Source organism: Triticum aestivum, chromosome 2B (genome assembly GCF_018294505.1).
Source record: "Triticum aestivum cultivar Chinese Spring chromosome 2B, IWGSC CS RefSeq v2.1, whole genome shotgun sequence".
Classification (NCBI taxonomy): Eukaryota; Viridiplantae; Streptophyta; class Magnoliopsida; order Poales; family Poaceae; genus Triticum; species Triticum aestivum.
In genome coordinates, this window is record NC_057798.1 from 241,155,811 (window position 1) to 241,227,899 (window position 72,089).

General features: G+C 46.6%; 3 protein-coding genes across 3 annotated transcripts; 1 reads left to right on the forward strand and 2 right to left on the reverse strand.

The window, feature by feature from the left end:
• Positions 1-39,973: 39,973 nt before the first annotated feature.
• Positions 39,974-41,690, forward strand: LOC123044563 (uncharacterized). Its single transcript, XM_044467337.1, has one exon. The coding sequence runs from the start codon at positions 40,111-40,113 to the stop codon at positions 41,248-41,250; it is 1,140 nt and encodes a 379-aa protein (XP_044323272.1). The 5' UTR covers positions 39,974-40,110; the 3' UTR covers positions 41,251-41,690.
• A 507-nt stretch (positions 41,691-42,197) lies between these two features.
• LOC123044564 (cytochrome b6-f complex iron-sulfur subunit, chloroplastic-like) lies at positions 42,198-43,589 on the reverse strand. Its single transcript, XM_044467339.1, has 4 exons — positions 43,300-43,589; positions 42,888-43,229; positions 42,576-42,758; positions 42,198-42,461 (listed from the first exon to the last, which is right to left on the reverse strand). The coding sequence occupies exons 1-4, from the start codon at positions 43,339-43,341 to the stop codon at positions 42,360-42,362; spliced, it is 669 nt and encodes a 222-aa protein (XP_044323274.1). The 5' UTR covers positions 43,342-43,589; the 3' UTR covers positions 42,198-42,359.
• A 229-nt stretch (positions 43,590-43,818) lies between these two features.
• Positions 43,819-49,876, reverse strand: LOC123044562 (protein-tyrosine-phosphatase PTP1). Its single transcript, XM_044467336.1, has 9 exons — positions 49,372-49,876; positions 48,277-48,373; positions 48,071-48,153; positions 47,840-47,977; positions 47,010-47,135; positions 45,231-45,373; positions 45,011-45,152; positions 44,326-44,409; positions 43,819-44,219 (listed from the first exon to the last, which is right to left on the reverse strand). The coding sequence occupies exons 1-8, from the start codon at positions 49,846-49,848 to the stop codon at positions 44,338-44,340; spliced, it is 1,278 nt and encodes a 425-aa protein (XP_044323271.1). The 5' UTR covers positions 49,849-49,876; the 3' UTR covers positions 43,819-44,219; positions 44,326-44,337.
• Positions 49,877-72,089: the final 22,213 nt, after the last annotated feature.

A 72,089-nucleotide genomic window follows, 5' to 3' on the forward strand; every position in this document is an offset into this window, starting at 1 on the left:
ATCAAGCTTCCATGCGATGGATGGCTTTTGCAAACCCGACATGCGGCGATGTGGTTCATGCCAACAGCAAATATGCACAACTTGATTCGTGCTGATATCTAGACTGAGCCATGTATTCTGCTGCTATAGCACGACCCTTTTTTGTTGGATATTATGTACTGTTGTTAGTTTGAAGCACTCCTCTAGTTTGAAGGATATATACCTTCCTGGGATCAAGTGCATCCTAACTCACCTGCGTAGGATGTACTGATAATGATGATGGAGATGTTGTGCAGAAGACACACACACACACACACACACATACACACACACACACACACATATATATATATATATATATATATATCAGTTAGGCTTCAAGTGCGTACTTGTTAGTTAAACCTATGTATAAATTGTGACACTAAATACGACTAGTAAGTAGTATAGTAGCAGTACTAGTATACGTCGGTCAAATTATTCATCATGTCCACGCATTGAATTGACGTGACAACACGCTGCGCGTGAGGTGACACAAGAATCCCGGCGGCATGTTCGGGTATTCTGGACTTCAGATTTGGAGTACCGCTTATCTGTCGAAATCTTTCATCATTCACTTAAAACAGTCGATTGATCATACATTGAGTACCATATAACTGGAATTATCGATGCAAGTCGAAGAAGGATTGACTGGTGCTGCCGGCAGGCGTCAAGTTCGATCCCACGGATCAGGAGCTGATCGAGCACCTTGAGGCCAAAGTGAGTGCTGACAACGTGAGATTTCAGTCTCTCATCGATTTGTTCATACCAACCATCGACAGCGAGCACGGCATATGCTACACCCAACCTAAGAAACTTCCAGGTAAGACACCGATCGGTCGTCTACTTGCACGAACATATTCCTTTGTTTATAGCTCTATTTTTGTTTTTAGACGCAGACTTGGTGAAGCAATTACAATTTGATAGTTAATAAAAAGTGAAACAAGTGACTGCAACATGCCAAAGATGTTATGAAAATGCCAACTACATACACTAAAACCTGTATTCCACAATACTGCAGGTATCACACTGAGTGGCCTAAGGAAGCATTTCTTCCAGCGCAATTCCAGGGCGTTCAAAAGGGGCACGTGGACGTGTCGCAAGATACAGTCGGAGTGCGGCATGCACGCGATGTGGCACAAGACCGGCAATACCTTGCCGGTGATGGTCAACGGCCGGTAGACAGGTAGCAAAAAAGGTTCTGGTGCTGCACACCAACAAGAACTTCGACCAGCAGAGGACCAACTGGGTGATGCACCAGTACCACCTCGTGGACCTGGAGCAAGAGAAGGAGAGGGAGTTGGTCCTCTGCAAGATTTTCTACCAGACGAACACTAGGGCCAGGAGTAAAAAGATTATAAGTTAGTTTGGTATTGGTAGTTGTACTACCTTGTCGTCCGCAAGTTGGTATTGTTGTTAACGATCTTTTGGTATAAACTTGCATTTGCTTCCAACCATCATGCCGAGGGTCGACGTGAATATAAAGCCGAATCATTTTTTTCGAAACGAATTTTCAGGCACCTGATTTTTATTTGATGGGTGGCATAAGCACCTGCCGTTCGAATTCCCAGTTCTCCAATTTTTTTGAAACAAGTGCATGCACTTATTATCACGATGAAAAAACAATATCCCTGATGCATCCCAGTTATTAGTCTGTACTTGCAGAATTCTCTCGTTTATTGAGCACGTATATTGTTTTTTCAGGTCGAGCAAGTTTCAACTGAGTTGTAGACTGCCCAGGGTTGGTTTTGTTTTTAACAGACCCAGCCCATGATGACAACGGGGCACAAAGATCCAGCAGGTATCTACTGGCCTCTGGCCCGCCAGCGTTAGTTATATTTTGTCTTACAACATCCGCGGGCAGTTTTTTTTACTGAATCAAACACACAGCCCAGTTCTATTTTCCTCTTGAAACGCATGTCCTACATCCGTTTTCTAATCTCTACCTATAGTTTACTAGTTCATATACATGTATCATTATATTGAAAACACATAAAATTCCTTTTTCATATTTACATCCTTATTTTTGTTGTTTTTTCCCACCCAGCGCTGATTTTTTTACCACTGGTTTTCCCTTAAACCAACTCAATTGTCCCACGTCTTATTTGCTTACAAAAACAAAACGATTTTTGGCAAATCAATAAGTTCTTAAAAAAATGTTTATCATTTCGGGATTACAACAGTTCGGACTCCACCTAAATATGCAAAATAAGGTTGAACTTTTTGACCGTGGTCCTGGGCAGAAAATGGATTGTAATAAATTACTTAAGAATTAGCAAATGGGCTGCAAATTATAAAAAATAGCAAATGGAATTTATGTTGTCTGCCATAGATTTGGAGGCTGACTTGTGGGCCTACTAAGTTCATGCGTACACAAGGTTTCTCAAAAAAGAAACTTAGTCAACAATCGACTCTACCAACGTTAGACCGTTAGATGTCAATCTAACGGCAATCATGCTTCTTCAGTCTCTGATCTTCCTGCCCCAGCCGCCCAAACCAGCGCCGTCGGAACCGCCTTCTCCCGCCTCCCGTGGTCGGCTGTGCTGCCAGGCAGGCCTCACGGCCCCATCATACTCGCATCCCTGGCCGGTCTATCCCTCTACTCACCCACACCTCCTATTATTTTCCGGCGACGGCAGCCGAACCAGTCAACCCTCATACTCTCCACCGCATGGGCAGCCACTGTCGTGTCTTCCCAGGCTCCGTGTCGTTCCCTTCGTAGGCCTCTCCATCGTCCACCGCCCTGGTGCTCTCGGCGAGGCGTGGTCAAAGATGTCCATCTAACGACATTGTGCTTCTTCAGCCTCTGGTCTTCTTGCCCCAGCCGCCCAAAGCAGCGCGAGTCATGCCGCATGCTCCTGCCTCTCGTGGCCGGCTGTGCTGCCGCGGAGGCCTCACCGCCCCCATACTACTCCCACCGCTGGCCAGGCCATCCCTCCACTGACCCACTCCCCCTGTTATTCTGCGGCGACGGCAGCCTCACACCGCAGCCGAACCAGTGAACCCTCGTACTCCTCTCCGCGTGGGCATATAATACGTCTCCGTCGTATCTATAATTTTTTATTGTTCCATGCCAATATTATTCAACTTTCATATACTTTTGGCAACTTTTTATACTATTTTTGGGACTAATATATTGATCCAGTGCCCAGTGCGAGTTCCTGTTTGTTGCATGTTTTTTGTTTCGCAGAAACCCAATATCAAACGGAGTCCAAACGGGATAAAAACGGACGGAGAATTATTTTGGAATATTTGTGATTTTTGGGAAGTAAAATCAACGCGAGACGGTGCCCGAGGGGGCCAGGAGATAGGGGGCGCGCCCCAGGGAGGTAGGCGTGCCCTGGACTCTCCTGGGCCCCCGTAAGGCAGTTGACGCTCTTCTTTTGCCACAATAAAGCTAATTTTATGATAAAGATCTGGGTGAAAGATTCACCCCAATCGGAGTTACGGATCTTCGGATATAAAAGAAATGGTGAAGGGGCAGAATCTGAGAACGCAGAAACAGAGAGAAACAGAGAGATAGATCCAATCTCGGAGGGGCTCTCGCCCCTCCCACGCCATGGGAGCCAAGGACCAAAGGGGAAACCCTTCTCCCATCTAGGGAGAAGGTCAAGGAAGAAGAAGAAGAAGGGGGGCTCTCTCCGCCTTGCTTCCGGTGGCGCCGGAACGCCGCCGGGGGCCATCATCATCACCGCGATCTTCACCAACAACTTCATCGCCTTCATCACCAAATCTTCCCCCCTCTATGCAGCGGTGTAACCCCTCTCTTACCCACTGTAATCTCTACTTAAACATGGTGCTCAACGCTATATATTATTTCCGAATGATGTATGGCTATCTTATGATGTTTGAGTAGATCCGTTTTGTCCTATGGGTTAATTGATGATCGTGATTGGTTTGAGTTGCATGTTTTATTATTGGTATTGTCCTATGGTGCCTTTCGTGTCGCGCAAGCATGAGGGATTCCCGCTGTAGGGTGTTGCAATACGGTCATGATTCGCTTATAGTGGGTTGCTAGAGTGACAGAAGCTTAAACCCGAGTAAGGGGATTGTTGCGTATGGGATAAAGGGGACTTGATGCTTTAATGCTATGGTTGTGTTTTACCTTAATGAATCTTTAGTAGTTGCGGACTGCTTGCTAGAGTTCCAATCATAAGTTCATACGATCCAAGTAGAGAAAGTATGTTAGCTTATGCCTCTCCCTCAAATAAAATTGCGATAGTGATTACTGGTCTAGTTATCGATTGCCTTGGACAAATAAACTTCTCGTAACAAAAAGCTCTCTACTAATATTTACTTTATTGCATCTTTATCTAAACAGCTCCTACTTTTTATTTACGTGCTCTTTATTATCTTGCAAACCTATCCTATCACACCTACAAAGTACCTCTAGTTTCATACTTGTTCTAGGTAAAGTGAACGTCAAGCGTGCGTAGAGTCGTATCAGTGACCGATAGGACATGAGAGAGTATTTGTTCTACCTTTAGCTCCTCATTAGGTTCGACACTCTTACTTACCGAAAGAGGCTACAACTATCCCGTATACTTGCGGGTCATTAAGACCTTTTTCTGGCGCCGTTGCCGGGGAGTCATAGCGTGGGGTGAATATTCTCGTGTGTGCTTGTTTGCTTTATCACTAAGTAATTTTTATTTGCTGTTCTAAGTTGTTCTCTATCTTTAGTTATGGATATGGAACACGAAATACCAAAAAAATTAGGTGTACTTGCTACTCATGGAGATGGGGTAACTCCTAAAACCCTCGATGATCATCATGTGAGAAATATTTTGTACTACTTTGATAATCCTGAGAAAACCCAACTCAACTTTATAATGGGAGACACGTTGGATCAACGTGAATACTTTAGGGATTATCACTTTACACAAAAAGGGAAACTATTATGGGATCAAATTCAAATGTTGAAGTGGTATGCTAGGCAACTATGCTTGAGATATGATATCACTTGTTGCTCTAGGATGAAGGCTCCACACCTTCCCTTTTCATGCAAATTTAATGATAATGAAACCTTAGCTTCTTATGCTAATGGTATATATGATTACTATGATGTTGAACAAATAGAAGAATTTGTTCCTTTAAAGGCTGCTTATGAAATTGAATCTTTGTTTGAAAAGTATGAAGCTTTTGATGATGATGGTGTTTATAGGCCTGAAAATCTTGCTATACTTAGATATTGCTATGAAAATTATGAATCCAATTACAATATTAATGCATTTATTAAAGAAGTCTCCGTTGTCCAAGAAGAGACTAATATTTTGCAGGAAGCTATGGAAGAAGAAATTGATGAAACTGTGAGCTCATTGGATGAAAAAGATGATGAGGAGAGCGAAGAACAAAAGGAGGAAGAGCGGATTAATCACCCGTGCCCACCTTCTAATGAGAGTAACTCTTCAACTCATACATTGTTTAATTCCCCTTCGTGCTTACCGAAGGATGATTGCTATGATGATTGTTATGATCCCGTTGATTCTCTTGAAATATCCCTTTTTGATGATGCTTGCTATGCTTGTTGGCCAAGATGCCAATATGAATTGTGCTTATGGAGATGAACTTGCTATAGTTCCTTATGTTAAACATGAAATTGTTGCTATTGCACCCACGCATGATAGTCCTATTATCTTTTTGAATTCTCCAAATTACACTATATCGGAGAAATTTGTGCTTATTAAGGATTATATTGATGGGTTGCATTTTGCTACTACACATGATGATTTTGATAGATATAATATGCATGTGCTTGCTTCTCCTACTTGCAATTATTATGAGAGAGGGACTATATCTCCACCTCTCTATGTTTCCAATATGATAGAATTGCAAGAAACTGCTTATACTATGCATTGGCTTTTACTTGGTGTGCATGAATTGTTCTTTTATGACATGACGATGCATAGGAAGAGAGTTAGACTTCGTCATTACTTGATATATGTTACTTTGTGCTCACTACTAAATTACAAATCATTGTTAATTAAAATTGGATTTGATATACCTTGGGATCCGGGTGGATTCATTACTTGAGCACTAAATGCCTAGCTTAATGGCTTTAAAGAAAGCGCTGTCAGGGAGACAACCTGGAAGTTTTAGAGAGTCATTTATTTCTGTTGAGTGCTTTCATATAGTTTAAAAACAAAAATAAATAAAGAGGGGAACCTAAAAACTTTTCAAAAAGGAAAGTGAAAGTAAGAAAGACAAGCATTGTTGAAGTGGGAGAGCTCCTTGAACTTTGTTCATGCTCACGGAAACTTTGTGAATCTTGATTACAGAAACTTTTCATCAAAAATAATTATCCCCTTGTACAATTCCATTTTATTATAAAAATAATGTGCCAAGATTTGCCTTTAGGATGTTTACAATGCTTGTTGGTTTGTACGGTGCTGGACAGAAACTTTGGCTGTAGTGTGCGATTTTACATTTTTAACTGGAACATCAATTGGTTCTTATTCTTTTTGTACTGTCTTTATTTAAAACTTTTTTATTTTTCATTATTTTGGTAGAATTTTTGGTGTACCATAAGTATGGTGGATGTTCAGATTGCTACAGACTGTTCTGTTCTTGACAGATTCTATTTTTGATGCATAGTTTGCTTGTATTGATGAATCTATCAATTTATATTAGTGGATTAAGCTTATATTACAGTATGCACATTGCAAAAACAAGATATGAATTGGTTTACAACAGTACCTAGAGTAGTGATTTGCTTTATTATACTAACGGATATTATCGAGTTTTCTGTTGAAGTTTTGTGTGGATGAAGTGTCTAATCGAGGATGTCTCGATATGAGGAAAATGAAGAGAGGCAAGAGCTCAAGGTTGGGGATGCCAGAGGCACCCCAAGTAAATATTCAAGGAGACTCAAGCGTCTAAGCTTGGGGATGCCCCGGAAGGCATCCCCTCTTTCTTCAACAAGTATCGGTATGTTTTCGTATTCGTTTCGTTCATGCGATATGTGCAAGTCTTGGAGCGTCTTTTGCATTTAGTTTTCACTTTTATTTTATGCACCATGCTGGTATGAGATAGTCCTTGGTTGATTTATAGAATGCTCATTTCACTTCACTTAAATCTTTTGAGTATGGCTTTATAGAATGTTTCATGTGCTTCACTCATATCATTTGAAGTTTGGATTGTCTGCTTCTCTTCACATAGAAAACCGCCATTTGTAGAACGCTCTTTTGCTTCACTTATATTTTTTAGAGCGTGGGCATATCTTTTGTAGAAAGAATTAAACTCTCTTGCTTCACTTATATCTATTTAGAGAGATGACAGGAATTGGTCATTCACATGGTTAGTCATAAAATCCTACATAAACTTGTAGATCGATGAATATGATATGTTTGATTCCTTGCAATAGTTTTGCGATATAAAGGTGGTGATATTAGAGTCATGCTAGTGGGTGGTTGTGGATTAGTAGAAATACTTGTGTTGAGGTTTGTGATTCCCGTAGCATGCACGTATGGTGAACCACTTTGTGATGAAGTTGGAGCATAATTTTTTATTGATTGTCTTCCTTATGAGTGGCGGTCGGGGATGAGCGATGGTCTTTTCCTACCAATCTATCCCCCTAGGAGCATGCGTAGTAGTACTTTGCTTCGAGGGCTAAGTAGGCTTTTGCAATAAGTATATGAGTTATTTATGACTAATGTGAGTCCATGGATATACGCACACTCACCTTTCCGCAATTTGCTAGCCTCTACGGTACCGTGCATTGCCCTTTCTCACCTAGAGAGTCGGTGCAAACTTCACCGGTGCATCCAAACCCCGTGATATGATACGCTCTATCACACATAATCCTCCTTATATCTTCCTCAAAACAGCCACCATACCTACCTATTATGGCATTTCCATAGCCATTCCGAGATATATTGACATGCAACTTCCATCATCATCATATACATGACTTGAGCATTCATTGTCATATTGCTTTGCATGATCATAAGATAGCTAGCATGATGTTTTCATGGCTTGTCCATTTTTTGATGTCGTTTCTATGCTAGATCATTGCACATCCCGGTACACCGCCGGAAGCATTCATATAGAGTCATATCTTTGTTCGAGATATCGAGTTGTAATATTGAGTTGTAAGTAAATAAAAAGTGTGATGATTATCATTATTAGAGCATTGCCCCAGTGAGGAAAGGATGATGGAAACTATGATTTCCCCACAAGTCGGGATGAGACTCCGGACTTTATGAAAAATAAAAGAGGCCAAAGAAGCCCAAATAAAAAAAGGGAGGCCAAAGAAGCACACCAAAAAAAGAAAAAGAAAAGAAAAAAAGAAAAAAATGAGAGAAAAAGCGAGAAGGGGCAATGTTACTATCCTTTTACCACACTTGTGCTTCAGAGTAGCACCATGTTCTTCATATAGAGAGTCTCTTGAGTTATCATCTTCATATACTAGTGGGAATTTTCATTATAGAACTTGGCTTGTATATTCCGATGACGGGCTTCCTCAAACGCCCGAGGTCTTCATGAGCAAGCAAGTTGGATGCACACCCACTTAGTTTCCAGCTTGAGCTTTCATACACTTATAGCTCTTAGTGCATCTGTTGCATGGCAATCCCTACTCCTCGCATTGACATCAATTGATGGGCATCTCCATAGCTCTTTGACTAGCCGCGTTGATGTGAGACTTTCCCCCTTTTTGTCTTCTCCACATAAACCTCCACCATGATATTCTATACCACCATAGTGCTATGTCCATGGCTTGCGCTCATGTATTGTGTAAGAGTTGAAAAAGCTGAAGCGCGTTAAAAAGTATGAAACAATTGCTTGGCTTGTCATCGGGGTTGTGCATGATTAAATACTTTGTGTGATAAAGATAGAGCAACAGCCAGACTATATGATTTTGTAGGGATAACTTTCTTTGGCCATGTTGTTTTGAAAAGACATGATTGCTTTATTGGTACACTCGAAGTATTATTGTTTTTATGTAAAATGATAGACTATTGCTTTGAATCACTCGTGTCTTAATATTCATGCCATGATTAGACATATGATCAAGATTATGCTAGGTAGCATTCCACATCAAAAATTATCTTTTTATCATTTACCTACTCGAGGACGAGCAGGAATTAAGCTTGGGGATGCTGATACGTCTCCGTCGTTTCTATAATTTTGTATTGTTACATTCCAATATTATTCAACTTTCATATACTTTTGGCAACTTTTTATACTATTTTTGGGACTAACATGTTGATCCAGTGCCCAGTGTCAGTTCCTGTTTGTTGCATGTTTTTTGTTTCACAGAAACCCAATATCAAACGGAGTCCAAACGGGGTAAAAATGGACGGAGAATTATTTTGGAATATTTGTGATTTTTGGGAAGTAAAATCAACGTGAGATGGTGCCCGAGGGGGCCAGGAGATAGGGGGCGCGCCCCAAGGAGGCAGGCGCGCCCTGGACTCTCCTAGGCATCTCGTAAGACGGTTGACGCTCTTCTTTTGCCGCAATAAAGATAATTTTATGATAAAGATCTGGGCGAAAGATTCACCCCAATCGGAGTTACGATCTCCGGATATAAAAGAAACGGTGAAGGGGCAGAATCTGAGAACGCAGAAACAGAGAGAAACAGAGAGATAGATCTAATCTCGGAGGGTCTCTCGCACCTTCCACGCCATGGGAGCCAAGGACCACAGGGGAAACCCTTCTCCCATCTAGGGAGAAGGTCAAGGAAGAAGAAGAAGAAGGGGAGCTCTCTCCCCCTTGCTTCCGGTGGCGCCGGAACGCCGCCGGGGGCCATCATCATCACCGCGATCTTCACCAACAACTTCACTGCCTTCATCACCAACTCTTACCCCCTCTATGAAGCGGTGTAACCCCTCTCTTACCCGTTGTAATCTCTACTTAAACATGGTTCTCAACGCTATATATTATTTTCCAATGATGTATGGCTATCTTATGATGTTTGAGTAGATCCGTTTTGTCCTATGGGTTAATTGATGATCGTGATTGGTTTAAGTTGCATGTTTTATTATTGGTGCTTTCCTATGGTGCCCTCCATGTCGCGCAAGCGTGAGGGATTCCCGCTTTAGGGTGTTGCAATACATTCATGATTCGCTTATAGTGGGTTGCTAGAGTGACAAAAGCTTAAACTCGAGTAAGGGGATTGTTGCGTATGGGATAAAGGGGACTTGATGCTTTAATTCTATGGTTGGGTTTTACCTTAATGAATCTTTAGTAGTTGCGGACTGCTTGCTAGAGTTCCAATCATAAGTGCATATGATCCAAGTAGAGAAAGTATGTTAGCTTATGCCTCTCCCTCAAATAAAATTGCGATAGTGATTACTGTTCTAGTTATCGATTGCCTTGGACAAATAACTTTCTCGTAACAAAAAGCTCTCTACTAATATTTACTTTATTGCATCTTTATCTAAACAGCTCCTACTTTTTATTTACGTGCTCTTTATTATCTTGCAAACCTATCCTATCACACCTACAAAGTACCTATAGTTTCATACTTGTTCTAGGTAAAGTGAACGTCAAGCGTGCGTAGAGTCATATCAGTGGCCGATAGGACTTGAGAGAGTATTTGTTCTACCTTTAGCTCCTCGTTGGGTTCGACACTCTTACTTATCGAAACAGGCTACAACTATCCCGTATACTTGCGGGTCATCAGCATCCACTGCTGCGTCTTCCCCGGCTCCGCGTCGTCCCCTTCCTTCCTAGGCCTCGCTGTCATCCACCGCCCTGGTGCTCTCGGCGCGGTGTGGTCAACGTGGTCAAGGAACGACTTCCATCGGAAGAGTACTGTACGTGGAGAGGCTGACAGCTGGGTCCACGGCAGCCGCAAGGAAGTGCCTCCTTATTATGCGCGAAATAATTATTCCTCCACCTAACAGCAGGGACCCATCGGACGGGCCACCAGTATTTTGCGAAAAAATGTTTCCCCCTAACTACTAGGACACACCAGACGGGCCACTATATTTTGCGAAAAAAATGTTTCCCCCTGACTGGTGGGACCCACCAAACGGACCACCGTAAAAAAACGTTCCCTCCGCTGTCAGCTCGGACCCACCGGAAGTGCCTCCTTATTACGAAAAAAAATGAATACTCCCCCTGCTAGCTGGGACCCACCATGGTGGGAGGCTGACTTGTGGGCCTACTAAGTTGACGGGGACGGAGGGCTTTGTCAACTTAGTCAATATGAATGATTCTAGCTCCAATGACCGTACGATGTCCATCCAACGGCTGTCGTGCTTCTTCAATCTCTGCTCTTCCTGCTCCAGCCGCTCAAACAAGCGCCGGCGGGACTGCTTGCTCCCTCCTCCCCACGGTCGGCTATGCTGCCGCGCAGGCCTCACCTCCCCACCGTACTCCCATTGCTGGCCTAGCCATCCCTCTACTCACCCACACCTGCTGTTATTCTCCGGCGATGGCAGACGAACCAGTAAACCCTCGTACAGTCGTACTCTCCTCCGCGTGGGAAACAATTGCCGAGTCTTCCCTGCCTCCATGTCGTTCCCTTCCTAGGCCTCGCCGTCGTCCACCGCCCTGGTGCTCTCGGCGCGGCCTGGTCAATGTGGTCAATGACCGACATGCATCTGAAGTGGACTATACGTGGAGAGGCCGACAGCTGGGTCCATGGCCGCACGCAAGGAAATGCCTCCTTATTACACGCAAAATAATGATTCCTCCACCTGACATCAGGGACCCACTGAAAGGGCCTCTGTATTTCGTGTAAAAAACATTAACGCCGCTGACAGCTCGGACCCACCAGCTATATCTTCGCACGCAAGGAAGTGCCTCCTTATTACGCACAAAAAAATGAATACTCCCCTGTTAGCTGGGACCCAGTATAGTGGCAGGCTGACTTGTGGGCCTACTAAGGTGACGGGGACGGAGGGCTTTGTAAACTTAGTCAATATGCACGATTCCAGCTCCAGTGACCGTACGATGTCCATCCAACGGCCGTAGTGCTTCTTCAACCTCTGGTCTTCTTGCTCCAGCCGCCCAAACCAGCGTCGGTCGTGCCTCGTGCTCCTGCCTCCCGTGGCCGGCTGCGATGCGGCGGAGGCCTCACTGCCCCCTACTACTCCCACCGCTGGCCAGGCCATCCCTCTACTCACCCACACCCCCTATTATTCTACGGTGACGGCAGCCTCACACTGCAGCGAATGAGTGAACCCTCGTACTCCTCTATGCGTGGGCATCCACTGCCGCGTCTTCCTCGGCTCCGCGTCGTCCCCTTCCTAGGCCTCGCCATCATCCACCGCCCTTGTGCTCTTGGCGCGGCATGGTTAACGTGGTCAAGGAACGGCTTCCATCGGACATGGACTGTACGTGGAGAGGCTGACAGCTGCGTCCACGGCCGCAGCAAGGAAGTGCCTCCTTATTACGCGCAAAATAATTATTCCTCCACCTGATAGAGGGGACCCACCGGACGGGCCACCATATTTCGCGAAAAAAAAACATTTCCCTCTGATTGTTGGGACCCACCAGGTACATCTTCGCACGCAAGGAAGTGCGTCCGGGCAAAAAAAAACGATTCGCCCCCCTGACAGCTGGGACCCACCAACTACATCTTCGCAGGCAAGGAAGTGCCTGACAGTCGGGACCCACCTGGTCGAAGCGTACATAGCATTGTCATTCTGTTCGCGAATGTGTACGTACATACTGGTCGTTGTAGAGGCGCGCACGTGTCGTAGTAGAGGCGCGCATGTAGCATGTACACGTACGTACAGCGGCCAGGGTGCAAGAAAGAAAATACGGCCACGTACGTACATACGGGCAGGGTCTCGAACGCCTACTGACGCATACGTACGGCCAGGGCTCGTGTACATGGCTGGGTCGGAAAGGAGAAACAGCATCATCGTCGTGTTCATGGGGAGGCAACGGAATGCGTTGTGTTCATGGGGAGGCAACGGAATGCGTCATGTTCATCGGGAGGCAACAGAACGCGTGGGAACCAACCGGCTTGGATGGAATAGGCGATGGAAACGAGGCCTGGCGTACCACAGAACGGAGGAAACGGTCTTGTGTTCGACCGGCCACGTTTGAAACGGGATCCTGTTCATTGGGAGGGGTCTGGCGTACCGCACGGACCTCCTACGGTCGAAACGGGGGTCCTGTTGATCGGGAGGGGTGTGGCGTACCGCAAAACGGACGAAACAGACTTGTGTTGGAGCGCTACGGTCGAAACAGGGGTCCTGTTCATCGGGAGGGGTGTGGCGTACCACAAAACGGGACTCCATGGGATACTGTTCATCTCCACCGTCGACCTCCTCCAGCCTCCACGGGCTACCGTCGACCTCCTCCAGCCTCCACTGGCTCCTGTTCATCCAGCCTCCACCACGCGCTACTCCACCGGCTACTGTTCAAACACCCCTCCACGGGCATCCCATCACCGTCTACTATTCATCCAGCCCTCCACGGGGTTGTCATGTTCATCCACAGGCAACGCCACGGGGTCCTGCATCCACCCCCACCGCTTACTATTCATCCCCCCCGTCCCCCCGCAACGCTCACTGTTCATCCAATCGATCGGCTTCAGTTAGCAGCAGTAGCGAAGGAATCACTCGATCGGGTTCAGTTAACAGCCATCGATCAATCGCTCGGGTTCAGTAATGCGTAGCCTGCAGTGCAATCGCTCGGGTTCAGTTAGAGCCCAATGCCTCGCTCGGGTTCAGTTAGAGCCAACGCCTCGCACACACGCGCGTACGTGTACGAGAGAAACATGCATCGCTCGGCTCCCGACCACCCACCGTAACCGGAAACTCCCCGAGATTTTCCTCGCCCTCGCTTCTACCACGGTTTTTTCCGTCATGGACGGCCCAAAGAATGTCATGCAGCAGCGTCTCCGGCCCTCCCAGGACAAAAGGCCCATTTTCTGTCATGATTTTTTGTCATAGAAGTAGGAGCCCACCACATCTATGATGATACCGGGTTTTGTCACAATTATCGTCATAGAAGTGCCATAAGTATGACAGAAAAAAGTTTTGTTCGGCCCAAAATGTCATGGATGTGTCTTTTTTTTGTAGTGCATCAATAGATATCAATGTGAGTGAGTAGGAATTGCCATGCAACGGATGCACTAGAGCTATAAGTGTATGAAAGCTCAAAAAGAAACTAAGTGGGTGTGCATCCAACTTGCTTGCTCAAGAAGACCTAGGGCACTTTTGAGGAAGCCCATCATTGGAATATACAAGCCAAGTTCTATAATGAAAAATTCCCACTAGTATATAAAAGTGACAACATAGGAGACTATTTATCATGAAGATCATGGTGCTACTTTGAAGCACAAGTGTGGAAAAAGGATAGTAGCATTGCCCCTTCTCTCTTTTTCTCTCATTTTTTTGTTTGGGCCTTTTCTCTTCTTTTTTATGGCCTCTTTTTTCGTCCGGAGTCTCATCCGACTTGTGGGGGAATCATAGTCTCCATCATCCTTTCCTCACTGGGACAATGCTCTAATAATGAAGACCATCACACTTTTATTTACTTACAACTCAAGAATTACAACTCAATACTTAGAACAAAATATGACTCTATGTGAATGCCTCCGGCGGGGTACCGGGATGTGCAATGATTCAAGAGTGACATGTATGAAAAAATTATGACTGGTGGCTTTGCCACAAATACGATGTCAACTACATGATCATGCAAAGCAATATGACAATGATGGAGCATGTCATAATAAATGGAACGATAGAAAGTTGCATGGCAATATATCTCGGAATGGCTATGGAAATGCCATAATATGTAGGTATGGTGGCTGTTTTGAGGAAGGTATATGGTGGGTGTATGGTACTGGCAAAAGTTGCGTGGTACTAGAGAGGCTCGCAATGGTCGAAGGGTGAGAGTGTTGGGGAACGTAGCAATAATTCAAAAATTTCTACGCATCACCAAGATCAATCTATGGAGATCCTAGCAACAAGAGAGGAAGAGGATGATCATCTTCATACCTTTGAAGATTGCTAAGCGGAAGCGTCACTAGAACGCGGATGAGGGAGTCATACTCGCGGCGATTCAAATCGCGGAAGATCCGATCTAACACCGACGGACGGCGCCTCCGCGTTCAACACACGTACAGATCGGGGACGTCTCCTCCTTCTTGATCCAGCAAGGGGAGATGAGAAGTTGAGGGAGAGCTCCGCCAGCACGACGGCGTGGTGGAGGATCTTGTAGTTCTCCGGCAGGGCTTCGCCAAGCACTACGGAGGAGGAGGTGGAGTTTGAGAGGGGCAGGGCTGCGCCAGGGGAAGGGTGTGGCAGCCCTCCCCCCTCCCCACTATTTATAGGGGGAAGGGGAGAGGGGGGCGGCCCCCTTAGATCTCATCTAGGGGGGGCAGCCAAGGGGGGGAGCTTGCCGCCCAAGTTGGTGGGAGGCGCCCCCACCCCCTAGGGTTTTCAACCCTAGGCGCCTTGGGCCCTTAGGAGGGGCACCAGCCCACTAGGGGGCTGGTTCCCACCCTTGTTCGGCCCATTTAGTCCCCCGTGGCAGGTGGACCCACCCGATGGACCCCCGGACACCTTTCGGTGATCCCGGTACAATACGGGTAACCCCCGAAGTTATTCCGGTGACTGAAAATGGACTTCCCATATATAAATCTTTACCTACGGACCATTCTGGAACTCCTCGTGACATCCGGGATCTCATACAGGACTCTGAACAACATTCGGTAACCGCATACTAATTCCCATAACAACTCTAGCATCACCGAACCTTAAGTGTGTAGACCCTACGGGTTCGGGAATCATGCAGACATGACCGAGACAGCTCTCCGGCCAATAACCAACAGCGGGATCTGGATACCCATGTTTGCTCCCACATGTTCGAAGATGATCTCATCGGATGAACCACGATGTTGGGGATTCAATCAATCCCGTATACAATTCCCTTTGTCAATCGGTACATTACTTGCCCGAGATTCGATCGTCGGTATCCCAATACCTCGTTCAATCTCGTTACTGGCAAGTCACTTTACTCGTTCCGTAATGCATGATCCCGTGACTAATTGCTTAGTCACATTGAGCTCATTATGATGATGCATTACTGAGTGGTCCTAGAGATACCTCTCCGTCATACGGAGTGACAAATCCCAGTCTCGATTCGTGCCAACCCAACAGACACTTTCGGAGATGCCTATAGTGTACCTTTATAGCCACCCAGTTACGTTGTGACGTTTGGTACACCCAAAGCATTCCTACGGTATCCGGGAGTTGCACAATCTCATGGTCTAAGGAAATGATACTTGACATTAGAAAAGCTTTTAGCAAACAAACTACAAAATCTTGTGCTATGCTTAGGATTGGGTCTTGTCCATCACATGATTCGCCTAATGATGTGATCCTGTTATCAATGACATCCAATGTCCATGGTGAGGAAACCATGACCATCCATTGATCAACGGGCTAGTCAACTAGAGTCTCACTAGGGACATGTTGTGGTCTATGTATTCACACATGTATTACGGTTTCCGATCAATACAATTATAGCATGAACAATAGACAATTATCATGAACAAGGAAGTATAATAATAACCATTTTATTATTGCCACTAGGGCATATTTCCAACAGTCTCCCACTTGCACTAGAGTCAATAATCTAGTTACATTGTGATGAATCTAACACCCAAAGAGTTCTGGTGTTTATCATGTTTTGCTCGTGGAAGAGGTTTAGTCAACGGATCTGCGACATTTAGATCGGTATGCACTTTACAAATATCTATGTCTCCATCTTGAACATTTTCATGAATGGAGTTGAAGAGACGCTTGATGTGCCTGGTCTTCTTGTGAAACCTGGGCTCCTTGGCAAGGGCAATAGCACCAGTGTTGTCACAGAAGAGAGTCATCAGGCCCGGCGCATTGGGAATAACTCCTAGGTCGGTAATGAACTCCTTCATCCATATTGCTTCATGTGCTGCCTCCGAGGCTACCGTGTACTCCGCTTCACATGTAGATCCCGCCACAACGCTTTGCTTGCAACTGCACCAGCTGACCGCCCCACCATTCAAAATATACACGTATCCGGTTTGTGACTTGGAGTCATCCAGATCTGTGTCGAAGCTAGCATCGACATAACCCTTTACGACGAGCTCTTCGTCACCTCCATAAACGAGAAACATATCCTTAGTCCTTTTCAGGTACTTCAGGATATTCTTGACCGCTATCCAGTGTTCCATGCCGAGAATACTTTGGTAGCTCCCTACCAAACTTACGGCAAGGTTTACATTAGGTCTGGTACACAGCATGGCATACATAATAGACCCTATGGTTGAGGCATAGGGGATGGCACTCATCTTTTCTCTATCTTCTGCCATGGTCAGGCTTTGAGTCGTGCTCAGTCTCACACCTTGCAAAACAGGCAAGAACCCCTTCTTGAACTGATCCATATTGAACTTCTTCAATATCTTATCAAGGTATGTGCTTTGTGAAAGACCTATGAGGCGTCTCGATCTATCTCTATAGATCTTGATGCCTAATATGTAAGCAGCTTCTCCAAGGTCCTTCATTGAAAAACATTTATTCAAGTAGGCCTTTATGCTTTCCAAAAGTTCTATATCATTTCCCATCAATAGTATGTCATCCACATATAATATGAGAAATGCTATAGAGCTCCCACTCACTTTCTTGTAAACACAGGCTTCTCCATAAGTCTGCATAAACCCAAACGCTTTGATCATTTCATCAAAGCGAATGTTCCAACTCCGAGATGCTTGCACCAGCCCATAGATGGAGCGCTGGAGCTTGCATACCTTGTTAGCATTCTTAGGATCGACAAAACCTTCGGCTACATCATATACAATTCTTCCTTAAGGAAGCCGTTAAGGAATGCCGTTTTGACGTCCATTTGCCATATCTCATAATCATAGAATGCGGCAATTGCTAACATGATTCGAATGGACTTCAGCTTTGCTACGGGTGAGAAAGTCTCATTGTAGTCAACCCCTTGAACTTGTCGATAACCCTTAGCAACAAGCCGAGCTTTATAGATGGTCACATTACCATCCGCATCAGTCTTCTTCTTAAAGATCCATTTATTTTCTATGGCTCGCCGATCATCGGGCAAGTCTGTCAAAGTCCATACTTTGTTTTCATACATGGATCCTATCTCGGATTTCATGGCTTCAAGCCATTTGTTGGAATTTGGGCCCGCCATCGCTTCTTCATTGTTCAAAGGTTCACCGTTGTCTAACAACATGATTTCCAAGACAGGGTTGCCATAACATTCTGGTGTGGAACATGTCCTTGTGGACCTACGACGTTCAGTAGCAACTTGATTTGAAGTACCTTGATCATCATCATTAACTTCCTCTCTAGTCGGTGCAGGCACCACAGAAACATCTTCCTGAGCTGCGCTACTTTCCGGTTCAAGAGGCAGTACTTCATCAAGTTCTACTTTCCTCCCACTTACTTCTTTCGAGAGAAACTCTTTCTCCAGAAAGGACCCATTCTTGGCAACAAAGATCTTACCTTCGGATCTGAGGTAGAAGGTATACCCAATGGTTTCCTAAGGGTATCCTATGATGACGCATTTTTCCGACTTGGGTTTGAGCTTTTCAGGTTGAAGTTTCTTGACATAATCATCGCATCCCCAAACTTTTAGAAACGACAGCTTAGGTTTCTTCCCAAACCATAATTCATATGGTGTCGTCTCAACGGACTTAGACGGTGCCCTATTTAAAGTGAATGTGGTTGTCTCTAAAGCGTATCCCGAAAATGATAGCGGTAAATCATTGAGACATCATAGATCGTACCATATCCAATAGAGTGCGATTACGATGTTCGGACACACCATTATGCTGAGGTGTTCCAGGCGGCGTGAGTTGTGAAACAATTCCACATTTCCTTAAGTGTGTACCAAACTCATGACTCAAATACTTTCCCCCACGATCTGAGCGTAAGAACTTTATTTTCCTGTCATGTTGATTCTCCACCTCACTCTGAAATTCCTTGAACTTTTCAAAGCTCTCAGACTTGTGTTTCATTAAGTAGACATACCCATATCTACTTAAGACATCAGTGAGGGTGAGGACATAACGATAGCCACCGTGAGCCTTAACGCTCATTGGACCGCACACATTAGTATGTATGATTTCCAACAAGTTGGTTGCTCGCTCCATTGTTCCGGAGAATGGAGTCTTGGTCATCTTGCCCATGAGTCATGGTTCGCATGTGTCAAATGATTCATAATCAAGAGACTCCATAAGTCCATCTGCATGGAGTTTCTTCATGCGTTTGACACCAATGTGACCAAGGCGGCAGTGCCACAAGTATGTGGGACTATCATTATTAACCTTACATCTTTTGGTATTCACACTATGAATATGCGTAACATCACGTTCGAGATTCAATAAGAATAAACCATTGACCAGCATGTGACCATAAAACATATCTCTCAAATAAATAGAACAACCATTATTCTCAGATTTAAATGAGTAGTCATCTCGCATCAAACGAGACCTAGATACAATGTTCATGCTCAAAGATGGCACTAAATAACAACTATTGAGGTTTAAAACTAATCTCGTAGGTAAATGTAGAGGTTGCATGCCGACGGCAATCACATCGACCTTGGAACCATTCTCAACGCGCATTGTCACCTCGTCCTTTGCCAGTCTTCGCTTATTCCGCAGCTCCTGTTTTGAGTTACAAATATGAGCAGCCGCACCGGTTCAAATACCCAGGAGCTACTACGAGTACTGGTAACGTACACACTAATGACATGTATATCACATATACCTTTGGTGTTGCCGGCCTTCTTGTCCGCTAAGTACCTGGGGCAGTTCCGCTTCCAGTGACCATTTCCCTTGCAATAAAAGCACTGAGTCTCGGGCTTGGGTCCATTGTTTGGCTTCTTCCCGGCAACTGATTTACCGGGCGCGGTAACTCCCTTGCCGTCCTTCTTGAAGTTCTTTTTACCCTTGCCTTTCTTGAAACTAGTGGTCTTACTCACCATCAACACTTGATGTTCCTTTTTTGATTTCCACCTCCGCCGATTTCAGCATTGAATATAACTCAGGAATGGACTTCTCCATCCCCTGCATATTGTATTTCATCACAAAGCTCTTATAGCTAGCTGGGAGCGACCGGAGGATCCTGTCAATGACCGAGTCATCTGGGAGACAAACGGTTGTGTAACCCGAACATGGTGAGTATATGCTCACTGACAGAACTGTTTTCCTCCATCTTACAACTGTAGAACTTGTCGGAGACTTCATATCTCTCGACCCGGGCATGAGCTTGGAAAACCATTTTCAGCTCTTGGAACATCTCATATGCTCCGTGCTGCTCAAAACGCTTTTGGAGCCCCGGTTCTAAGCTGTAAAGCATGTTGCACTGAACCAGGGAGTAATCATCACTACCCGACTGCCAGGCGTTCATAACGTCTTGAGTTGCTGGGAAAATGGGTGCTTCACCTAGCGGTGCTTCTAGGACATATGCTTTCTTGGCAGCTATGAGGATGATCCTCAAGTTCCGGACCCAGTCCGTATAGTTGCTACCATCGTCTTTCAGCTTGGTTTTCTCTAGGAACGCGTTGAAGTTGAGGGCAACATTAGCGTGGGCCATTTGATCTATAAGACATATTGCAAAGACATTTTAGACTATGTTCATGATAATTAAGTTCATCTAATCAAATTATTTAATGAACTCCCACTTAGATAGACATCCCTCTAGTCATCTAAGTGATACATGATCCGAGTCAACTAGGATGTGTCTGATTATCACGTGAGACGGACTAGTCATCATCGGTGAACATCTTCATGTTGATTGTATCTACTATACGACTCATGTTCGACCTTTCGGTCTCTTGTGTTCCGAGGCCATGTCTGTACATGCTAGGCTTGTCAAGTCAACCTAAGTGTTTTGCATGTGTAAATCTGGCTTACACCCATTGTATGCGAACATTAGAATCTATCACACCCGATCATCACGTGGTGCTTCGAAACAACAAACTTCCACAATGGTGCACAGTCAGGGGGAACACTTTCTTGAAATTTTATGCGGGATCATCTTATTTATGCTACCGTCGCTCTAAGCAAATAAGATGTAAACATGACAAACATCACATGCAAATCATAAAGTGACATGATATGGCCAATATCATTTTGCGCCTTTGATCATCATCTTTGAGGCGCGGCATGATCACCTTCTTCACCGGCATGACACCATGATCTCCATCATCATGATCTCCATCATCGTGTCTTCATGAAGTTGTCTCGCCAATTATTACTTCTACTACTATGGCTAACGGTTCGCAATAAAGTAAAGTAATTACATGGCGTTATCATTGACACGCAGGTCATACAATAAATTAAGACAACTCCTATGGCTCCTGCCGGTTGTCATACTCATCGACATGCAAGTCCTGATTCCTATTACAAGAACATGATCAATCTCATACATCACATATCATTCATCACATTCTTTTGGCCATATCACATCACATAGCATACCCTGCAAAAACAAGTTAGATGTCCTCTAATTGTTGTTGCATGTTTTACATGGCTGCTATGGGTTTCTAGCAAGAACGTTTCTTACCTATGCAAAAGCCACAATGGTGATATGCCAATTGCTATTTACCCTTCATAAGGACCCTTTTCATCGAATCCGATCCGACTAAAGTGGGAGAGACTGGCACCCTAGCCACCTTTATGCAACAAGTGCATGTCAGCCGGTGGAACCTGTCTCACTTAAGTGTACGTGTAAGGTCAGTCCGGGCCGCTTCATCTGACAATACCGCCGAAACAAGATAGGACTAGTAACGGTAAGCAAATTGAACAAACCAACACCCACAACTACTTGTGTTCTACTCGTGCAAAGAATCTACGCAATAGACCTAGCTCATGATGCCACTGTTGGGGAACGTAGCAACAATTCAAAATTTTCTACGCATCACCAAGATCAATCTATGGAGATCCTAGCAACAAGAGAGGGAGAGGATGAGCATCTTCATACCTTTGAAGGTTGCTAAGCGGAAGCGTCACTAGAACGCGGATGAGGGAGTCGTACTCGCGGCGATTCAAATCGCGGAAGATCTGATCTAACGTCGAATGGACGGCGCCTCCGCGTTCAACAAACGTACAGCTCGGGGACGTCTCCTCCTTCTTCATCCAGCAAGGGGAGAGGAGAAGTTGAGGGAGAGCTTCGGCAGCACGACGGCGTGGTGGAGGAGCTTGCAGTTCTCTGGCAGGGCTTCGCCAAGCACTACGGAGGAGGAGGTGGAGTTGGAGAGGGGGAGGGTTGCGCCAGGGAAAGGGTGTGGCAACCCTCCCCCCCCCCACTATTTATAGGGGGAAGGGTAGAGGGGGTCGGCCCCCTTATATCTCATCTAAGGGGGGGCGGCCAAGGGGGGGAGCTTGCCCCCCCAAGTTGGTGGGAGGCGACCCCACCCCCTAGGGTTTTCAACCCTAGGCGCCTTGGGCCCTTGGGGGCGCACCAGACCACTAGGGGGCTGGTTCCCACCCTTGTTCAGCCCATTTAGTCCCCCGTGGCAGGTGGACCCACCCGGTGGACCCCTGGACACCTTTCGGTGGTCCCGGTACAATACCGGTAACCCTCGAAATTATTCCGGTGACTGAAACTGGACTTCCCATATATAAATCTTTACCTCCAGACCATTCCAGAACTCCTCGTGACATCCGGGATCTCATCTGGGACTCCGAACAACATTCGGTAACTGCATACTTATTCCCATAACAACTCTAGCGTCACCGAACCTTAAGTGTGTAGACCCTACGGGTTCGGGAATCATGCGTACATGATCGAGACAGCTCTCTAGCCAATAACCAATAGCGGGATCTAGATACCCATGTTGGCTCCCACATGTTCGATGATGATCTCATCGGATGAACCACGATGTCGGGGATTCAATCAATCCCGTATACAATTCCCTTTGTCAATCGGTATGTTACTTGCCCGAGATTCGATCGTCGGTATCCCAATACCTCGTTCAATATCATTACCGGCAAGTCACTTTAATCGCTCCATAATGCATGATCCCATGACTAACTGCTTAGTCACATTTAGCTCATTATGATGATGCATTACCGAGTGGGCCCAGAGATATCTCTCGGTCATACGGAGTGACAAATCCCAGTCTCGATTCGTGCCAACCCAACAGACACTTTCGGAGATGCATGTAGTGTACCTTTATAGCCACCCAGTTACGTTGTGACGTTTGGTACACCCAAAGAATTCCTACGATATCCGGGAGTTGCACAATCTCATGGTCTAAGGAAATGATACTTGACATTAGAAAAGCTTTTAGCAAACGAACTACAATATCTTGTGCTATGCTTAGGATTGGGTCTTGTCCATCACATCATTCTCCTAATGATGTGATCCCATTATCAATGACATCTAATGTCCATGGTCAGGAAACCATGGCCATCTATTGATCAACGAGCTAGTCAACTAGAGGCTCACTAGGGACATTTTGTGGTCTATGTATTCACACATGTATTACGGTTTCCGGTCAATACAATTATAGCATGAACAATAGACAATTATCATGACCAAGGAAATATAAAAATAACCATTTTATTATTGCCTCTAGGGCATATTTCCAACAGAGAGTGTGTATAATCCATGTACTCAACATTAGTCATAAAGAACTCACATACTTATTGCAAAAATCTATTAGTAATCGAAACAAAGTAGTACACGCATGCTCCTAGGGGGATAGATTGATAGGAAAAGACCATCGCTCGTCCCCGACTGCTAGTCATAAGGAAGACAATCAATAAATAAATCATGCTCCAACTTCATCACATAACGGTTCACCATACGTGCATGCTACGGGAATCACAAACTTTTAACACAAGTATCTCTCAAATTCACAACTACTCTACTAGCATGACTCTAATATCACCATCTTCATATCTCAAAACAATCATAAAGAATCAAACTTCTCATAGTATTCAATGCACTTTATTTGAAAGTTTTTATTATACCCATCTTGGATGCCCATCATATTAGGACTAATTTTATAACCAAAGAAAATTACCATGTTGTTCTAAAAGACTCTCAAAATAATATAAGTGAAGCATGAGAGATCAACAATTTCTTTAAAATAAAACCACCATCGTGCTCTAAAAAGATATAAGTCAAGCACTAGAGCAATATTGTCTAGCTCAAAAGATATAAGTGAAGCACATAGAGTATTCTAACAAATCACGATTCATCTGTGTCTCTCCCAAAAGGTGTGTACAGCAAGGATGATTGTGGTAAACTAAAAAGTAAAGACTCAAATCATACAAGATGCTCCAAGCAAAACACATATCATGTAGTGAATAAATATATAGCCTCAGGTAAAGTTACCGATAGACAAAGACGAAAGAGGGGATGCCTTCCGGGGCATCCCCAAGCTTAGGCTTTTGGTTGTCCTTGAATTTTTACCTTGGGGTGCCTTGGGCATCCCCAAGCTTAGTCTCTTGCCACTCCTTATTCCAAAATCCATCAAATCTTTGCCCAACACTTGAAAACTTCACAACACAAAACTTCAACAGAAAATCTCATGAGCTCCGTTAGTATAAGAAAATAAACCACCACTTTAAGGTACTGTAATGAACTCATTCTTTATTTATATTGGTGTTAAACCTACTGTATTCCAACTTATCTATGGTTCATACCCCCCGATACTACTCATAGATTCATCAAAATAAGCAAACAACACGCAAAAAATAGAATCTGTCAAAAACAGAACAGTCTGTAGCAACAGTTTTGTTTTTTACAACAAGATCACAAAGACTTCACCCAAGTCTTCCCAAAGGTTCTACTTGGTACAAACACTAATTAAAACATAAAAACACATCTAAACAGAAGCTAGATGAATTATTTATTACTAAACATGAGCAAAAAGCAAAGAACAAAAATAAAATTGGGTTGCCTCCCAACAAGCGCTATCGTTTAACGCCCCTAGCTAGGCATAAAAACAAGAATAGATCTAGGTATTGCTATCTTTGGTATGCAATCCATAAGTGGCTCTCATAATAGATTCATAAGGCAATTTAATTTTATTCCTAGGAAAGTGTTCCATGCCCTTCCTTAATGGAAATTGGAATCTAATATTTCCTTCTTTCATATCAATAATTGCACCAATCGTTCTAAGGAAAGGTCTACCAAGAATAATAGGACATGTAGGATTGCAATCTATATCAAGAACAATGAAATCTACGGGCACATAATTCCTATTTGCAACAATAAGAACATCATTAATCCTTCACATAGGTTTCTTAATGGTGGAGTCCGCAAGATGCAAATTTAAAGAACAATCATCAAATTCACGGAAACCTAGCACATCACACAAAGTTTTTGAAATCATGGAAACACTAGCACTCAAATCACACAAAGCATAACATTCATAATCTTTAATCTTAATATTAGTAGTAGGTTACCACTCATCATAAAGTTTTCTAGGGATAGAAACTTCTAGTTCAGCTTTTCTTCATAAGATTGCATCAAAGCATCAACGATATGTTTAGTAAAAGCTTTATTTTGATTATAAGCATGAGGAGAATTTAACACTGATCGCAACAAGAAAATACAATCTATTAAAGAACAATTATCATAATTAAATTCCTTGAAGTCCAAAATAGTGGGTTCATTGCTATTTAAAGTTTTGACCTCTTCAATCCCACTTTTATCAATTTTTTCATCTAGATCTAAAAACTACGAATCATTGGGACGACTTTTAACTAAAGTTGACTCATCTCCAGTCTCATCTTTATCAAGATTCATATTGGAAAACAAATATTTAATAGGAGTCACATCAATCACTTTTAGATCTTCATCATTATTATGATGAAAACTAGAAGAACACGCTTTCACAAACCAATCTTTTTTTGCATGCACCTCTTTCTTTGCACTCATCAATGGAAATTCTCATGGATTTGAGAGACTCATTGATATCATGCTTAGGTGGAATGGATCTAAGTTTCAAAGAATCAACATCAAGAGAAATTCTATCCACGTTCCTAGCCAACTCATCAATCTTAAGCAATTTTTCTTCAATCAAAGCATTGAAATTCTTTTGCAAACTCATAAATTCTTTAATACTATTCTCAAAATCAGAGGGCATATTATTAAAATTTCCATAAGAGTTGTTATAGGAATTACCATAATTGTTACAGGAATTACTAGGAAACGGCCTAGGATTAAAATTGCCTCTATGCGCATTGTTACCAAAATCATTCCTACTAACAAAATTCACATCCATAGATTCATTATTATTCTCAATCAAAGTGGAGCATATCATTAGGATCACAAGAAACACTTTTATTAGCAAACAATTTCATAAGTTCATCCATCTTTCCACTCAAAGCATTAATTTCTTCAATCGCATGAACCTTTTTACTAGTGGATCTTTCGATGTGCCATTGAGAATAATTAACCATAATATTATCTAGGAGTCTAGTGGCTTCTCCTAAAGTGATTTCCATAAAAGTGCCTCCCGCGACTGAATCTAAAAGATTTCTAGAAGCAAAATTCAATATGGCATAAAGATTTTGTATAATCATCCACAAATTCAAACCATGTGTAGGGCAATTACGTATCATTAATTTCATCCTCTCCCAAGCTTGTGCAACATGCTCATGATCAAGTTGCTTAAAATTCATCATATCATTCCTAAGGGAGATGATCTTAGTGGGAGGAAAATACTTAGAGATAAAAGCATCTTTGCACTTATTCCAAGAATCCATACTATTTTTAGGCAAAGATGAGAACCAAGTTTTAGCATGATCTCTAAGCGAAAACGGAAATAGCTTCAATTTAACAATATCATTATCCACATCTTTCTTCTTTTGCATATCGCACAAATCAACGAAGTTGTTTAGATGGGTTGTGGCATCTTCACTAGGAAGGCCAGAAAATTGATCTTTCATAGCAAGATTCAACAAACGGTATTAATTTCACAAGATTCAGCATTGGTAGTAGGAGCAATCGGAGTGCTAATAAAATAATGTAATGCAAGGGAGAAGAGTTTATGATGGGTACTTGGTATGGCTTGACTTGACGAAGATCTCCCCAGCAACGGCGCCAGAAATCGGCAAGTTGACGAGAGATCAAATCTTGTCTTGACTTGGCGTAGGTTTCCCCGGCAACGGCGCCAGAAATCCTTCTTGCTACCTCTTGAGCTTGCGTTGGTTTTCCCTTGAAGAGGAAAGGGTGATGCAGCAAAGTAGTGTAAGTATTTCCCTTAGTTTTGAGAACGAAGGTATCAATCCAATAGGAGACGACGCACAAGTCACCGAATACCTGCACAAACAATCAAGAACTTGCAACCAACGCGATAAAGGGGTTGTCACTCCCTTCACGGTCACTCGCAAAACTGAAATCTAATAGAGATAGTAAAGTAATATTTTTGGTTTTTTTATGTATAGATTGGAAAGTAAAGATTGCAAAATAGTAAATGAGATTCAATAATATGGAAAAGAGATGCAATATAATGGAAAAGAGACCCGGGGGCCATAGGTTTCACTAGTGGCTTCTCTCGAGATAGCATGTATTATGGTGGGTGAACAAATTACTGCCGAGCAATTTATAGAAAAGCGCATAATTATGACAACATCTAAGGCAATGATCATGAACATAGGCATCACATCCGTGTCAAATAGACCAACTCTTGCCTGCATCTACTACTATTACTCCACACATCGACCGCTATCCAGCATGCATCTAGAGTATTAAGTTCATAAGAACGGGGTAACACATTAAGCAAGATGACATGATGTAGAGGGATAAACTCAAGCAATATGATATAAACCCCATCTTTTTATCCTCGATGGCAACAATACAATACGTGCCTTGCTGACCCTACTGTCACTGGGAAAGGACACCGCAAGATTGAACACAAAGCTAAGCATTTCTCCCATGGCAAGAAAGATCAATCTAGTAGGCCAAACTAAACCGATAATTCGAAGAGACTTGCAAAGATATCAAATCATGCATATAAGAATTCAGAGAATAACCAAATAATATTCATAGATAATCTTGATCATAAATCCATAATTCATCGGATCTCGGCAAACACACCGCAAAAGAGTATTACATCAAATAGATCTCCAAGAACATCGAGGAGAAATTTGTATTGAGAATCAAAGAGAGAGAAGAAGCCATCTAACTAATAGCTATGGACCTGAAGGTCTCTGGTAAACTACTCACGCTTCATCGGAGAGGTAATGGTGTTGATGTAGAAGCCCTCCATGACTGATTCGCCCTTCGGCAGATCGACGGAAAAGGCCCCAAGATGGGATCTCATGGGTACAGAAGGTTGCATCGGTGGAAAAGTGGTTTCGTGCCCCCCTGATGTTTTTAGGGTATAAGAGTATATATAGGCGAAAGAACTAGGTCGGTGGAGCTATGAGGGGCCCATGAGGGTGGGGGCGCTCCTACCCCCCTGGGCGCGCCCTCCTGCCTCGTGGACGCCTCGTCGCGTCTCCGACTTCATCTTTAAGTCTTCTGGTTTGCTTTGGGTCCAAGCAAGATCATCGCAAAGGTTTCATTCCGTTTGGACTCCGTTTGGTATTCCTTTTCTACAAAACTCTAAAATAGGCAAAAAATAGAAACTGGCACTGGGCCCTCGGTTAATAGGTTAGTCCCAAAAATAATGTAAAAGAGCATATTAAAGCCCACTTAACATCCAAAACAGATAATATAATAGCATGGAACAATCAAAAAATATAGATACGTTGGAGACGTATCACTTGCATACGAAATTCCCGGTGATCTTGTGGATGAGTATGTTTGCATGAATGAGTCCACATGCCTTGCATCATTGTACAAGTTTTGCAAAATTGTGGTTGCAGTGTAAAGCCTCTCAATTCATTGATTGCTATTTGCTTGGCAGGGGCAATTGTATGCACTGGAAGTGAAAGAAATGTCTATTTGCTTGGCAGGGGCAATATAGGGGGCATGTTCAAGCTTGCACGGTCATACTTGAAGCCATGGCATCACAAGATCTCTGGATTTAGCACTCCTTTTCTGACATGGCAGGATCACACAATGACATCAACGTGTTTCAGCGGTCTCTAGTGTTCATAAGAATTACAGAAGGCAACTGCCCAAAGGTCAACTTTGAGATCAATGGCCATCACTACAACAAGGGATCCTACATAGCTAACGGTATCTATTCTCAATGGTCAACTCTTGTGAAGGCAATCTTGAAGCCAGGAGGAGAGAAGAGTGTTAGGTTTGCCCATGCACCAAGAGAGTGCTAGGAAGGATGTGGAGCATGCTTTTGGTGTGCTCCAATCTCGATGGGCTATCGTTCGGCACCCTGCTAGAACATGGAGTACTTAGAAGATGTGGGCGGTGATGACTACTTGTGTGATCATGCACAACATGATCATAAACTATGAGTGCGATGACAACATCTTCGACCAAGGGTTTGATTTGTATGGATAAAAATGTTTAGTATGAGCATGGACCGGCAACATTTACACAGTTTACCCAATTTCGTATAGAATTGCATGATTGGACAACTCACATTCAACTTCAAAATGATTTGGTTGAGCATATCTGGACTCACATTGACAACCAATAAATGTATCGGCTCTTTTTTTTATGTATTTGTGGCAATTCAAATTGCTTTTGGTTGTAAACTTTTTATTGCGATGTTCAAACCATATGATTTAATTGGTTTTAATGTTTTTTATAATGTCTAATTGTAAAAATTTGGCCGCTCAACGGCCGGGTGGACCAAATGGGTCGGCCGGGTGGGCATGAGCATGAACAGCGTCAGACAACCCCTCAAAAGTCCTGCTGGATAACCGCATTTCTTATATCTAAACCCTCAAGTTCATGCAAATCCATGCACATCGATCATATCGATCAAATTCATCACAATCAACAATTCAATAATGCAACAAAGCAAAATAAAATCATAAATCAACAATTCAGACATGTCAAAATAAAATGAAAGCCACATGTGTGCCAAGCCAAAGGTATAAGAGCATCTGCAGCCGGACTTTGCAAATCTGGCCCCTCAAACGCCCGCAGACGCGCCCGGGCGCGTCCGCGGACACTAATCGGTCAGGCCTCAAATTGCCTTCTCACAACCGGACACCTCAATTTGAAGGAAATATGCCCTAGAGGCAATAATAAAGTTGTTATTTATATTTCCTTATATCATGATAAATGTTTATTATTCATGCTAGAATTGTATTAACCGGAAACTTAGTACATGTGTGAATACATAGACAAAACAAAGTGTTCCTAGTATGCCTCTACTTGACTAGCTCGTTAATCAAAGATGGTTATGTTTCCTGACCATAGACATGTGTTGTCATTTGATGAATGGGATCACATCATTAGAGAATGATGTGATGGACAAGACCCATCCATTAGCTTAGCATAATGATCGATAAGTTTTATTGCTATTGCTTTCTCCATGACGTATACATGTTCCTCTGACTGTGAGATTATGCAACTCTCAAATACCGGAGGAACACCTTGTGTGCTATCAAACGTCACAATGTAACTGGGTGATTATAAAGATGCTCTATAGGTGTCTCTGAAGGTGTTTGTTGGGTTAGCATAGATCGTGATTAGGATCTGTCACTTTGTGTATCGGAGAGGTATCTCTGGGCCCTCTCGGTAATGCTCATCACTATAAGCCTTGCAAGCAATGTGACTAATGAGTTAGTTGCGGGATGAAGCATTACGGAACGATTAAAGAGACTTGCCAGTAAAGAGATTGAACTAGGTATGATGATACCGACGATCGAATCTCGGGCAAGTAACATACCGATGACAAAGGGAACAATGTATGTTGTTATGCGGTTTGACCGATAAAGATCTTCGTAGAATATATAGGAGCCAATATGAGCATCCAGGTTCCGCTATTGGTTATTGATCGGAGATGTGTCTCGATCATGTCTACATAGTTCTCAAACCCGTAGGGTCCGCACGCTTAACGTTCGACGGCGATTTGTATTATGAGTTATGTGATTTGATGACCGAAGTTTGTTCGAAGTCCCGAATGAGATCACGGACAGGACGGGGAGTCTCAAAATGGTCGAGACATAAAGATTGATATATTGGACTAAGTTATTCGGACACCGGAAGAGTTCCGAGTGGTGCCGGGTAAAAACGGAGTGCCGAAGGGGTTACCGGAACCCCAGGGGAAGCAATGGACCATCATGGGCCATAGGGGAGAGAGAGGACAACCCACATTAGGGAGGCGCCCCCCCATGGGGAGTCCGAATAGGACTAGGGGAGGGAGCTCGGCCCCCCTTTCCCTTTCCCTCTCCCTCTCCCTTCTTTACTTCCCCCTTCCACCAAGTGGAATCCTACTAGGATTTGGAGTCCTAGTAAGACTCCTCCCTCTTGGCGTGCCCTACAGGGCCGGCCAGCCTCCCCCTCTCCTCCTTTATATACCGAGGCAGGGGGCACCCCAAAGCACAATAGACAATCTCTTAGCCGTGTGCGGTTCCCCCTCCACAGTTTAACACCTCGGTCATATCGTCGTAGTGCTTAGGCGAAGCCCTGCACTGGTAACATCATCAACATCGTCGCCACGCCGTCGTGCTGATGGAACTCTCCCTCGACCCTCTACTGGATCAAGATCTCGAGGGACGTCATCATGCTGAACGTGTGCTGAACATGGAGGTGTCGTACGTTCGGTACTTGGATCAGTTGGATCGTGAAGACGTACGACTACATCAACCGCATCACTAAACACTTCCACTTTCGGTCTACGAGGGTACGTGGACACACTCTCCCGTCTCGTTGCTATACATCTCCTAGATAGATCTTGCATGATCGTAGGAATTTTTTGAATTACTACATTCCCCGACATAATTATCATATCTCAAATCCATACAAACCCATGCAACTACATCGATGCATTACACGCATCGTTCGGCTACTCCATCATTACTAACATGCCATTGGACTACCAAAATTTGGCATGTTTGGCTATGGTGGAGATCATCTGCGGCTGCTCTTGCCCTTCCCGATGGCCTTGTCGTCCTTCTCGTGGAAGTACCAATCGAAGATGCGGTAGGGATCGAGCCAGATCTGCTCGTCGCCGGAGCTGTCCTCGACGCCGCTGTCCTCGCTGTCGCTGCCTCCTTCTCCTCCTTTAGTGGCAGTCCGGCCATGGCATGGACCGCCCGATTCTGCTCTCTGGCCAGGGTGCGCGTGTTCTTCCGCTGCCATTTCTCCACAATGCAGGCGCGGATGGCTTCCTCCTCTACGGCCGCCCGCACCGCCGCCTCCGCCGCCACCATTTCTGTCGCGATACGGGCCTCAGCGGCCCTTATCCTCTCCTTCCCACGGCTGGCCGCTCGTTCCCGTGGGACTCATAGTCTGCCTGATCCGGAGATGGGGAAGAAGAGATTTTCCGGTTGCTAGGACCACGATGATCCAACCCCAAAGGACCGAGCGCCCGTTGAGTTGACATTGTGGTGTCGCGCCAGACAGATCCGTCCGTCGGCTAGGTGCTGTCCTCCCGGGAGCGGCAGAGTGTAATGTGAACCACCATTGCCTCCTCCAATCCGCACGGGATGGCACCTCAATCGACGGATCCGGATTAGGCGGAGTTAGATCCATTGCCCGCCATGCTGGAGACAACCGAAAATCGCCGGAGGTGAGCTCAGCTGGCGGAGGGAGTGGAGTGAAGAGGAGAGTGAAGCGGCTATGGTTTTGTGACGCCCCCGATTCAATCGTACACTAATCATGCACGCAAATGTGTACGATCAAGATCAGGGACTCACGGGAAGATATCACAACACAACTCTAAAAACATAAATAAGTCATACAAGCATCATAATACAAGCCAGGGGCCTCGAGGGCTCGAATACAAGTGCTCGATCATAGACGAGTCAGCGGAAGCAACAATATCTGAGTACAGACATAAGTTAAACAAGTTGCCATAAGATGGCTAGCACAAACTGGGATACAGATCGAAAGAGGCGCGGGCCTCCTGCCTGGGATCCTCCTAACTACTCCTGGTCGTCGTCAGCGGGCTGCGCGTAGTAGTAGGCACCTCCAGTGTAGTAGTCGTCATTGACGATGGCGTCTGGCTCCTGGGCTCCATCGTCTGGTTGCAGCAATCGAGTAGAGATAGGGGGAAAAGGGGGAACAAGGCAACCGTGAGTACTCATCCAAAGTACTCGCAAGCAAGGAGCTACACTACATATGCATGGATATATGTGTAAAGGGCCATATCAATGGACTGAACTACAGAATGCCAGGTTAAGAGGGGGATAGCTAGTCTTATCGAAGACTACGCTTCTGGTCACCTCCGTCTTGCAACAGGTAGGAGAGGGTAGGTTGAAGTCCTCCAAGTAGCATCACATAGCAATAATCCTACCCGGCGATCCCCTCCTCGTATCCCTGAGAGAGAGCGACCACCGGTTTTATCTGGCACTTGGAAGGGTGTGTTTTATTAAGTATCCGGTTCTAGTTGTCATAAGGTCAAGGTACAACTCCAAGTCGTCCTGTTACCGAAGATCACGGCTATTCGAATAGATTAACTTCCCTGTAGGGGTGCACCACATAACCCAACACGCTCGATCCCATTTGGCCGGACACACTTTCCTGGGTCATGCCCGGCCTCGGAAGATCAACACGTCGCAGCCCCACCTAGGCTCAACAGAGAGGCCAGCACGCCGGTCTAAACCTAAGCGCACAGGGGTCTGGGCCCATCGCCCATAGCACACCTGCACGTTGCGTACGCGGCCGAAAGCAGAACTAGCCCCCTTAATACAAGAGCAGGCTTATGTTCCAATCCGGCGCGCGCCACTCGGTCGCTGGCGTCACGAAGTGCTTCGGCTGATACCACGACGCCGAGTGCCCATATCTTTCCCACGTAGTTGGTTAGTGCGTATAGGCTCATAGCCAACTCAGATCAAATACCAAGATCTTGTTAAGCGTGTTAAGTATCACGAACACCGAACAGGGCCAGGCCCACCTCTCTCCTAGGCGGTCTCAACCTGCCCTGTCGCTCCGCCACAAAGATCCACTCGCGGGTGCTCCACCAGCCGACCCGTCTTTAGTCACCACATGTATCATGTATAAGTATATAGTATATACCCGAGATCACCTCCCGAGTGATCTCGGCCCAATAGTATAGCACAACAGACGGACAAGAATGTAGGGCCACAGATGAAAATACTAGCATCCTATACTAAGCATATAGGATTGCAGGTAAAGGTAACAACAGTAGTAACAAGGACAGGCTATGCATCAGGACAGGTATAACAGAAAGTAGTAACATGCTACACTACTCTAATGCAAGCAGTATAGAGTAGAATAGGTGATATCTGGTGATCAAGGGGGGGGGGGCTTGCCTGGTTGCTCTGGCAAGAGAGAGGGGTCGTCAACTCCGTAGCCGAACTGGGCAGCAGCAGCGTCGGTCTCGTAGTCTAACGGAGAGAAGAGGGGGAAGAAACAATGAATACCATGTAAACAGATGCATAACGATGCATGACATGACAAGTAACGATGCTAGGTGTGACCTAACGTGGTATGAGGTGATGCCGGTTAAGGGGGGAAACATCCGGGAAAATATCCCCGGTGTTTCGTGTTTTCTGACAGATGAACCGGAGGGGGAAAGTTGCGGGTTTGATATGTTAGGGATGTGTGATGGACGAACGGGCTGCGTATCCGGGTTCGTCTCGTTGTTCTGAGCAACTTTCATGTACAAAGTTTTTCCATCTGAGCTACGGTTTATTTTATATGATTTTCTAAAGTTTTAAATCATTTTTAGAATTTATTTAATTCAACATTATCCAGAATAGTGTTTGCTGACATCATCATGACGTCAGCATGACATCAGCAGTCAACAGAGGTGTTGACTGGTCAAACTGACATGTGGGTCCAGTGGGACCCACCTGTCATACACTGATAGGTTGATTAGGGTTTAGGTTAAACTAATTTCTGTTTAATTAAACTAACAGGTTAATTAGACTAATTAAATAGGATTAATTAACTTAATTAATTAATTAATTAAATTTATCTTTATTATTATTATTATTATTAAAACCTTTTTTTAAAATTTTCGTTCTGGGGCGTGGGCCCCTGTGGTCAGTGGCCCATGAGGCTAAACGGGGGCGCGGGTGCGGGCGCTCGCCCAAACGGGGCGCGGGCAAGGCTGTGGCCGGCGGCGCGGCGCCGGCAAGGGGAAGCGGGGGCGAGGCCAGACGCGGTGGTGGCCGGGGCGGCCGACGGAGAGGCGGGGGAGCACGGGGCCACCGTAGTAGCGGGGCACCGGCAGAGGCGGCGAACGGCGCGGGCTATGGCGAGCCTCGGCCATGGAGGGCGGTGGCCGGCGAGAGGGGACGGGGAGGAGGAGGAGGACCGGGGTCCTCACCGAGGGAGCGTAGGGCACGGGGCAGCGGGCTCGGGGGAGGTTGGGGAGGACCGGCGAGGAGGAGGACGGGGACGGCGTTGACGGAGTCGAGGCGGAGGAGCTCCGGGTGGCGGCGATTGGCGTCGGGGCGACGAACACGACGTCCTGCGGAGCTCGGGGAGGAGGACGAGGACGCGAGGTCCGGCAAGGAGGCGGTCGGTCCGAGCGGCGACGGCGGGGCCTTCGGCGGTGGTGGTGGTGGTGGCGCACGGCGATGACGAGCGGGTGCGGTCCGGTGGGTGGCTCCGGCGACGGCGGGGCGCGGGGTTCGGGCGCCCCCGAGCGGCGGCGGCGTCGAGCGCGGTCGTCGGGGCAAGCGGCGGGGCGCTGCCCCGATCCGATCGGGGAAAGGGAGAGCGGCGTGGGGCGGGGAAGTGGGGGATCGATCCCGATCCAGATCGGATCGGGAGAGGGGGAGTGGGAGCGAGTGGGGAATGGGTTGGGGTTTCGGGTGTCGTGGGGGGGCATGTGTAGGCCAGGGGTGGGCGGGCCTGGGCCAGTTGGGTTGGCTGGCTGGGCCGGTTGGCCCATGTGGGGAGGGGGGCTTGTTCTCCTTTTGCTTGTTTTGTTTTGTTTTTCCTTTTTTATTTTTGACCTTTTCCTTTTATTTATTTCCTTTCTGTTTTTTTATCATTTTAAATTATTTAGACATCTTCTAAAAATGTGATTGCTGTACCATAACTACCCTTGTAATATTTGGCACCCACCGAACATTTTTGTTTCTACTTTCGAAAACTTTTATTGTCGACATTAATTTTAAATTTTAATTTGCCGCGGTTTCGAACTAACGCGAGATTAGCAACAGTAATCGAGGTGACGTGGCATCTTTAGCGGAGGGTTACTGTGGCTTAATTATCCGGGCGTCACAATTCTCCTCCACTACAAGAAATCTCGTCCCGAGATTTAAGAGGGAGACTAAGGGGAAAGGTCTGGTTACGAAATTCTAATGAATCTTATCGGTCTTGGTTGTTCTTCTCGAAGAGGTCGATCCATTACGTTGATGCCTTCATTTTTCTGCTTCAAGTCATCAATATGAAGTCGGTATCCTTTCTTCGGGGGTTCCATCGTACTTACGAAAGAATAAGGGGTATTCCGGGAGAACGAACCTCTACAAGGTTGACTATCTGGTCGATAACATTGGGGAAGGTGGCAGAAAGTAACTCTCGAATTTAAACTTAAGAGAATATCGAGAGCAAAGTAATGAGGTTTCAGGGGAAGTTTCGAGCAAGCAGGCGACCGTTCGATGCCTGAAACAGGGCGTGAAAGGGGCTCAAAGCAATCGGGAATAAGCATTGCGTCCGATAACAGATTTGATGATCCCTCGGAAGGTGGCTCGTGAATTACATACGAGGCCACACGCGAGGAACAACCTTGGGAACAGGGGGTGTACAGGAGAGTCAGGTTTCGATCCTGTGGAAGTGTGGGTTATGGGCCCACCATGTGGTTGAAAGTAGGAAGGGGGCCGACATCTTGCACGGTCACGATAGTAAGGCGTGTCAGAGGGTAGCCTATCAGTTATGTCGGCAACAACATCGTTACCAAGGGCGAGGGACGAAGAGAACCATCTTCCTGCTCGTTGAACGAGGCGGGTCAATAGGCAAGGTTCTCGTCCATCGGTGGCTACCGGAATGTCATCAACCATAGTAACAGGGTCTTACTGACTGAGCGGTACCTCAAGGTGTTTACATAAGCAGGAGAATATTACTGCTTAGGTCATATAGATCACAAGAAAGGTTAAATCAAACAATGGAAAGGAAAATATGATTATCAGATTAAACAGAACAATGGAAAGGAAAATGTGTTAAAACACATATTTCGGGGTATTTCCTTCGCAAGGACAAACAGAGCATGATATCCATGACAGGATAGAAAGTAGAAAACCATTTATGTAAGGGGAGAGGAATTTCATGACATTACCCATACAGCGGTGTTTGGATAATTGAGCAGGAAACATTTAGCATTGGGCTTCAAATGTTCTTGTTGAAAATCGGAGTACCACAGACATGCTTCAAGATAGTATTGACATGGTCTTCAAGCAAAGGTCAGACTTTGGATACAGGAAGGATCCATCAGGAACAACTTGTAGAATAAGTCTTACAATTTCCTCATGGATGAATGGATAACCTTGTTGAAAAGGAATCTATAATGATAGGTCCTCCAGCCGGGGGGGGGGGTGCTAGGCATGACATCATGTTACCGGGTCATCAAAGGATCAACATCATAACTCTTGGAAAGTTGTCCCAACCATCATATCTGACCGAGATTCATATCCAATTGGTGTCATGATACCTCAGACTCAGGGGGTCCGAGAGGAAAAGGTGCAACACAAATCGGCGAAATGACATTGCAAGATTCTCGAGAAATGAACTATGGGAGCGGGTTACTAAAGCAATAGTTCATCATTAAACCAAGGACGGGATGAAAAGGTGGCTGATGGGCTCAGCGACAATTCATCGAGAATTCCAAACAGATGGATTTCCACGATAATGTGAACAAGAAGATGACATTTGTTAGATCAAATGATATAATGGGATATGCTCGAGGAAAACATACATAATTAAACATTGGTTGAACGGTGCACCCGAAATATGGATAGGGTTGCACGGCCAATGTTAGAATGGTGATTCAATTATCGAAAGACTTAGAATGAACTATCGCCCATTCACTTCAAAGCAATAGGGTTGCTAGAAGTTTTGAATTCACACGTCATAGCTCAATTGTCGGTATTCCGGTTGAAAACAATACGGGGACCAAGGAATGAACGAAGATGGCAAGAAGTATTATGATATCAAGAATTCTTAAGAGGTGGTGAAATTCTCACCACATTCTTGACAAAAAGTGATGGTAATACTTCCGAGGTAAGGAAGATCAACTGCTAGGTAGCAGGGATCTCAAGGTTTACACAAAACACAAACAAGTTGTGTTGAACGGAAGGCAATAAAGTGGTCGATGAGAACAGGAATCATCGAGGGGCAAGGATGGTATTACCCATCATGAATTCAATTGAATTCCTGGAAGAGCTCATAAGGTTGATGATGATCACGACACATTTGTCGAGAGATTTCATGCAGATGTAATCAACCAGCGACGACATCAAGTCAGAGGAATGATGAAGCAAGAGTGAAGCGGCTATGGTTTGGTCCGACACTGATGGGAACGAATATATGTGGGGTCGGGTGGACCAGTTTGTGCCGGGACCGACATGACGGGCGCGTTCGGGCGCCCTCATATACGCTCCGTATTTGGGCTGGAAACGAGGGGTGCTGGTCAGCCCGTACGTTTGAGGCCCGTTTGAGGCGCCCGGCTGAATCGAAATTTCGTGACCTGTTAGTAACGGGCGGCTCAACCGGGCGTTTGAGGAGGGTTTGGGGTGTCTGGCTGTAAATGATCTAACAAGCTACTCCATCTGTAAACAAATCTAAGACGTTTTGACAGTTTATATTGAGCTGCCAAACTTCTTACGTTTGTGTTTCCACGATTGGAATGAGGCCCGGAGTCTAAATGCTTGTTTGGCCTGATGCTAGATCCCCATTTCAATTGGTTTTCACGATGACCGTGACGCTTATGCAGACAAAATGTCACCTTCCAACTTTTATCGTTTGACTTGCTCTTGTACAACATATATTTTGGTTCTACCTTCATTTTCAAAGAATCCGTGGAACGGAAACTTTGTTTCAACAGCCCTCCATGAACCGACCGCCTTTTGTTGTGCGTGCGTGTGCTCTTGTAGCTGCGATGGATCTGTGACTCGGAGAGTTGAATCGGTCATGGAAAATGAGCCAAAGCCGTACGCGAATTGGAGCGGCGTGCTCTCGGCGGTGGACGTGGATGCGCAATGCCTGTCCGCCAGAGCGCGCTCCGACTCCGAGCGCAGCAGTTGGCGCCTCCTGTGCGTGTGTGCCAAGACGCAGCCATCCGCCACATCGTTTCTGATTCCCAATAAACAAAGCGAACGCAACGCACAAGGCAGAAGGCAGAAGGAAAGAAGAAAAAAAAACATTGGAAACCGCAAAATAAACAGAGGCTTTGGTGTATTGGACGACGGCTCTGCTGTGCTGTCTGTGCTCGTGCTCGTCCAGCTTTTTCGCCGTGGCACGGTTCAGAATTTACGAGGTTTGATCGAGCGACGGGATCCTGACTTTATTCGGGAATATTTTAGCAGCAGAAAAGATTGGGAGGACTACTACTAGTACTGCCGGCAATTGGCGTCCATGTCGAGATCCGTGAGGTGGGGAGGGGAGCAACGGAGGAGTCCTAGGCCTGTCGATTCCCTAGGGCTCTGTGCAAGATCAGGTGACGGAATGTCCCTGGGATCAATAATTTAATTTTGTCCCTTACCGGGTCTGGGTCTCCGCTCTTGGATCATCCGATATACAGCTCCTACTACTGGTCTCCAACGATAGAGGAGTTTCTTTCCTTTTCTCCCGCAAATAAAAAATATGAACAAAGGAAAGTTGTAAGTAGAGATTTCCAACTGGCAAAGAAATTCACCATTTACCATAGTTTAAGATTCAAAATTTCAAAAAGTTGTAGTAAGGCAGAAGTAGGAAAGGAATTACCGGTCGGGTTTGGATCACAGCTAGCAAATGGGCCCAGCTTCCCCCGAACCATATTATAGGACTAGAAAATCTCGCCCTCCTCTCCGCCCACCCACCTCTCTCTCTCTCTCTCTCTCCTCGCAAGTTGCGATTCCCAAATCCCAATGCCACCTCGCAATTAACACCTCCTGCGGCGGCACACAGCCTGCCTCCACCCCCCGCGCGCCCTGCCATCGCCCCCCGGCCGGCGCCCATGACGTCATCGTCGTCGCACCACCACGACGCCTCCTCGGCCACCTCCACCCCCCGCGCCGGGGCCGGCAGCACCGCCAGCAGCAACGGCAACGGCAACGGCAGCGGCAACGGCGGTGGCGCCGGCTACCACCACCCGCCTCCTCCGCGGGCGCAGGCGCAGCCGCACGGGGCCGCGTGCGTGCGCCTCATGTGCAGCTTCGGCGGCCGCATCCTGCCGCGCCCGGGCGACCACCGGCTCCGCTACGTCGGCGGCGAGACCCGCATCGTCTCCGTCCCGCGCACCACCTCCCACGCCGTCCTCTTCGCCGCGCTCGCCAAGCTCGCCCCCGCGCTCTTCGTCCCCGGAGAGCCCACCCCGGCGCTCAGGTACCAGCTCCCGCACGACGACCTCGACGCGCTCATCTCCGTCTCCTCCGACGACGACGTCGACAACCTCATGGAGGAGCTCGACCGCGTCCACAGCCTCGCCGCCACCGCCATCAAGCCGCCCCGCCTGCGCCTCTTCCTCTTCGCCGCCTCGCCGGACCACTCCCCCGCGGGCGCGTTCGGCTCCGTGCTCTCCGGTGTCGGCGACGCCTCCTCCGACCAGTGGTTCGTCGACCAGCTCAACGCCCCCCCGCCGGGTTCCATCGAGCGCGGCCGATCCGAGGCCTCGTCGATCGTCTCGGAGGTCCCGGACTACCTCTTCGGCTTCGACACGACCTCCGAGGAGCCCAGCCCCGGCGCGGGTGCGCAGCCCAAGTCTGACGCGGAGGTGGCGCAAGGCGACGACGACGACGACGCGCCGGCTCCCGTGCTGGGCGCTCCTCTGGTGCCATACGTCCCGGAGAGCGCCCCGTGGCCGGCCCCGCCTCCACCGTACATGGCGCAGCCGGTGTTCTACGTGCCCGTGCGCCCGGTCCATTACCTCAACGCGGCTGGACACGGCGGCTACATGCCCGGGCCGGTTTACCACATTGTCGGTGGAGGGAGAAACGAAGGCCCGGGAGATCTCTACTCGTCTGAGGGCGTCGGTGGCGTCTACGGCGTCCCCCGCTCCATGCCGCCATTCCGTCAGGTGATGTACGCGCCGCCACCCGCCACGGAAGCCTACTCGGTGGAGGGGAAGCCGCCGGAAGGTGAGTCCCACTCTCCGTAGGCGCAAGGGGAGGAAGAGTCATGGCCGTGGTAGATTCTGATGATCGCATGGGCTGTTCCTGAAGCCGGTTAATTCTGATGATCGCTTATATTTGAGCTAAGATTTTTGCATTGCCGTGGTAAATGTTCACTGTTTCTGCTGGGGTTACTCTTGGTAGCTGTATAGATGAGGGAGGTGGAGGATGGATGGGTCATGGATATCACAATTTTCGTCGAGTGAAATAGATTCTTGAATTGTTATTATGTGAGTACATTTGGTGTGATTAGTACTAGCAAGTTTACTGTAATGTGGGATTGGATTCATATATATTCTACTAGAAGATTTTTTATCTGCGAAACACAATGTTTCTGCATTTTGTATTCATATGCTTGATGCTGGATGTATCATGGTCCATGAATGTCCTATATATCTACTCTAGCTTTGATGCGAATGTTTGCGCATTTGTTCTCGTGAAAGCTTAATTTACTGAATTCGCTCTAGCTTTGTTCTTGTATGCCAGAAATTTTGAACAGGTCTTTTCCTGGCATTAACATGTCCGGATTTTTTCGGATGAATTTTATCATATCCGGATGATTCTCTACTTATTAGAATGACATGTTGGCTTCGATCTTCGAGTAGAACTAGGGAGAAAGAATTAAAGTTCCATTGTTGACTTGATTCAAGAGGAAAGTGTCATTTCTGAAGAGAGAAGCTATCCCAAATATACTTGAGAGAATAGCTTCTAGAGACAGTGGCTTGTATCATTTCCAGAACAGATCGACTCTGCATTGCCCTTCTGAAACAAATGCTGCAGCCTGCAGATATGCCATCCTAGATCTTTAACTATTCAGATCGCTATCTAGGTTGTCTAGATTCAGGAGATGTGTGTTTCAGGTTTGATCAGCTATAGAAAAAGAGTCGTCTACATCGTAGTACCAGATCCCGAGTCCTCAAAATGTGATGCTATATGCAATGAAAAGGTTTCTCTTCTTCCATAGACTGTATACATATAACTGGATACAAGAAACAGGTGCATTTATAGCAGGAGTAGTCTTATAGCAGCGTTCTTAGGACTGGCAGGAGGCTTAACATATCACACGAGTGAGCATTGCTGCCGGAGCTTGCGTCGCTTATTTCCACCACGGGTTGTCGCCGGTCCTGAAGTCGGTCTCCACCCACGGCACGAAGACGACCTTGCCGTCGTCGACGTCGGCGTGAACAAGGGCCAGCGACTGTTTCAGAAGAGCAATGCAGATGAGGTCAGCTTGGTTCAGTTCAGTAATAAGCAAACAATGTGTTCTTCAGAAAGGTTCAGTTAAGATAGGAGGGCATGTTTGTTTTCTTACCAGAGGTGCAGGCCCACGGACAACCTTGCCCTGGTTGTTGTACTGGGATCCATGGCAGGGGCAGAGGAACTTGTTCTCGGCGGCGTTCCACGGCACGACGCATCCAAGATGCGTGCACACGGCGTTGATCCCGTAGGTGGCGAGGGTCTTGTCGGACTCCACCACAAGGTAGGTAGGATCACCCTGCAACATCCACACCACACGATTTCAGCAACTTACTCTGGGCCTGGGCTGATCCATCAGCTTCTTCATCTCTGCTTGCATATAGCTTTGCATGCATGGCCGTCTGAATCTTCCGAACGTACTACATACCTTGAGCCCCTGGGCGAGCGTGCGGTCGTTGGGGCCGTGCGTCTTGAGCCAGTCCTCGACGAGGATGTCGTTGCCGAGCTTGTCCTTGGCGGCGACCCCTCCGGCGTTGCTCCCGGAGCCGGCCGGGACGAGGAAGGAGCCGTAGGGGACGAGCATGCCGAAGGTGGGGAGCGAGATGGCGCCCAGCAGGAGCAGGTTCATCAGCTCCCTCTTGCTCATGTCCGGCACGCGGTCCGCGGAGATGCTGCCGGCCATGCAGGTGATGTTCCTCGGGACGCGCTCCCGGCCGAAGCCCAGGCCCTTGACGGGCTTGCACAGCGAGCTTGCGCGGGTCCGGCAGAGCTGCGCACCAACATGCTCTCAGCAATTACAAGAGATCAGACGGCGGCAGGAAGAAGGGAGGGATGGTTACCTGGGTAGGGTTGGAGGCGGTGGAGAGCGCGGTGGAGGCCATGGCGACTGGCTGCGTCACGGCGGAGAGGACGATCGAGCGAGCGAGCGAGCTAGCACTGCCTGTGTCCACCACAGGCTTGCAGATGAGGCACGGGTTATATGTCCCTGCGGCCGGTGATTGGTTGATGCGCAGCAAACCGGCTTCGACAACCACATATTGCGTGCCTTGTGGCCCTGTGGGTGGCTAGGCTGCCACACACACGCCCCCGAGCAGACTTTGGGGCCTTATCGGCACCGGGCAATGCACATTTACGAAACCAGATGATGTAGTGGTGCTCGTCTCGAGTGCGGCGTGGCTAAGCTGGTTTGGACCAGGCTTCGTGACAGTGCCTACAAAGGTCGGTCCAGTTAAGCTCCCTGAGATGCATAGCATGCTGCCGCATGAGATTTTGCTAGTGGTCACGCTTTAGTGATCTAAACGCTCTTATGTTTCAGTATAGATAGAAGACTTGGATAACAGTAGTGGATACATTTTCAATAACTCTGAGAAAGGCTCCCACAGGGACACAATAAATAATCAAATAATCGTCCCAGATGCCCAGTTTTCAGTTTCGATACAATCAACGATGCATTGGTCTCATCTAACTACATACGCCTGGCATTCATCTTCCTGGTGTCTTGGGAAACAATATAAATCATCCACAAGGGAAAGGGACCCATGATTCTGCTACTGTTGGTCGAGGAATGGGCTGTTTACATGCTTTGGTCCACCAGATGTTGTAAACTCTACTGAGTCTTCAACAAGCAGTTGTCTTAACAATACTGATGTGGCAAAGTGATCTTAATGCACTGGTGCCCTAACAAAAGCAACAAGCAACAAGATGCTTCGGTTTACGATGGAAATAGAAGGGCGACAATACGGTAGCAGTCCAGTTCTTCCTACAAAGAAACAGCATACAGTGAGAATAATAATTATAGTTTAGCTACACAGCATATACAAGTGTATGTATTTGCAGCGACACTGCATGCGCATCTTGCAGCCTACCTTAGAGATACCTCAATGGCCTGACGACCTCAGCAGATCTTTCAGCTCATCCGCAATTGCACGGTAGCAGAACATGTATTGTTGCTGAAAAGCAAAGACATGCCAATACAACATCTAAATACACATAAAAAACACTAAACTGTTCATGCAATAAACATAAATACTATTAGCACGTTCAGCAGTATTAGATGCAATGGTCAACAGGAACTGTGTATTGGAATTACTGACCACAACTCATTCTATACACATGACCAGTAATAAGATACTAAACCAGCTTCGTTGAGTTAAAGACTTACACCAAGAAAGTACACTTTGAATAAGCTCCGCAAAACTAACACTAAACTCCCTGCTATGGCAGGTGTCGAATGATCAAATTCAAGGATGAGGGAATGACAAAAGAAAAACTAATTTACCCTGTACTGTACCTTAACCTAACAACTCTATGCGCAAGATGCCGATGAAGGCAAGTTAGGATTACACAGCAGGCAATGTTTCGCCTTGAAATTGTAGGTAATCACTTGCATTGTAACAAACGAAATAGATTTCTGCTATCTCATTAACTATTTCGTAACATGAGAGAACATCTGTTAGCAAGGCCTAAGTCTGATGTGCTTAAATTATGCTGGCACTGGGGTATATTCTTTTTAGATGAAGATGATAGGAGTACGAATGAAACAGAACGCACCTCAGTTTGAACCATTCCAGTTCGCTGGGACCTAAAGTTTTTTACAGTTTCAACAAGATCATAAGAGCTTTTGTCTCCAAGGAGAATTCTCTCAATTGAACTATGGATGGTGATGTAAGCACCAGTTCTCCCAATTCCAGCACTGGAGAAAGAGATCAAAATAATGTTAAGAGAATAAAAAAATGAGCAAAGGGTAGCATAGCATTAAGCTGAAGCAAACCTGCAATGTGCAACTATAGGATGTTCTCTCGGAATGTGATGTAACCGTTTTTGAATTTGTCGCACAGCATCAGTGTTTGCTGGTACGCCATGGTCGGGCCAATCAGGATACTCTATATGGAGTACAGAATGAACCTTGCCTGACTACATCATGAAAAACAACGATCAGAAGATCTCTAACCATAAAATATTTCTAGAAATACTGGCAAGTGCTAACAAATAAGCAATTTTTAATATCTTAAATCTGAACACGGCAGAAATGAAGACCACTACAGCACCATCCTATAAAAAACATAACAGAAGCTTGAGCGTATATCTCCAAGTCAAATAACGAAATCAGTTAAATGGTGCAGCATGGTTTAATAATCTAGAATGTCACCACATGCTTCTTCTATAACTACATTTAAACAATAAAACAAAATAAAATGAAAAGTAAAAGTTGACGGGTACAGACTATACAGGAAATTATGAAGTGGCACGTCATGATGGCATGATCACTGATTCACTATGCCAAAAATAGAATAATAAATATGAACTGAACATACTTATGTGCTATATATTGTTAAGAACAACTCCTCAAAACAACCTTAGGTCTTGTTTGGTTATAGTCTAAACCACGTGGAATGCCAGGGATCACACTCTATCCACGTGGGCTGTCTCAGAGGGGAACTGTTACACGTGGGTTATACTTACATTGTTTGGTTTGGATCACGGCGGGGACAACAACGGCCCAAACCGCGTAATTCCACAGGGGCCAGAAGAATCGCGTCCACCTCGTGGAACGAATCCACGGAGGCGCAAAACAAACTGGGAGGGACAATTTATAGTCTATAGAGGATTGAATCTGGATCAACCAAATGAGATAGTAGGGATGGGGATTGTGTTAGACAGGGATTGAGTGACAAGTGATGATCAACCCAATCCCTTGGTGGATTAGTTCCACTAGGGGATTAGATCCCTAGTAACCAAACAAAGCCTTAAGGCTTTGTTCGGTTGAGGTGGATTTGAAGGGGATTGGCAGGGATTGAGGGGGATTAAATCCCCTGCAATACAAAATCCCCTCCAATCCCCTTGGGAAGAGGATTAACCGAACAAGGCCTAAAGAGTAAGAAATCCCAACAAAGATGCTGCTTAGGAACATTTAGTATATTAGTATATAGTATTTTTACAGACATATCCACCAGAGACATTAAAGATGTACATCACTTTAAAACATATATAATTTTGCCACATCATATGCCTTGTATTTACCATGGTTTGGTATACATTCAAAGGCAGTAGTATATAAGGAATACACAAGTAATATTGTGAAAAGAAATCAATCACAAGTTTATATAAAAAAATCATAACACATAAACGTTAAATGGTTGCCTTGTTTCATTCTCATGATGACGGCATTACTTTTTGTGACACCTGACCTAACTGAGGTCTGTATCGATAGAGATATATACCAGTACCAGCTAAGTTTAATCATTTAGATCCTCACAGCACAACAGGAAGGCGAATTCATCAGTAATAAGATATCATTGCACATGTCATCTACGATGTCTGATAAAACACAATAAAAGTGATCATTTTCTGAAAGAATAATAAAAGGCATATCAAGTTTCTAAGTAAATTTTGTGCCCTGTCATAAGAACTAAACCCACAGGAGAAACCTATGAATAAGAAAATCATACATCATCTAAATTTTATTGCGATGCGAAAGAGAAACAATCCTTAAGACAAATAATAATGAAAAAAGTATACATGGATGCCCTTAAATGTTTTAAATGTTTACCTCATTGCACTGCACCTCCACAGCACGCAAACATAATTGATGCTTATCTCTTGTGTCCTTCCTAATCTTAACATCATACTTTCCATATGTCCCTTGACCATTTTGCAATGGAAGATATTCATCACACTGCAATTATTTCAAATATAATTTCAGAGGAAATACTGCTGCTTCAAAGTTAATCTATAGCACAGAGAAAGCCAATTGATAAAGTTGGAAGAACGTCATCATTTCCTACTGTTTCCAAAATGCAATCACTAAGCAAAAGCTACTATGATCGATGCCGCAAAATATGACATCCATCATGCATAATAAAAATATAAATGAAGAGGACTGCAGGAGCTTCAAAAATCCCCTAAAGATGCTTCAGTCAAAAGGGTCTGTTGGCTATTTACAAGCCAACTGGTTTTCCGTTTTTAGTTGCAACTTGCAAGGATTATGCTCACATTTTCTAGTGCATTCATGAATATTTGGATCCTCCCATATTTGAACCCTACATTCTTAAAAAAAATAGCGTTTTAAGCATAGCATCTATTGGTTTCTCCTGTAAGAACTGTAAATTTGCATTATGTGTTTCATCACATATTTTCCAGCTTCCGCATCTTGTGGGGATTTTTCATGCTTAAGTTCTCATATGGCACAATGGTATAGTTTGCTAATGATGTAATGTTGTTCCTTGTAATGCTTCGGTTTGACTTATTATATTGTCATGCCTCCCTGGTTCATATAAGTAAGCAAGATTGCACATGCAATTATACCAGCATGACTGGGTTTCATTTGCACATTAGATCAATTCAAAGATGTTAAACAGATTGTTTAATGTAAGCAATCACCTTAACACTGTCGAACTGTGTGAGCATAACAATCACAGGACACTGATTTTCACAAACCATTTCCCAAAAATCCTCAAATGTCCTGACTAGTGGTCCTTGGGTGGAAATAAATCTTGCAACATTGTTGTCCTCAGTAGCCTGCAAGTTTTACACCCCGTCTTAAGCTCCTACCAATTATCTCAAACAACAATTAGAAAGCCAAAAGGAACATGCATATGATACAAACTTGACCTTTACAAAGCTTGCATTGATGTAATCATTGCCTGAAATTTGACTGGTTGCTGATGATTTTAGCCGTACCCTGGTATCATCAACTAGAGACAAGGAGTCAAATCTCAAATGCTGTCAAATCCATAATGCTACTAGGAGGTCTTACTTGGTTTGCACCCCCAATAATCACCACAAATCCATGTAAAAATACAGGAGGCAAATCTCACATGGTAAGACATCAATATAGCGGTTTTTCTCCCTATTGGCAGCATCACGAGCTACACTGGACATTTTCATCATCTCCGGATGCATTGTTCTCATGCCCTGAAACGTCGCCAGCAGATATGAAAAAGATATACTATGAATGTGTTATTTTCATGGTAGCTACAGTACTTGAATATCATGTACTGCCTGCAAAAAATCGAACCATGAATGCAAGAATACAAGATGTAAACATTTGATTAGATATCTGCTTGAAAACAAGCCAAACACCAATTAGATAGAAATGATCTGCCATGCAAGAAAAATGTATATATAAAGCCAAGTAACATGCTACAACTATATTGGAGAAATAGGGCATTGGTAGAATAATAAAAATTGTCTAAACAGATCTACTTCCATCATTCCATGTAGTGAGCCAGTAATATGAACAGAGTAAGATTAAGTATAAAATCTAGAGATGGGAATAGAACCCTAGGGAATTTAACTTCTACAAATCAAACTCAATCCTGATAGGAGTAAGGATCTACAGCTTCTCAAGTTAATCCATCCTTATCCCACTCAAAATCTTGTATCACGGTGATGTTAACTAAGTAAATTCTGACAGGGCAACTGGTACTGATGCATCAACATAAACATTTTTCTTGCATGGCCACAAATGCCACAAAGTGGGAAACCACATTTCAACATATATGGCATAAGATCCACAATGGTTCACGTAAAAGAAATCTGGGATCAGCACTTCATAGGGAAACTAATACATAAACCATGTAAGGAAAGGCACATTCAGAGCCCAAGATATTTTCAGTTGTGCATCCATTGCTTTGGTTACAATTCTAGAATTTTGTAAGACATATACCTCTGCTACTGGAAAAGGAATAATTATTGGGTTATTTAACTGCATAATTGCACTAACTGGCACGAAAAGGCCATGTCAATTTATGAAAAAGACCAAAATCCCGGCATAACAAGGGCGATCACTACCCAAAGCAGTAGATGCTAAATTGCCGTATTTTACCGACAAAGAGTGCGCAATATTTGGCAGACATTTCAGAATCATTACGCAGACGGATTGGTAACTGGGGAAAAAAACACAATCAAACCTGAAGCCGTTGGAACTCGTCGGACAAGACATCCAGCTGCTTGCTCCTCCGCTCGAAATGCGCGAGCGCATCCTTGCATAGCTTGATCTGCTCGGGCGTCAGCGCCAACGGCGGAGGGTCGGCCTCGATGTCGAAGGGGTCGAACGCGACCACGGGGACCGGACCCCCGGAGTACTGAGCATCAGCATGCGTATGGCGGGAGCCGGATCCGGCGAGGCGGGCGACGGCCCTCGCCTTCTCGCGGAGGCCGCCGCCGCCGCGGGAGCTCGTCGCGTTCCCCGTGACTGCGAAGGCGGGCTCACGGCAGCGCTTGGAGAGGGACGCGGTGGCGGGGGCGGGGGTGCTGGTCGGGCTCGTTGCCGTGGTGAGGTTGACGAGGAAAGGAAAATCGTGTGGTCGTTCAGCAGAGTTGTTTCTTTGCACAAAAATGAAATTTATATTTATTTCCTCGAATTTTTTTTTTGAAAGACCCAGCATATTGCTGGCGTTTCATTGATAAGCAGGAAACAATGGGAAAATACAAAGGGTGGGATGAGGGTCCTAGGACCAATCAGTTCAAGAACCGATGAAAACGAAAAGAAGAAGAACAAAAAACTTCTCTATATGGACTTCTCATGGTGGATCCCAAAAGGGTCTCTCTAGGTGAGTTGCTCCCGCTTGTCGCCAAAGTTCAATGGATTGCTCGATAGCCTGAATGATGCCTTGAACTGATGGTATTTTCCCCCTGAACACGCACCGGTTCCGCTCTTGCCAAAGCTCCCAGCAAGTTAGGAGCATAACGGCATTGCTGGCCCTCTTTTCTGTCGGTTGGGTGTTTGCCGCTATTTGCTGAAAACAGCGGCAATGCTATCTTCATGGAACTGTTGCACTGGTTGAAACTGTTGGCATCCTCGTCTTGCAGCCACCTTCTCCCAAACTTCACGGGCCAGCGGGCATGTCCAGACTAGGTGGAGTGCTGTCTCCAGGTTGCGGACGCAGAGCGGGCAAAAATAGGTGTTCGGCCAGCCGCGCCGTTGTAGTCTATCGCACGTCCATAGAAGGTTCTGCAGGAGGAGCCAGCTAAAAATCTTTATGCATCCTGGCACCTTTGCTTCCCAGATCAGCTTCTGCCAGTCAACTTGAACACGTCCCTGGAATTGCACGGCATAGGCCGTGCTTGCGGAGTATAGGCCGCTCGCTTCGAGAGTCCATCTAATCATGTCCCTGCTTCCGTCAGTTAGCACAATCAAGGAGATGGTGCGGTGTAGCCTGATGAATTCCGGCAGCAGTGGCTATAGGTTCCCGTGTCGCAGGTCTTTTATCCATGTTTCTCCTGAGAGCGCCTCGTGCACCGTCCTGTTTTTCCGCCTAGAGTGCGAGTAGAGGAGGGGGTAAGAGGCGGCTAGGTTTTGCGTCCCGATCCAAGAGGAGTGCCAGAAGAGAGCCGTTGCGCCGTCACCGATGGTGACCGTTGTCACAGCCCTGAAAAGGCTTTTATCAATGTTGCTGCACGGTGGCTCTGTACCGACCCATGGTCGCTCCGGGTCGGTCCATAGCCACCGCAGTCTGAGGGCTCGGCTGAACCGCTCAAGGTCGAGGATGCCTAGTCCTCCGAGCGATGTGGGAGCGCATACTACTGTCCAATTAATCTTGCAGCTTCCACCTGTGATCTCCTCATCTTGCTTCCACAAAAATCTGCGCCTGCACTTGTCAATCTCCTTTAGAAACTTCTTCGGCACTCGAAGGACAGTCAAAGCAAACGTAGGCATGGCGCTGAGGACACATCGAACGAGCACACGGCGGCTAGCCAAAGGTAGCAGCTTCCCTTTCCATCCCGCTAGTCGGGCTTTGATCCTATCTATGATGAACTGCAAATTCGCGATGCGCAGCCTGGCTAGGGTCAGTGGCAGACCCAGGTAGGTGGTTGGGAAGTTCCCCACTGATCCTCCAAAATTTTGCAATATATGTCCCAGGTCTATATTTTGGCATCTAATGGGTAGGGCCATCGACTTTGAGGGGTTGATGTGCAGCCCCGAGGCTGCACCAAAATTACGAAGAATCTCCATGAGTTCGAATGGAGCGGCTATTCGACTGTTTTATATGGATTTCCTTTTGCGAGGAACACAGGCTAGGCTGTTGATCAGCAAGGTAAGATCTCCTGCAGACATTTTTTAGTCACTGGATGCAAACGCGCTTAGCATATGAATATGTTGGACCGTTTAGCTGAATTATATGTTGATTAATGAAATAATTAAAATTAATACTCCTCATCAAATATTCATTTTTACAGATAGCTAACTCTTTTAGTTTTGAGCTCGGCCATGACCAAACGAGAGTTGGTCAGAGGTTAACAACCTCGCGAGAGTCGGTTTTCATCACCACATTATAAGTCTCACCAAAGATAAGGCCTTCACGATTAATGGATCGGTGACTCGCGGAAAGGGCGTACCATATGGCCATGAAGGAGCGTGGGATCTCGCTATATACCCCTAGCACCTGCTTGCCTTCATCGGTATTGACTGATGCATTAATGTTGATCTTAATATGCCGAGATCTAGGGTTGCCAGCCATGACTTGGCAAGACAACTAGCTCTCATCGAGGTATATCAAGGAGTGTCATGGCTTCTCTTCTCATCCTCACAGTTTGCCAGGTCAATAAGCTCTTGACCATATGCCCAACACGTGTGTGAATGCCAGATGGATCACATGATGGTGATAATGATGGCATGTTCCTTTTCATAAAACAATTGGCCACATAAAATATCCTTGGTCCAAATGTTTGGATGATGACGCGACAATCTTACATCAAACAAAAGGTGTGCTTCTCCCAAAAACGTCAGGCATGTGAACAATGGATCAGAGCTTGCGCCAAATCTTCGTCCATTGCATGACAAACTTTGCATACGCTCACTTCGTTGGTACGTCAATGCTTTAGAGTACGTTCATCTGGAACAATTCCACGTATAACTCGCCACCGGATGACCCTAAATTTTGGGACCATATTTAGAGACCAAATAGCCTTCCACGTTTGGTGTTCATCAACTGAGACTCATGTAGCCTAACCTTCATCTAGAGCTAATTGCTCTTTCTGATTTATTGTGGATTTGCGGGATAACATTAACCATATGTGCTTCAATTTCAATCAGGTGCCACAACCAAATGAGAGTTGGCTAGAGGTTAACAACCTCGAAGTAGTGTGTTTCCAACATGGCATGATAAGCCCCACATATTGGTAAATATAACACCATCACACAAAGATAAGGCCTCAACGACCATTAGATTGGTGACTCCGAGATAGGGCTTGCACCATGTGCCCATGAAAGCAACATGGGATCTCGCTATATACCTCTAGCACATCCCTTGCCATCATCAATATTAATTGATGCATCAATGATGATCTTAATGTGCTCGAGATCTCGGGTCGTTATCCATGACCTGGTAAGACAACTAGCTACCATCGAGGTATATCAAGGAGCGTCGGGGCTTCTCTGGTCATCCTCATAGAGTTTGACGAGCCAATACACTCTTGATCATGTGTCCAACATGTGCATGAATGCTAAATGATGACTGATGGTGATAATGTTGGCCCGTTCCTCTCCGAAAAACAATTGGCCACATAAAATATCCCTGGTCCAAGTGTTTGGATCATGACGCGACAATCTTATATAAAATAGAAGGTGCATTTCTTCCCAAAAACACTAGGCATGTGAACAATGGACCAGAGCATGCTCCAAATCTTTGTCCATTGCATGACATACTTTGCATATGCTCACTTCTTTGATATGCCAATGCTTCAGAGTATGTTCATCTGGAACGATTCCACATCCAATTCACCACCAAATAACCTCGACTTTTGGGACCATATTTAGAGACTAAATGGCCTTCCACATCTGTTGTTCATCAACCGATGCTCGTGCAACCCGACTTCATTTAGAGATAATCGCTCTTTCTGATTTAATATGGATTTGAGGGATAATATTAGTCATACATACAAAGTGCTTACAAGCATAATATATGGGAGCACGTGTCCTGTCTCAATTGATTCCCCCCATGAATTTTACTGCGTGAGATGCTACTTGTGAAATGCGTTGGGATTTCCCCGAAGAGGAAGGGTGAAGTAATATAGTAGCAGAAAGTACTTCCATCAGTAAAGAACCGGGGTTTATCAAACCAATAGGAGATTTACCTAAACCATCTTTAGTAGTACCTACACACACAAGAGCAAATACTTGCACCCAACACGTGCAAGAGGGGTGTCAATACCCTTGTACTCGTTAATTACAAGGATTAAATCTGATAGTAGGACATATATAAATTGCAAAGTAAATAAATTACAGTAAGGTATTTAAGGTTTTGGCAATATGATTTATATGGACCCGGGGGCCATAACTTTCACTAGAGGCATCTCTCTCAAGAACATAGCGATACGGTGGGTGAACAAATTACTATTGGGCAATTGATAGAATAGCGTATAGTTATGATGTTATTCATAGCATGATCTGTACATAGGCATTACATCCGTGAAAAGTAGAGCGACATCCATCTGCATCTACTACCATTACTCCACTTCGAGAGCGCTTCTATGCTTGCCTCTCCAGGTATTAAGTTCATGACAAATGGAGTAATGCATTAAGTATGGTAACATAATGTAGACAAAATAAGATCAACTAATATGATCGAACCCCATCGTTTTAGCCTTAGTAGAAACAATACAAATGCGTGCCTCTCTACTCCTCCTGTCATAGAGTGAGGACACCACAAGATTGAACCTACTACCATGCACCACTTCCACCGACGATCTAATCATCAACTTGGCAAAAGATAACTCATAAATCGGAAAGCATTACATGGCTATAACAATCGCACATAATAAAGTTTAGAATATAAATAAATTACTTTCAGTGAATAATCTGACCATAAACCCACAATTCATCGGATCCCAACAAACACACCACATAAAAGGATTAGATCATATCAATCTCTGAAGAGAACATTATGTAGAAGATCAAAGGGGAGAGAGAGAGAGAGAGAGATCTAGCTATTGCTATGGACCCATAGGTCTGGTGAGGAACTACTCACACATCATCGTAGGTGCAACAAGATTGATGTAGAGGCCCTCCGTGATTGATTCCCCCTCCGGCAGAGTACCGGTGGAGGCCTCTAGATGGGATCACGGAAGAACAGAGGCTTTCTGTGGCGGAATAATTGTTTCGAGTCTCGCTCTAGTGGTTTCTGGATTTTAGGGAATTTATGGGTCTGGAGTTAGGTCAAATGGAGTTGCGCGTAGTGTGACCTTGTGCCTCTCTCATGTGGCATCTGGTCTCCTCTTGAAGCTTCTAGGGTCCCTTCTGGTCCAGAAAAAATCACCATAAAGTTTCATCGTGTTTGGACTTCGTTCGGTACTATTTTTCTGCGAAACAATAAAATAGGCAAAGATAGGAACTGGCACTGGGAACTAGGTTAATAGTTTAGTTCCCAAAAATGATATAAAAATGCATATAAAGCATACAAGATTGATAATATAATAGCATGGACAATAAAAAGTTATCGATACATTGGAGACGTATCAGCATTCCCATGCTTAATTCTTGCTTGTCCTCGAGTAGGGAAATGATAAAAACAGAATTTTTTATGTTGAATGCTACCGAGCATGTCTTATCATGCAATCCTTTCATGGCGTGAATATTGAGAAACGATGAAGTAATTGATATCAACATAATAATATCCATGAATACTATAAAATATCATTACTCTTCAAAATATATGGTGCTTAACAAATGTTATCCCTACTCATCTTACATTCTTAAGAAGTTGTATCCCCACTACTACCAATTCTCTCAACATGCACATTGTCCACATCATCATGCTTGCCACATCACCCGTCAATTGTGAACACCAAGCAATCATCAGCCGTTAATCTCTCTCTCTCTCTCTCTCTCTCTCTAAGGAAAACGAAAATTCCCCTGCATACATTTGCACACAGTGGTGGAAATCATCTTTTTTAGGGAAAGGAAAACACCCCCGTACCACGCCATTAACTAGCCACACAACTGCATGGCGGTACAAATCATCGCCTCATTGCCCTACCATCCGTCCATCCCATATCTGACCCCTTCCCTTCTCAAAACCGTCAAACCCTACCTTGTCGTCGCCTTCAATCTCCCCACCTCACCGTCACAGGCAAGAAGCGGAAGCTCAAACCGTAATCCGACTTGGCAGCAAAGTCCTCCGCCGCTAAGATTGTTGAGCCAACAACCCCTTACCCTATCTCACGGCGATCCCCAACCAATATCCATTTCAGTCCAGCTCCTCCAGCACGACCGGTGATCAGCGATCCCCACACCCAATCTTGGTGTGAAGCCTGCTCTTCGCGCACGGCTCTTAGTCTTTGTTGCCTTCGACGCGTGATGCCTTCCTACGGTTGGGCTGTGAGCTGGTCCATGGTCCCATTGTCAAACACCTAGGTCGTCGAGGAGCCGCTCCTCCCATGCGGTAAGACGCGGGTCAGACGTGGTTTCATTGCAGTCCACCGCAGGTCGTCGAGGAGCAGGCAGCATGTTCCTCTGCTCAGCTGCCATCCCACTGTTAGGTAAAAAATAATACATTTTCACTTTAACATTCATGTGTTAGTGGAGGGATTGGCAACATATCATGTATTTAGATGCACGAATCTGAATGATAGTGTAATTCCTGATATTCTGTCCCCTTATGCGACAACAAGATCAATCTGTATGTAGTATAGTTGTACTACCAAAACTAAACTTTCCATGCACTTCTCTTTGTCAGACGCATAGAGATTGAAACAGAGCAATTTGGAAGAGGTTTATTAGTAAGGGAATTCATTTGTAAATTCACATCCAAGATTTAATAACCGATGGTGTCGTGGAATTTTCACGGCAGATGTCCTAGTGAAAGGACTTAGTCGTGGAGCCATCACAACTAGGAAGCTTAAAGGGGTTAATCGGAACAAAGGACACGAGGTTTATACTGGTTCGGCCCCTTACGGTGAAGGTAAAAGCCTACGATCCAGTTTTGAGTGGGATTACTTATGTGTCGATAACCAGGGAGCGAATCACTTGTCCTAGCTCACGAGTTGATGTTACTTGCCCTGAACCGCCGCCGGGTCGTCCCTTTATATACAGAGGTCAACGCCCAGCGGCTCTACAGAGTCCCGGCCGGCTCATAACAGGCTCGGTCTCTTAACTATTCTTGCCTTACAATACAAGTCACGCATACATGGCGGTTTATTACTACGGGCCTTAAGTCGCCTCTGGGCTTTGGGCCCTTAACTGAACCGCCATCTCTATCCTGGGTCTTGGGCTTCAACAATATTTGTAAGTATAACCCGCCCCCTTCTGGGCGGGTCATACCAATAGTTATATCCCCAACATTAGGCCCCAGATTGATTTGAACTGGTTCATGTCAATCTTCAACACTTAAGATAAATCTTTTGCACTTATAATTTTTTTTGTAACCCGCCATGACATCATCATCTGGATTTGTGGTAACCCGCCATGACGTCACCTGCCATAAAAGCACATTTTCTTCAATGTATCCCAACGGATCTTTGTCTTGATGACCATCCCAAAAATCAAGGCGCCCCCGTAGTTGGATAACTTATATTTTCGGCCTCCTCGTTTTTCGCGCTCTTTTATTGGCCCTTATAAATATAACCGACTAGGTCTTCCTCATTCTTCCCGTTCCGCATCTTCTTCCTCTCGCCCCCATCTGTCACTGGAGCTCCGCCGCCGCCCCAGCGCATCTCATCTCCGTCGAGCTTGGCCGCTGCATCAACCTAAACTTGACCAGAGAACGACAGCGCCCCTCCGCCACAGATCTTCCGCAGTAAGTTTTCCCCTTTCCGCGCCATAGATCCGTACTAGGGCTAGTATGTTCTTCTGTACAGTTCCTCGTTCATCCTAGTTCTTCGCATTTGCTTCTGCCGTAGCTTGTTTGATCCAACGATAGCGTAGATCTCGCGTGGTAGTTGCTCCGCATCCATTTTTAGTACTAGCAGATCTTCTTTCTTTGTAAGAATCCTCAGTAGAACACATGAACTTCTCTGCACCATATTTTTAGGTCTAGAATTTTTCCTTTTCTGAACATCTGTTTGATCCAAAATAATAGCTTCAGTTTGTGAAACCTGTTTATGCAACACTTAGGCGAAATCGGCACCTGTTAGATTCGTCTAGCCATGGTGACTCTAATTACCGACTTCGAAAAGACCATGCTCAATTGATAATTCTGATCACCCACAGCGGTTTTAAATAATCCTAACGGCTTATAGAACCTATGGTGGCTTAAATAACCATGACATAATCATCCTTATACCATTAGACCCCTTTGTAAGCCGCCATCTTGAATATGCACAGTAATATTTTTTCCTTCCCGGCTTAAATTTGAACCGGCACTTTTACTTTGTCTTAGGCTTTCAATCAGAATGGCACCAAAGGCACCTACTTCCTGCAACTGGGTTAAATCCATTGTCACTGACAATACTTTGGATGACTTTCTGAAGACCGGCTATCTACCGAAATAAGAAGTCATGCCTTATCACGCTCCTAACCCGGAAGAGGAATTTCCTCAACCCAAAGATGGAGAAGTTATTGTTTTCACAGATCATATGAACCGGGGTTTCACTCCACCTGGATCAAAATTCTTCAGAGATGTGTTGCATTTCTTTGATCTTCACCCACAAGACATCGGACCCAATTCCGTGTCCAATATCTGCAACTTCCAAGTATTCAGTGAAGTATACCTTGGAGAAGAACCCAATCTGCTGCTCTTCAAAGAACTGTTTTATTTGAACCGCCAGAATGAGTGTGCTAGCGGCCAGAGCTTACAGCTTGGCGGTGTCTCAATCTAGCGCCATAGGGATGTGATCTTTCCTTACGCCAACCCGCCGAGCCACCCCAAAGATTGGAATATGACATGGTTTTACTGTCAAGATACCTCTCCGGCTGGCGAAAACCCTTTGCCCGGCTTTCGTGCTCTTCGTCTCGGGCCCAACCATCATTTGCCTGACAAGATTACAGCCGCCGAATGCAAATCACTTGCCCCCACTTTGGCCAAGATCAAGGCTCTTCTGGGGAATGGGCTAACAGGCATCGACCTAGTCCGGGTTTGGCTCGCCTGACGGGTCATTCCGTTGAGCCGCCGCCCCGGCTTGATGTGTGATTATACAGGCGCGAAGAATGACCCTCTGCGTCACAACCCTGATGACTTGCCAGAAGACGTCATTGACGATATGACGAAGTCTCTTTTGAACGAGAGCCTGCAGACTGTAGTAGAGTGGGCTTAGCCCCTTTCTGCAAGGCTAACCCGGCGCCAAAGGTAAGCCGCCCATATGAATTAATTACTTTGATTTTTCCATGGCTTCACCCATATTTATACCTTTGCTAACTTCCTACAGGCGGGTGATAAATTCTGGAAGGTCAAGTATGACCATGAGGCTGCCAAGAAAGCCAGAAAGGAGAAGAAAGTCGCCAGGAAAGAGGCTGCCAAGAGGAAAGGCAAAAAGGCCACCACCTCTGACTTGCTTCAGCTAGCAGACTCTTCTGAGTTGGAGGTAGCCCTTGACTCCCTTGGCTCATTTTTTAACCATCTTATTGACACTGATTATCAGCAGGAGGACACAGGAGCAAGCCGTAGCAAGGCTGATGAGGTAACTATCCTTTCCTCTGACTCCGAGCCTTTGCCAAGGGAAAATCCGCAGAGTGACCCAGATAGTAAGGTTTTCCCATCCTTTAGCTCATCACGATCCTCAATTTCTTTTGAAGCGGCAGATTCATGAGAGTCGAAGGCAGACTCGGACCAACAAGGATGTAGAGCTCTCCTATGGCTTACCAAACACCCCAAGGAAGCGCCAGAATGAGGTCACTTCTGTTTTAAATACCTTTTATCCTTTGGCGGGTCTTACTCGTCAACCGCTCAATTCTTCTGAGTCGGATTACCAGGACACTTCCCCTTCCTCCGGCGACTCAATACAGTCCACCCTGCCGGCTTTCAAGACTGCTCCAGGGTATAATGATCTGCTTATCTTGTTTTTACTTTAACCCCTTGTATCTATACTAACCTTTATTTTCACGCAGTGGACAAGCCAAGCCTAGCAAACGGGTTAGGAAAAACAAGCCAGCTGAAGACACGGTCGTGACTGAGCCGGTTGTTGAAACAACTGTGCTAGACTCGTCAACTCATGAACCGCCATCTGAGCCAGCTCAAGACTTACCAACTCCCGCTACTGACCTACCCGCTGAACGAGCCGCCGATGAATCAGAAAATCCAGAAGCCCCTAGCCCGGTCAGGACTGATGACCCTCAAAATACTGACGTTGAGATCACCAGAACCGGCTTTGTTGAGCCGGGAAGGCCGACTGTATTGGCCAAGTGCCCTGCCAAGGAAGAACTTCTGGACCACCACTGGGTCAAGCTTGATGTTGCAAATTATGCTCACATGAGTATCGGGGACATCTTTTCTGGCTACATGAGCCAAGTGCACAGCAGGCGGAACCTTGAAGTTGACATGGTGAAGCAAATGCACCAAAAATTCGAGGTACAATCCTTTCTCTATATTCATTTATCTTTACTTTGCCAGCCCCCAAGTCTATTGCTTATGATTAATATGTTGTAGACTTAGAAACAAATTTAGCGACATTAGTAGCATAGATGAACAAAACATGAAAGAAATCCGGCTTACTCTGTAGTCCCCAAGGGGCGGCTTAGCCAACATGGTTGTGCCGGTTCTTAAAATATAGATGAAAAACACTTACATAGCTTTGAACAGCAATATGCATTAGCCCCCAAGTGCCAAGTACTATTGCTTGCAAAATGCTTGTGACTTACTATTATGAACTGCCATGTTATGAACCGCCATGTTACGAACCGCCACTAAAAATAAAATTTCTTCGGTAAACATTAGCTCCTAAGTGCCAAGCGTTGTTGCTTGCAAAAGGCTTGGGACTTTAACATTGTACTAAAATTGGCTTGATTTTGACCCGTATAGGCCTCCACAAGTCAACTCGAATCAGAGGTGACTGATCTGAAGAGCCGCCTAGAGTCCCAAGAAACGGAACTCCAAAAGGCCGACACCAAATTCAAATTCAGCATTTCTGAGCAAGAAAAAATGAAGAAAGAATTTGAAACTGAAAAGAAAGGCTGGGCTGATAAGAAAATTGCGTTGATCAGCCGAGCTGAGAAGGCAGAGGCGGCTCTGGAAGAAGCATCCGGTGAACTATCCGGTTTAAAGCGCCATGTCTCTCAGATGGTCTCGGCGATCTTTGGTAAGTCACCCTGTAAGCATTTAAACATTTGATCCTTTCAGTTGATCATATAATTTGGAATTGACTCACCTGATCATGTTTATGTAGGCCCCAGAAGCTCCAATTTGAACCAAGACATGCTGATCAAACTGAAGGTAGTGCACACACTGGTGGAGCAATTATACACCGGGTCTCAACGCGCATTAGCCATGGTGGCTTTATCAAATGAAGTGCCTACCCTCCTGGTAGAGGTCTTGAAGAAGCTGTCTGTGCTACCCCAATGGTTCAATGAACCGAGACAGTCAGCTGCAAGAGCCGGAGCAGTAAATGCTTTAAGCCGGGCCAAGGCTTGGTTACCAGAATTAGACCCGGCCGACATTGCCACCGACTATCCAAGCTTGAAGGAAGATGGCACCACTACAAAAAAATGACACATCCATGACATTGTGGGCCGAACGAAAAAAATTTCTGTCATACATATGACACTTCTATGACGATAATTGTGACAAAACCCGGTATCATCATAGATGTGGTGGGCTCCTACTTCTATGAAAAAAAATCATGACAGAAAATGGGCTTTTCATCTTGGGCGGGCTGGAGACGTAGCTGCATGACATTCTTTGGGCCGTCCATGATGGAAAAAAACGTGGTAGAAGCGAGGGGGAGGAAAATTTCAGGGAGTTGCCGGTTATGGTGGGAGGTCGGGAGCGAGCGATGCGCGTTTCTCTCGTACACGTGCGAGGCGTTGGCTCTAACTGAACCCGAGCGAGGCATTGGGCTCTAACTGAACCCGAGCGATTGCACTGCAGGCTACGCGTTACTGAACCCGAGCGATCGATCGATGGCTGTTAACTGAACCCGATGGAGCGATTCCTTCGCTACTGCTGCTAACTGAAGCCGATCGATTGGATGGATAGTGAGCGTTGTGGGGGGGGGGTTGGATGAACAGTGAGCGGTGGTGTTGCCTCTGGATGAACAGGACCCCGTGGTGTGGAAGGCTGGATGAACAGTAGATGATGGAGGGGTGGCCGTGGAGGGGTGGTTGAACAGGACCCCGTGGTGTGGAGGGATGGATGAACAGTAGACGGTGGAGGGGTGCCCGTGGAGGGGTGGTTGAACAGTAGCCGGTGGAGTAGCGCACAGTGGAGGCTGGATGAACAGGAGCCCGTGGAGGCTGGAGGAGGTCGACGGTAGCCCGTGGAGGCTAGAGGAGGTCGACGGTGAAGATGAAAAATATCCCGTGGAGTCCCGTTTTGCGGTACGCCACACCCCTCCCGATGAACAGGACCCCCGTTTCGACCGTAGCGCTCCAACACAAGTCCATTTCATCCGTTTTGCGATATGCCACACCCCTCCCGATTAACATGACCCCCGTTTCGACCGTAGGAGGTCTGTTTCCTCCATTTTGCAGTACGCCACACCCCTCCCGATCAACAGGACCCCCATTTCGACCGTAGGAGGTCCATTGCCTCCGTTATGCGGTACGCCACACCCCTCCCGATCAACAGGACCCCGTTCCGAACATAGGAGGTCTATTTCCTCCGTTGTGCGGTACGCCAGGCCTCGTTTCCATCGCCTGTTCCGTCCAAGCCGGTTGGCTCCCACGCGTTCCGTTGCCTCCCGATGAACACGACGCATTCCGTTGCCTCCCCATGAACACGACGCATTCCGTTGCCTCCCCATGAATACGACGACGACATTGTTTCTCTATTGTGACCCAACCATGTACACAAGCCCTGGCCGTACGTATGTGCGAGTAGGCGTTCGAGACCCTGCCCGTATGTATGTACGTGGCCGTATTTTCTTTCTTGCACCCTCGCTGTTGTACATATGTATACATGCTACGTGCGCGCCTCTACTACGACATGTGCGCGCCTCTACAATGACCAGTATGTACGTACACGTTCGCGACCATAATGACAACACTATGTACGCTTCGACCAGGTGGGTCCCGACTGTCAGGTACTTCCTTGCCTGCGAAGATGTAGCTGGTGGGTCCCAGCAGTCAGGGGGCGAATCGTTTTTTTTTTGCCCGGACGCACTTCCTTGCATGCGAAGATGTAGCCGGTGGGTCCCAGCAGTCAGGGGGCGAATCATTTTTTTTGCCCGGACGCACTTCCTTGCGTGCAAAGGTGTCGCTGGTGGGTCCCAGCGGTCAGGGGGGCGAATCGTTTTTTGTTTGTCCGGACGCACTTCCTTGCGTGCGAAGATGTAGCTGGTGGGTCTAAGCAGTCAGGGGAAACGTTTTTTTGCGAAATACAGTGGCCCATCCGGTGGGTCCCAGCTGTCAGGTGGAGGAATCATTATTTTCCGCGTAATAAGGAGGCACTTCCTTGCTGCGGCCGTGGACCCAGCTGTCAGCCTCTCCACGTACAGTCCACGTCCGATGGAAGTCATTCCTTGACCACGTTGACCACACCACGCCGAGAGCACCAGGGCGGTGGACGACGGCGAGGCCTAGGAAGGGGACGACGGGGAGCCGGGGAAGACGCGGCAGTGGAAGCCCGCGCGGAGAGGAGTACGAGGGTTCACTGGTTCGGCTGCAGTGTGAGGCTGCCGTCGCCGCAGGGCCTGGCCAGCGGTGGGAATAGTAGGCGGCGGTGAGGCCTCTGCGGCAACACAGCCGGCCACGGGAGGCAGGAGCATGCGGCACGATCGGCGCTGCTTTGGGCGGCTGGAGCAAGAAGACCAGAGGTTGAAGAAGCACTACGGCCGTTGGATAGACATCGTACGGTCAATGGAGCTAGAATCGTTCATATTGACTAAAGTTGACAAAGGCCCCGTCCCAGTCAACTTAGTAGGCCCACAAGTCAGCCTCCCACCATGGTGGGTCCCAGCTAGCAAGGGGAGTATTCATTTTTTTGTGCGTAATAAGGAGGCACTTCCGGTGGGTCCGAGCTGACTGCGCGGTGAACGTTTTTTTCGCGAAATACGCTGGCCCGTCTGGTGGGTCCCAGCAGTCAGGGGGAAACATTTTTTTTCGTGAAATAAGGTGGCCCGTTCGGTGGGTCCCTGCTGTCAGGTGGAGGAATAATTATTTTGCGCGTAATAAGGAGGCACTTCCTTGCTGCCGCCTGGACCCAGCTGTCAGCCTCTCCACGTACAGTACTCTTCTGATGGAAGTTGGTCGTTGACCATGTTGACCACGCCGTGCCAAGAGCACCAGGGCGGTGGTCTGGATGACGGCGAGGCCTAGGAAGGGGACGACGCGGAGCCGAGAAGATGCAGCAGTGGTAGCCCGCGCGGAGAGGAGTACGAGGGTTCACTGGTTCGGCTGCAGCGTGAGGCTGCCGTCGCCGCAGAATAACAGGGGATGTGGGTGAGTAGAGGGATACCCTGGGCCAGGGTGGGAGTAGTAGGGGGCGGTGAGGCCTCCGCGGCATCACAACCGGCCACGAGAGGCAGGAGCACGCGGCACGACCGGCGCTGCTTTGGGCGGCTGGAGCAAGAAGACCAGAGGTTGAAGAAGCACTATGGCCGTAGGATGGACATCGTATGGTCACTGGAGCTAGAATCGTTCATATTGACTAAGTTGACAAAGCCCTCCGTCCCCGTCCACTTAGTTGGCCCACAAGTCATCCTCCCACTATGGTGGGTCCCATCTAGCAGGGTGGGTATTCAGTTTTTTGTGCGTAATAAGGAGGCACTTCCTTGCGTGCGAAGATATAGCTGGTGGGTCCGACATGTCAGCGGGGGGAATGTTTTTTCGTGAAATACAGAGGCCCTTTCGGTGGGTCCCAGCTGTCAGGTGGAGGAATCATTATTTTGCGCATACAGTCCACGGCCGATGGATGTCGTTTGTTGACCACGTTGACCAGGCCGCGCCGAGAGCACCATGGCGGTGGACGACGGCGAGGCCTAGGAAGGGAATGACACGAAGCCGGGGAAGACTCGGCAATGGTTGCCCACGTGGTGGGGAGTATGAGGGTTTACTGGTCCGACTGCCGTTGCCAGAAAATAATAGGAGGTGTGGGTGAGTAGAGGAATGGCCTGGCCAGCAATGAAGTAGGGTGGGGCGGTGCGGCCGCACAGCCGGCCACGGGAGTCGGGAGCAGGCAGTCCCACCGGAGCTGGTTTGGGCGGCTGGAGCAAGAAGATCAGATATTGAAGAAGCAGCACGGCCGTTGGATTAACATCCAACGGTCACTGCTGCTAGAATCGTTTGTGGACTAAGTTGACAAAGCCAAAGTACACGTCAACCTAGTAGACCCACAAGTCAGCCTCCAAATCTGTCCCAAACAGCATACAGCCCGAAATTTCTAGCCAGATTCAAATTTTAAATCTAAATATACCTTAATTTGAATTCAATGAAATTTTACCCGCACAAAAACAATGAAATTTAAAATATCAAAATCCGAAAGAAAACATTATTTGGGAACTAATTGCGTGTTTGTTGTATTTTTTTCATTTTACAGCCCATTTATTATTACTTATAGCCCATTTCTTATTACTTATAACCCATTTCTTATTACTTATAGCCCATTTTCTGGGAAAAATTCATCCCTCCTCGTCTTGAAAAATTTCCGGCCCAGCAGGGCGTAGAAAAGCAAGTAGGCCTATGTTGGTTATTCTACAAAAAACAAAATAGCTGGCTAGCCATTTTTCAGAAAGGAAAAAAACAAACTGGGCTGGTCATGTGCTAAACATATGAAATAAAAGCCTAGGCTAGATGGGCCACGGGTCCCGCACAACCCAGTTGATACCCTTCTCCGTCCCGAAAAAACAAAATTACTGCGCGCGTTGCTGGGTCCCTACTGTCATCCTCACCATGTACAATCATCTCCTTATTCCTCTCGGTTGTTGACCATGTTTACAACACCGGAGGGCGGCGCCGCAGCGAGCGAACCAAGGCGAATGACGATGGTAAGGCCTCGGACGGGAACGAACAAGAGCCAAGGAAGATCACAACCAACCGTGGGAGGTAGGAGCAGGCGGTCCCGCCGACACTGGTTTGGCTTTGGTGGCTCGAGGAAGAAGAGACTGAAGAAACGCGACAGATGTTGAATGTCAATCGAACGGTCAAGGTTGGCACAATCGTTTTTTGACTAAGCGGACACCAAGTAGCATACTTTTTTATATATAGGAAGAAAACTGCAAGGAAAATGTGTTCGTCTGCCGTCCTCCTCACAGGGAACGTTCGCCACATAAGTGACTAGCACCCTTGGTTTTCAACCGAGAGGTCTTGGGTTCGAGTCCGAGGAGCTCTCAATTTTGTCCTCCTTCCTTCCTCGCAAAAAAAGGGAAAGAAAATCAAAGACTTGGGAAGGCGTATAGAACAAGCTAGTGTACCAGTAAAGAGACGTTGCCGAGTTTTAGAAAAAAGAAAGACGTGCTCCTGTAGCTGGTTCGAATCCAAACCTAGACTATGACTATATATGGTGCTATGCTACTCTGCAAGTAATGAAACTGACATATCCAACGTTCGCTTCTCCTCTTCTCTACTTACTCTGCCTAGCATCAGAAGCTCTGGCCGCAGCAACCATGTCCGCTGGCTGCTCGTCCACCTGCTCTTCAGCAGGCAACAACCAGATATGCGCCAAGTCGCCACCCGTACCATCGCCTGTGGGTCTCATCACACCCCCGCCGGCACGCGCACCGCAGCCGATTGCTCATTGCAACCCGCTGCCGTTGGTGTGGTGCCACTGCTGCAAATCACGCAGAGTCATCCGTCGCGTCTCAACCACAATCCGCAACCCTGGCCGAGTCTTCTACAAATGCCCGAATCATGGGGTAATAATATGTTTAAGTGTTGTTCTGCTGCTTTCAGTTGCTGATTTTTTTAATAGTTTGGTTGATGATTGAGGGAGTCCTGGACTAGGGGGTGTCCGGATAGCCGGACTATCATCATCAGCCGGACTCCAAGACTATGAAGATACAAGATTGAAGACTTCGTCCCGTGTCTGGATGGGACTTTAATTGGCGTGGAAGGCAAGCTTGGCAATACGGATATGTAGATCTCCTACCATTGTAACCGACTCTGTGTAACCCTAGCCCTCTCCGGTGTCTATATAAACCGGAGGGTTTTAGTCCGTAGGACGAACAACCATTACAACAATCATACCATAGGCTAGCTTCTAGGGTTTAGCCTCCTTGATCTCGTGGTAGATCCACTCTTGTACTACCCATATCATCAATATCAATCAAGCAAGAGTAGGGTTTTACCTCCATCGAGAGGGCCCAAACCTGGGTAAAAACATCGTGTCCCTTGTCCCCTGTTACCATCCGCCTAGACGCACAGTTCGGGACCCCCTACCCGAGATCCGCCAGTTTTGACACTGACATTGGTGCTTTCGTTGAGAGTTCCTCTGTGTCGTCACCGATAGGCTCGATGGCTCCTTTGATCATCAACAACAACGACGCGGTCTAGGGTGAGACTTTTCTCCCCGGATAGATCTTCGTATTCGGCGGCTTTGCACTGCGGGCCAATTCGCTTGGCCATCTGGAGCAGATCGAAAGCTACGCCCCTGGCCATCAGGTCAGATTTGGAAGCCTAAACTTCACGGCTGACATCCGCGGAGACTTGATCTTCGACGGATTTGAGCCACAGCCGAGCGCGCCGCACTATCACGATGGGCATGATTTAGCTCTACTGCCGGACAGTGCCCTGGAGGCCGCACATGAGTCCGCTCCGACCCTTAGTTCGGAGCCGACCGTGCAGATCGAGGACGGGTGGCTAGACACCGCCTCGGGGGCTGCAACTTCTACGACGATGGAGCCGAATACTGACCTTGTCCCTTGTAAAGCTCGTGACTCCGAGGTGCCGGACTCCTTGCCGGACTCCGAACCTTCTGCGCCCCTGCCAATCGAACCTGATTGGGCGCCGATCATGGAGTTCACCGCCGCGGACATCTTTCAGCACTCACCCTTTGGCGACATCCTGAATTCGCTAAAGTATCTCTTGCTGTCAGGAGAGCCCTGGCCGAACTGCGGTCAGGACGGTTGGGATGCGGACGACGAAGAAATTCAAAGCCCACCCACCACCCACTTTGTAGCCACTGTCGACGTCTAACCGACATGCTAGACCACGACTCCGAAGACATTGACGGTATGGACGACGATGCCGGAGACGACCAAGAACCAATGCCTACCGGGCACTGGAAAGCCACCTCAACTCATGATATATATATGGTGGACACCCCAAAAGGGAGCGATAACGAGGAACAACGGGACGCGGCGAAGGATAATTCCCCCGAAAAACAACCAAAACGGCGACGCAAGCGCCGCCCCAAGTCCCGCCTCGATAACAACAGCACCCATAATGACCCAGCCGTAGAGCAGGGCAAACCAGTGGACGACGAACATGCAACCAAGCAACCATCCGAACAGGATGAGTCGGACAATCAACCCATCCTCGGCGGAAACAACAGTCCAGACGATCTCATGCCGGACACACCACCGGAGCATAAGAAGTTTGAAGAAGCAGAAACGGAAGCTCAAAACAGCGGAAGACATACTCAGAATGAGGTGGAGCAAAGTACTCAAGACCGCGGACAAATATGGCAATAGCCACCAAGCAAAGAGCTACCCGAAGCGCAAGCTGCTGCCTGAATTCGACGAGGAGGCGGTAGAGCCCCCACAATCAAAAAGCAAAGAGGCTGCCTGGCCGGATAGACGACCAGATGACAGGCCAAGAGCGGCAAGCGGCGCCGCACACAAACCGGCACATGACACACGTAAAGATCCTCGCAAAAAGGATGGCCCGATCAGGTCCATTTATGGGCCAAAGAAGAGGGCCCCAGGAAGCAACACAACACACCGAGTGTTCGAAGATAACGACACACCTAAATACAGGGGCGCCGCACACCCACTGTGTTTCACCGACGAGGTGCTGGATCATGAATTTCCAGCGGGATTCAAGCCCGTAAACATAGAGGCATATGACAGAACAACAGACCCCGGAGTCTGGATTGAGGATTACATCCTACACATACACATGGCTAGAGGAGATGATCTCCACGCCATAAAATATCTACCCCTCAAGCTCAAAGGGCCAGCTCGGCATTGGCTCAAAAGCCTCCCAGAAAATACCATTGGAAGTTGGGAAGAGCTCGAGGACGCGTTTAGAGCAAATTTTCAGGGGACTTATGTCCGCCCTCCGGATGCAGAAGATTTAAGTCACATAACTCAATAGCCCAGAGAGTCAACGCGCAAATTCTGGAACCGGTTCCTCATCAAAAAGAACCAAATAGTCGACTGTCCGGACGCCGAAGCCCTAGCAGCTTTTAAACATAACGTCCGAGACGAATGGCTCGCCAGACACCTCGGTCAAGAAAAGCTAAGAACAATGGCCGCGCTAACGAGCCTCATGACCCGCTTTTGTGCGGGGGAAGATAGCTGGCTGGCAAGATGCAGCACCAGCGACCCGAGTACATCCGAGATCAGAGATGGAAATGGAAAATCACGGCGCGGAAAGGATCAGCGCCGAAACAAAGAAAATGGCCCAAAGAACACAGCGGTCAACGCTGGATTCAAAATCTCGCGGCCGAACAACAAAACACTGCCTCTTAAGGACAACAGTGACGAGCTATCCAACCTCAACAAAATTTTGGATCGGATATGTCAAATCCACAGTACCCCTGGGAAGCCTGCAAACCACACCCACCGAAATTGTTGGGTCTTCAAGCAGTCCGGCCGACTCAACACCGAACACAAGGGGATGGACACGCCAAGCGAGGACGATGATGAACCCCACCAGTAGAGCACCGGAAGACAGAAGACTTCCCCACAAGAAGTCAAAACAGTAAACTCACTCCATGTAACAACACGGAACAATAGTGCGGCACCCGCTAAAATACGCGTCGCACGGTCCACCCCAGCGGAATCCCGAGATTGGATGTCAAAACCAATTACTTTCGACCACCTGGATAATTCCAGAAGCATTCGAAACGCAGGATGGACTGCTCTGATATTGGATCCTATAATCGATGGACTACAATTTACACAAGTCCTAATGGATGGCGACAGCGATTTAAACCTGCTATATCCGGACACAATCCGCAATTTGGGGATAGACCCTAATAAAATTCGCCATATCCACACTTCCTTCAAAGGAGTGACGCCAGGCCCTTACGCCAAGTGCACGGGCTCCTTACTACTAGAAGTTGTGTTCGGATCACCCGACAACTTCCGTCGCGAAAAGCTAATCTTCCATGTCGCCCCATTCAAAAGTAGCCATCAAGCACTATTGGGACGTGAAGCTTTCGCCTGCTTTAACGCAATACCGCACTATGCGTCTCTTACACTTAAAATGCCCGGCCCGCACGGCATCATCTCATTAAAAGGTCGTTCAAGACCCCGGACACGGCTAGGCGAGTCCGGCATGAATAAACTAGGGGCTCCCTAGCCGCATACCCCTTCACAAGGGGCTGTGCATATGAACAGTAAAGAGCCAATAAAAGCTCAACTTTATTCATTCAGTCATACTTTGTTTTCATTACATTTTTTGCACGATTTCTTTTCAAACTAAGTTCCTCTCTTTTACAGATGAACAGCGTGCTACACCCGTCCAGGATACAGCACAACGGAGACACAGGCGCAGACGTGCAGTAGGGACCCGTCGCGAGGATTCTTTTCAGATTAAGACCCTACGTAAACCTTTCTTACTGTCTCTTGTTGATTCACATCCCCCGGTTTTCCACCATAACCGATGAGGAGGTTGGCGTTTTGGCATCGGCCGCGTCAGAAATTTTCGCCCGTACCTGGACACTAGGGGCTTAGGGCATTGTTCTGCCCGTTATCATAAAGACCGAATACCTTAGGGAGTGTTCGGCGTCTCGAGTTAGGCCTTATATGCATCAGCTCCGAATCATGTCTTCGGTCAAATGTTGGGTTTGCCCGGCTCTTGTGTTTTGCTGCCTTACATTCCGTATCACCGGCTAATGCGGCACCAGGAGAACTACTGTGATTGTGCCCCGGTTCGGCCGGGCGAGCACCTCAGTAGAGAAAGCCGAAAACTGACTATCATGATACAGCGAGAGACTGGTCAACCACTCGATCGACTACCGGAATGTCTAGAATTCCTCCACTTTGACGAAGGACCTTTTCCCGGTCAGGCACATACGCGCCCCGAATTCGGAGAGCGCGGTGCCCCTAGGGGCTATATCATAGCCCCACCTCCGAACTCCTATGGCTAAGTGAAAGTGATAAAGCATTATAGTCCGGTTGCCTCGTTTGCTACGCTACCACCTCCTTCACAGGACCAAGACGTTGGATTAAGTGTGAAAATGCGCTATTTTGCAAACACCCCCGCACCATGTGCGTGGGGGCTGAAGCCGAAGACTGCCATCTTTCAGGTTATACACAAGTATACATTAACGGCCGCACAGGAGATATTTCAATACTTGAACGCACAAGTATAAAAAGCACTTATATTATGAATATCGTTTTACAAATCATAAAGATCATTTGAACATGACATTTTTTGAGCACTGCGACTCTATTGCACGAGCACCCCGCAGAACTTCCCCAAAATAGTGCTCGGCGGGTAACCGGCTCTCGTCCGAACCCCGGGTTGCAACATCGGTGGCATCCATCTCCGTCCAGTATGTCTTCACACGGGCGAGGGCCATCCGTGCACCCTCTATGTAGGCCGACCGCTTCATCGCCTTGATATGCGGCACCGCCCCAAGGAATTGCTGCAATAAGCCAAAATAACTCTTCGGCTTGGGCCTATCCGTCCAGATATGAGCCACTACATCCGTCATGGCAAGTCCGGACAATCTATTCAGCTCAGCCCACTCAGCCAACCGATCGGTCAACGGAAGTGAATGCTCCGGACTATGGAATTGAGACCAAAAAAGCTCTTCCGTCTCATGATCCTTTTGACTTCGGAAGTGCACAACAACATCTGCCGCACTCGTCGCTAAATCCATATAAGGATCCTCCGGACCCCACAGCTGGCCAAGTTGAGCATACTTCGGATCTGTGAACTTCCTGCGCAGCAGAAAGGGCTTGCCAGCCGCAATGTCTCCAGCCTGACGCAGCTCCTCCTTTATAGCCCTCATTGCAGAACGGGCATCCTTGGCTTCGACGGTGGCCTTCTTCAGGTCTTCTTGCTCCGCTCGGCGTTCTTTTTCAAGAACCTCATAGCGGTCGGTTACATCTTTCAGCTTCACGGCCATTTCGGCCATCTCCTCCCTGCTTTGGTAGTGAGCAGCCCTTTCGGCTTCTAGCTCTTCGGCCGCCTTGGAGGCAGCCGCATTATTCCTTCTGGCCTGCTCCTTGGCTCGAGTAAGCTCTGCTTGAAGGTCCTCCACAGCAGCGGCACCATCTGCATTAAGCATACATGTTGTAAGGAGTGAGCGTCAGCTCCCTAACTAGGTGACCACGGAGAAACAACCTACCTTGTGACTCGTCAAGTCGTTTATTGACCAGAGCGATGTCCGCATCCGCAACGTCGAGTTGCCGCTTTAGTTCGGCAACTCCATCAATCCGGCTGGCCACCGGACTATCCACCACCTGCATAGGAAAGGCGAAAATTATT

Bases quoted from the DNA above. Each gene is read 5' to 3' on its own strand.
- LOC123044563 (XM_044467337.1), top strand. From the start codon at position 40,111: ATGACGTCATCGTCGTCGCACCACCACGACGCCTCCTCGGCCACCTCC.
- LOC123044564 (XM_044467339.1), bottom strand. From the start codon at position 43,341: ATGGCCTCCACCGCGCTCTCCACCGCCTCCAACCCTACCCAG. The intron at 42,759-42,887 runs GTATGTAGTACG...TGGATGTTGCAG, and splicing joins CGCTCGCCCAGGGGCTCAAG to GGTGATCCTACCTACCTTGT. The intron at 42,462-42,575 runs GTAAGAAAACAA...CTTCTGAAACAG, and splicing joins TCCGTGGGCCTGCACCTCTG to TCGCTGGCCCTTGTTCACGC.
- LOC123044562 (XM_044467336.1), bottom strand. From the start codon at position 49,848: ATGCTGGGTCTTTCAAAAAAAAAATTCGAGGAAATAAATATAAATTTC. The intron at 47,136-47,839 runs GTGATTGCTTAC...AAATAATTGCAG, and splicing joins CACAGTTCGACAGTGTTAAG to TGTGATGAATATCTTCCATT. The intron at 44,410-45,010 runs GTGCGTTCTGTT...TTTGCTTTTCAG, and splicing joins CTGGAATGGTTCAAACTGAG to CAACAATACATGTTCTGCTA.